A 71,688-nucleotide genomic window follows, 5' to 3' on the forward strand; every position below is an offset into this window, starting at 1 on the left:
CTCAGCCGTTGAGAAAACTTCATTCTTAGCTCCAGGGACAAAGACACAAAGGGTTGACAACCACAATCTGAGTGCAAGTTGGGTTCTTGACACAGTAACCCAAGCAAAAAGCCATTCCCTTAGGCTCACCGAGTCAGCTGGTCCCCCATGACATCAGGGTCAGAAAGAAGTTTAGGAAGGAGAGAAAAGACTTTGGCCAGGCAGTGGCATTTGCCTTCTTCGGCTCGGAGACCACCCAGGACCCGGGGCGTCGAGGGAACAATCTGGAAGGATTTTAAAACAGCTTGGCAAGAGCTCGGCTGGCCCCCTCCCCTTGGGTTGAATGACGGCCACAGACCGGACCTTTTCTACAGCCCCAGAGAGTGGAGGGCGGAAAATGCGATTCAAACCCGCCTATGAGCGGTGGGAGGGCGGGAGCAGGACCTGGTTTCAGAAACCAACTCACAGGCCTCCTGCCCGGAGTTTGCTCCAGACCACTGCGTTTATTTTGTTTTTGCCGGGAAGGCAGATGCTTCGCTGGGTCCCGACTCAGCGAGATCTTCGATCTTCGCCCAACCATTTGCTTGCCTGCTCTACCCCCCACTGGGGTACTATCCCCGGAGTCCGCTCTCCAGGCCTTTAAACCTTAGGGAATGTCACACATGGAAACCTTTAGCAAATGTTTGTTAATGATCATAACAAAGGCATCATTTAAATTAGGCAGGTAATTACTACCAGAAGAGCAACTGGGTGCTCCATACTCTACCATTTCTCCACTTTAAACTCCCCGAGGAGTTACTGCCCCAGGATACCCAGGCCGGGCCCGCTTTTCGGACTCCTTTAAAACTGCTCTGAAATGAACTGTGAAGTTACCATTTGTGGGAGGAGAACGCAGGGGCCCTGCTTGAGAGAGACCTTGCTGGTGGGATAGAGCTGGTCCGGTGTTTGTTCCAAAGCGGGCCCTCCCGGGCAGGATCTCAGCCTCAGCCTCACCCTCCTTGGGTACCCGCTACAAAAACCTAAATCTTGACTTGCTTTTAACAACAGCTGAAAGCCCTCCACCCCTGCTCCGTGTGTGTGTGTGTGTGTGTGTGTGTGTGTGTGTGTGTGTGTGTGTGTGTGTGTGTGTGTGTAAACGCGCTCGCAGGAGTCGTTAGCATCCTGTTCATTATCTACAAACATTACGGTATCCTGCTAGCATTCCGAACAAGGGGCTGTTCATACATTTCGCCTTCAATGATTTCCTGAAGGAACATGTGGAAGTAATAGGGAGCAGGGCAGTCACCCGAGCTGAAGATACACCAGAGGCGGGCGTGCAGAAGGGCGGAGGAGAATTGGGACTCTCGGCCCAGCTCCAGGCATCCTCTTCCCGAACCTGACACCCCAACGGCGCGGTCCCATTTAGGCACAGCACTCAGCATTTCGGGGAAACCTCTGTGATTTACCCCAGCCTCAGGGCCACTGTCGTGGTGAAATAACCAGTTGTTATTCGACGTTTTGTTATCTACCTGACCGCCTTGTCCATTTTAATTCGGATGTGTGAGATGGAGGTAGTGTGTGTTTGGGGGTGGTGGTGAGGATAAAGGACTACTCTCCTCGTCCCCCCCCCCCCAAGAGCATTCAAAAAATAGAGCGCAAGTCGAAGGCCCTCCCTTCCCCCACTCGCTCTGGGAAGTCCCGCTTCGCCCAGGTTTGGTTCCTGGAGTGTCAGCGCCCCCTTTCCCTCGCCGGCAGGATCGCCGCGTCCCAACTGACTCTTCGCTGGGTGTCTCGGTTTCGTGGCTCGGACATCCCGAAAGCTTTCCTAGGGTATCTCGTGTGGGACCCACTCGGAAGGGTGGAATTTAGGAAGGTCAAAATACTTCTGCCATCCAGATGCAGAGGGCAGGCGTCCCGTAGTCACACCTAGCCTGGGCCTTTTCATATGAAGATTGAAGAAGCGAGGACCAGATAACTCAGAAAACAAAGGCAGTACCAGATAAGTGGCTCCAAAGGGATAAAGGTCGTTCTTCCGGAGAACATCCATCCCAAAGGTACGCTGAGCAACCGTTATTTGCACACCATCTCACAATCCAGCCTTTCAAAAACCCATCATCTTCCTATTAGGCTCCACAGTTTCCTAATCCCATTAAAGGATTAGCAACTACGCGGCACTTTCCCCTAAGACCCCCAGTTCAAAACGACGCAGCCGCATTACGATTTCTCCCCAGGGCCATATTTCTAGCGAGGCCCGGACTGCCTATAGAAGGGAGAATTTGAATTCTAGATTTATATTCGTTTTAGAAATAAGCAGTAATTTTACGTGTGTTTTCCTCTCGAAGGGAATACAAAACTATAGCGACACCCCCCCACCCCCAATTGAGAAGTCAACTCGTTTTGGAAATGATGGCTGTTTGTAGTTTCATGAACCCTCTTTCCCGGCAGAACGTCAACACCTCCCCCTTCAGCCACCCCCACCCCATCTGGTTTGCCCCCCCCCGTTGTTGTTGAAGTCTGGGGGTTGGGATTGGCCCCCCTGATTGCATAAGAGCAAAAAGCCGTGGAGAGGTCTGAGACTGAGAGGTTCAGAGAGCAAGGAGGAGTCCGAGGGAAACTTTTATTTTGAAGAGACCAAGGGGGGGGGACTTCATTTCCTGACAGCTATTTACTTTGAGCAAATGATTAGTTTTCGGAGGATGGACTATAACATTGAATCAATTACAAAATGCGCGTTTTGAGCCCATTACTGTTGGAGCTTGAGGGAGAGAAACAAACAGAGGAACTGTGGGCGAGGACTGGAGGCTTGGGGTTCACTTTTTCCTCCGGGCTATCGGATTTTCCTAGCAAACTGACATAGAAGGAGAAGGTAAGGGAGAGGGAAAAGTGACTTTTGTTTCTAAAGATCCCTGATCGTAAGTTGGGGCTGGAAGAAGCTAAGTAACTTCAAATTTTGGGCAACGAGGAAAACAAAAACAAAAACAAAACGGCTGAATTCAGTTGTGTGTCCAGAAAGTAACTTATTCTGAATAAACTTCACTGGGATGGGGGTAACCATTAGAGAGTCAAAGATTAAAAAAAAAAAAAAAAGTCAGACCTATTTTTAAAAGCCATGTTTTTCTACACAATCCTATAGCCTCCCAAAGAAATTGTTAGGCTTACATTTTTGAGGTTTTTCTCCAGGGTGGGGGTGGCATTCGTGCTTACTGGGACGAACACCAAGTCACATTGGGGGTGGAAGTAGCGGTGTTTGGCCTCTTGGCAATGGGTCGTGGAAGAAGACAGGTTTTTAATGAGTATTTTCATTCGTCGCCCGCGGTTTGGCGGGACTACGCGGTAGCGGGTGGTGTGGCGCGAAGCTTGGGGAGGGGGTACACCAGGAGAAGTGTGGGAGGAAAGGGGCGCCGGGTGGGGCTCCGGAAAGGGTTAGGAAAAAGGGAGGTGTGAAGGGCTCGGCTGGAGGAGGTCGGACCTCGGATGCCGGCCGGGCACGCTCGGCGCCAGTCGAGCCCTCGTAATTACTGGACGGCGAGGCTGCTGGAAACATCTGGGGCCAGACTTGAGCGCGGCGGTGGCGGCTGCGGCACCAAGAGAGGGGCGAGCGGGCGAAGGGTGGCCTGCTCCGAGGGTTCCGGAGAGTTGGGAGCGAATTATTTGTGTGCTAGAAGCCGCTGGCGGAATCCTCAGTGCGCTGGGTTCGTGCGCCTCTCACCCAGGCGACGCAGGCGGCGGCGCGGACGAGCGATCTGGAATAATGACAAACACATTTGGCCCAGAGTGAAGAAGTCGTCCTGGCCTCGCATTCCAGCAACTGGGATTTGAGGAATTTCGAACTGCACTCCGAGGGGCCCTCATTGTGCTCCGTAGTCCCCACCCCCATTCTGCTCGCCCGAGTCTCCACTGGACTCTTTTCTGCTGGGCCGGGGGCCTGGCTGTTGCTAGTCCTGGCCGCAGGCAGCAAAGAGGCAAGATCCCTGGCTAGGAACTGAGCTCTTGGGAAGAAGTCAGGACAACTCTGAAAGGACAGACGTGGGTACAGGTAAGCAGAAATATAATAGGCCAAACACCCTCGCCTCCTGTCTACAGAATTCTGGGTGTCTCTGCCCTGGGATGATGGGTGCGTGGCACTGGTCGCCTGAATGCAATGCTCAGTGTCCTGCAAGGCTCAGGAGTGATCTCCGCGCAGCCTTCTCTTCCTTTCACCGTTATCCCCATTGGAAATCAGTTTATACATGACTCCCTCCCCCGACACCCCCAACTCAAGCGGGGCCGGGAAAGCAGGCGGCTCTCCCTTGGCTTTGAAGCTTCTGGGGTCGGTGATTCTTTCTGTTTGGAAGGGGGTGCGGGACAGTCTGCAGAGTAAGGCAGTAGGGCTCGGCCCCAGTCTACAGCAGGACCAAGCCAGAGCCTCGCAGCCAGGTGTGCAGGAGTTGCCAGTGACTTAGCGACCGGCCTTGGCGAGAAAGGAAGGGCTGGCCTGTTTGTGTGCTTTGGGGCGCTCTTGCAGGACCCGCGCTTAGAAGCTCCCAGCTTTGCTAAGACCTCTCTAGATGTAAGGAAAATGCCTGGAAGACCTTGGTCACTCAGTCCACCCCCGGAGAGTGTGCGTGGGGGAACCCAAGCTGGGGAGGGGGCGTGGGTGGCACTTTTAAAGTCTGGGATGCCCAGCGTCGGACAGAGCTGCCCAGAAAAGTCCCAGGCTGGGCGGTGTGGGAAACGGTTTTTTTGGCTTCGTGGCGGAATTGCTCAATGTTTTGGACTGAGTTGCTTCTCCTGAATGGTTTCGGATCAGTCTTAGGCAGCCTCAAGGAGCCGGAGGAGGCCTCTAGTGTAAACCCGCACTGTGGTTCGCAGCTGCACGGCCCCAGTTTTAACACCCAAAGTCGCAGAAGAGGCGTGGGGCTGAGGGCACTTCTGGGGTGCGCACCTCTTCTGCGGACGCACTGGCGTTTACATAACCTCTCTTGTGCTCGGATTTTCCCGGACCAAGGTTTTCCATCTTCCTCCTTCCTCTCAACCTCTTTCTTTCCAGACTCCTTCGATGATTCCTGGACAGGACTCTCTCTCTCTCTCTCTCTCTCTCTCTCTCTCTCTCTCTCTCTCTCTCTCTCTCTGTGTGTGTGTGTGTGTCTGCCTGTGACACACCAGTTGATTTGTCGCCATGGTCAGTTCCCGCTTCGGAACTCTTGCAATGGTCCTGGTTTTGGATTGACCCTAGTACAGCCGAATGTATAAAGCTCACCAGAGAGGGGGGCGAACACAGCCCAACTCCACTAGTTATTGTCACGGCTTCCGTCTGTTACTTTAGTCTGCTGACCCGCAGGGATCACACTCAGAACCTGGCCTCCCAGTTCTGGGCCCAGGGGCTTCTCCGGTCTTCCTGGGCGCGGGCTTGGGAGAGAAGCAGGGGGAGGGGCTTCAGGCCGAGCTTCCAGCTGCAAACGCGTCAGGCGCCGAGGCGGGCGGGCGGGATTTCTGCCTCCTGGGGACAGGACCTAGGCTGTGCGCGACCTGGGGACGTGGTGACCAGCCTGCTGCCTGCTGACCTCGAAGGGTGGGACCCCCTCTGGCCTTCAGTGAGTAGCATTCAGGTTAAAGGTAGTTGCCTGGCGATTCTAGACGAAGGGATGAAAGCTGGATAGGTGACTCAAAGGTGAGAGAGGCTCAGCGACCGTCTGGCCCCTGATTGCTGGGTTGACCCGAGGCATCGGCCTTGAGGAGGAGCAGAGGTCTTGTAGGATAGTACTCAGCGTGGGATGCAGAGTCCAGGCAAGCAGCTTTGCCTGACTGCATTCGGATCCCCGGCCTCATCGGTGCGGTGTTTTTTTCCTGAAGTAGTTTAGTGTCTTTTTCTTTTGTTTTAAACTGAAGGGCGAACCACGAATACGAGCTGGGAAATTAGACGGTAGGAGGGGATAGAAGAAAGTTACGGGCTTAGGGAGTCTCCTCCCTCTACTTCAGCTCCTTCCCTCCCGGGAGGAAGAGAAACTAAAGGCAGGACGGGGAGCAGGGGTGCCCAGGGACGGGGCAACAAAGGGGCAAGGTGGGCACTCCGGACCCAAATCCACAGAACTTGGTCCAGCCTTCGGCGCTGGCGGCTGCGAGCGACGGGGCCTGGCCTGCAGGAGGCGCTGTGGTTCGCCTGTAACCCTAAACCTGGCCCCCTCCCTCCACCCTGCCCAGTCTCCTCTCAGGTCGCAGTTGAAAACAATGCAAACGCTGAGCCCAGAGCCTGGGGCGCGGCGGCTTCGGCAGCCCTGAGCAGGGAGGATAGGGGCTTGGGCTTGGGCTTGATCACCGAGTAGATCCGTGTCTCCTCGCATCTGTGGCGATCTTCTTGGAGCGGGGAGTGTTGAGGGAGGCAGAGGTAGAGGGTGTGTGTGTGTGTGTGTGTGTGTGTGTGTGTGTGAGAGAGAGAGAGAGAGAGAGAGAGAGAGAGAGAGAGAGAGAGAGAGAGAGAGACGAGGAGCGCAGACGCAGATAGACAGGACAGGCAGACAGACAGATAGACAGACAGACACAGTCACAGACACAGACACAGAGAGACACCCAGAGAGAAGGGGGTGGTCGGGATCCTCAGTGTGCTAGTGCGGAACCTCCAGGAGAATCGGTCCCAGGGCGCGCAGCGTTATAGGGGACCTGGAGCCTGAGCGACGCCGGAGCCAGCGGGTAAGATCAGCGGGGTTGCCGCGCCCTCTAGTGGCACCCGCGGCGCGACCCTTGTCCCAGTAGCCCTGGGCGGTCCAGCGGTCCCTCAGCCCGGAGCTCACCTGGGTCTCTCTTGAGTTTCCCTGCAGGCACTGCGGTGGCGCAGAGGCGTTGGGTAGACGAGGGTGGGCTGAGGGTCCGGGTTTGAAGTGGAGAGTTGGGGGCATCTTAATTTAGCAGAAGGTGGGTGGAGGGGGCGGGATTCCGGATCCAGAGAGATCTTGTAGGGGGGGACAGTCGCCCGCTTGTGCGCTCCAGGCCTCCAGGCCGGCGCAAGCTCCCTCGGCTTGTTGCGGTTTGTTTTACGACCCGGGGTTACCCAGCAATGGGAATAATGGGAAGAGACGGTTCCAACCAGCCAGGCTGCGGGGACCCCGCGGGGGTGGGGTTACCAGCAGCGAGAACGGATTGCCCGGGAAAGGCGTCGTCTTGGGTTCTCTGCAGGGTTCAGGTAGCCTTCATGCCTGGAGGGGTGGAAAGTCAAAGGGTGTTTGTTGTTTCCCCTAAAGCCAAGTGACCAGTCTTGCAACGACTTTGAGGCCTGGTCAACAGCTCTATCTTCCTGCCTCTCAAGGCGCGACTGCGTCTTGGTCCCTTTCTGGGCAGTGGTGATGATAATTATGCTGATGGTAATGATGGCGGTTATGTTTGTTCCTCACCGAATTCTCTTGAGGTCCCCAAGGAAATTTAGCATTTTAGACAGGAGTTTTGGTATTTCTGCTTCCACGACTCGGAGTTCAACTGCAAGTCATCATGAAACTTAAAAGTAAAAATCAAGCTAAGATATGGTAAAAGTTGGGACATTTTAAGCCAGAATTGGTTTCAATGGCGCCTGCAGCCCAGACTGCCGTGACACTGGTTCTTGAACCAACACTGCCATCTGCTGTCTGTTCTAAAGAACTGCATATGCCTCTGAGTGGGCTTGGCGTATTCCAAACAAGTATTGGTAGGAGGGAAGTTGGTAGGAAGTTTCCCTCCTCCCTCCTCCCTCCCTCCCTCCCTCCCTCCCTCCCTCCCTCCCTCCTCCCTCCCTCCCCTCCCTCCCTCCCTCAAACTTTAAATTGTATTTCAGGTGTATGGGTGTTTTTTGCTTATATGTATATATGATTCTTGTGCACGCCTGGTGTCTTCTAAGGCCAAAAGTGGGTTCCAGGTTCCTGAGTCTGAGCTGCCCTGCAGGTGCTGGGACTTGAACCCAGAGAACACTCAGTGACCTTAACCACTGTGCTATCCCTTCAGCCCCTTTTGCTCTTGAGGATCACAAAGATGATTTTACTAATTTTTCTTTCCTGCGAGTCTGCAACAGTCACATTTTTCAGACATTTGTGTAGTTTCCAACTGTGTGTCTGTGTCTGTGTGTCTGTGTGTGTGTGTGTGTGTGTGTGTGTGTGTGTGTGTGTGTGTGTGTGTGTGGTCTACAGGTCAAAGTCAGTCCCTCCAAATGCTCTGTAAGCACCGTATGGCTGAGCTACATCAAGCCTTAATAGCTACTCTTTGACACTTACATAACGAACAGTGTTTATGTGAGCGGACCTGTAAGAAAGGAAACAGGGTTTGTTCCTTCTGTAAACCAAGTGTGTGTGGGCTTGGTGGCTTCAAGCCACCGGTCCATTTTCCTGTTCATTTAGTGACAGTGTTACTTTATTCTTTCATAGTTACGTATCTGATGCAAAGAAACCAGAAAGGCCTATGAACCCAGGCTGTCCCTTAAAATTCGTGTGTGTAAAAGTGTCCCAGCACCCTGCCCCTTATTGGAACATCTAATAGTGGGTGCTGGCAGGTCAAAACACAACAGACCCTGGTGGGGTACAGGTCTGGGAAACATAATTTGGGCTAGAAAACGCAGAAGTGGCCGCCACTGCAGACTAGTATTTAAGCCTGCCTAGGCTGAAGTTCCGAGACCGAGTAAAGAGAGAGGAAAACCAAAACAAAAACTGAGATGTGTTATTTTCATAGTTAGAATTAACTTAGGAGAGCCGAAATTAACCAGACCTCGGAAATCTGAGTCTTGAAGAGCCTTGGTGGCTCTGGGGCTGAGAGTCTCCTGTGGCCTTTAATTGGGACAGGGCGGGGTACTTCGTTGTCCAGTGGTTGAACAGCTGAATCCATGCGTTTCTCCCTTACTGTCGGGGAAGCTGGCCCCAGCCTCAGGGGAATGGTAGCTCTTCTGAAAGAAAGCTTGCATCCTGTTACTTTCCAACTTGCCCTGTGGTCTCGGGTGAGAGACTCACCTTCAGGGGCGGTTTTCACCTTTGCAATGGGGTGACTGGGATGGTGCAGAGCTCTGTAGCAGGAGGATCTGGAGTTCAAGGCCAATCTGGGCTGCATCATGTATATGGAAGAACGAACTAGAAAGGGAGGGAAGGAAGAGGAGAGGGATGGAAAGGGGGTGGGCGGAGACAGCGGCTGCAATCAGTTTGACTTCTGTGGTTTAGGGCTGTTTGTGTTAGTTACGTGTTAGTTAATGTTGCAGAATCGTCACGGTGATGCTAGCTAGAGGTTTACATCCTCCTCCTCCCCCTCCCCCTCCTCCTCCTCACTAGGCAGAAGGAAGAGTTGTGGGGTGTCTAGGGCTTCACTTGCTTAGTAAGGAGGGATTAAGGAACCTGGCACCATCTAACATCTTAGGCCTCTACAGGAAGAACCAAGTGAGCATCAGACACTTTGAAACTGCACACTCGTCCTTCAGGACGCAGGGAGGCCGTCAGGCAAGCCCGTGATGGTTGGTTTCAAGTTAGAGATAAGACTGAAAGAGGGATAGGCAGGGTGTCAGAGTTGGAATCAGAATCTGGTCTGATGCGATGCGCAGCGCGTCTTCCATGAAGGAATGAGAACAGCAGGTTACAGAGGTCCCAGGCACCTGAGAGGGAGCGAGGCAGCCAATCTCACGTTCTGGTTTGTTCCTCCAACTGTGACACGGCTTTTGAGCTGTGAACACAGAGGCTGGAGACTGACACCCAACGTGGAATCAGCGTGGGAGCGAGACACAATATTTATCTGTTTATGTATCTGTGATAAAGTGTCCAGGGCTGGAGAGGTGGCTCAGAGGTTAAGAGCACTGACTGCTCTTCTAGAGGCCCTGAGTTCAAATCCCAGCAACCACATGGTGGCTCACAACCATCTGTAATGGGATCCGATGCCCTCTTCTGGTGTGTCTGAAGACAGATACAGTGTACTCACACACAGAAAATAAATAAATCTTTTCTTTTTAAGTCTTTTAGAGCCCAGGCTAGCCTTTTGTCTCTACTTCACTATGCCTGACTAATAAGTGATTTAATTTAAAAACACATCCATGTATTTATTATCCCTGTCTGTGCCGCAGTACACACATGGAGGCCAGAGGACCTGTGTGGGAGTCAGCTCTGTCTCCTCACCATTTGGGTCTTGCAGCTCTGACTCAGGTCGTCAGGCTTGGGAGCAAGCAAGCATCTCTAGCCACCAGACCGTCTCATCAGCCCCATTCATGATTTAAAAACAAAACAAAACAAAACAAAACCTGTTATTCCTCCTTGCAAAGTGTTTAGCCCCCATTGCACCGACTTTCAGTGCTATGAGCCTCGGATTGTGTAACCTCGGCTTCTCCATCTGTCTGTCTGACCCGCGGATGTTCCCGGATGCTAACTGAAGAGTGGTACTTGCAGAATGGGAAAGCACCAGTAAAACCAAGACTCCCTTCCGGAGATCTTCCGTAAAGCAAGCACGGGGAGTCTCTTTCTCTTGGGCTACAATAATTCATGGCCGGATTGTCTGTGTCACAGATGAGTAACGCCATCACCTTCATAAATACACCCAGTTTTGCCAGTCGGGCAACTGCTGCTCTCAGAGTCTGGAGTTGGAAATCTCAAGCAAACACATGTGGACATTCGCATCGTTATCACTCTCTCGGAGGCCCTGTTTTCGTTGCCCACTTTGAAGGCCAGTAAATCATCATCCCTGGCAGCGAGGCCACCATATCTGGACACACAGAAGGAAATTTGCTGGAGCCTGGCTGGGATAGAATGTTCTTCAGAGCCTGCTCTGTCCGTGTACCGGGTCCTTTCTCTTGAGCTTAGTGGGGCTTGAAAGATCCATAGCTGCTGATCCTGGCTGGGAGGTACAGGATGGGGAGGTACAGGATGGGAACGTGATGAAACCCCAGCCTGCAAGCTGGCGCTGGGAGCTGCTTTGTAGCTGGCCAAGTGGCTTGTCGGTGGGAGGTTGATATTTGTGTGTACAAACACACAGGCCCTGACTGCTAATTGTGGTAAATCAGGCAACCAGCCTGGCTCTGGGGCCTGCTGTGGCCGTCACCACAGCAGTTTGGAAACTACATCCTCCGGCACCTGCCAACATCCTCAGAGACCATTAAGCCAGACAGCATCTTTCTAAGTGCATTTGGTTCACAACCCTGCAATTAGGTTTTCTAATTATGGTGTATAGAGGAGAGGGGTCAGGGGCAGGTTGTATTAGGAAAGAGTGGGCACAGAAAGGCTAACCTTTCCCAGATCTGTAGGAATTGCTTGCTTGCCAGTCTACCAAAATTGGTGAGTTCCAGGTTCAGACAGAGACCTTGCCTTAAAAAAAAAAATAATAGTGTAGAATGATTGAGGAAGACACCTGATGTCACCTCCTTGCTTCCACATACACCTGTACACACACACACACACACACACACACACACACACACACACACGCACGCACACACATGCGTGTATACACACACACAATCAAATGCACACAGAGACACAGATACAGACACACAAACACACACATACACACACGCACGCACGCACGCACGCACGCACGCATGCACGCACGCACTCGCTCACTACTGGATCTGCCCCTGGTTATGTTTTTGGATCATTTGCTAAACCTCTGTGCCTCACAGTAAGAAACTGTGACGGATGATGGCCCCCCCTGAATATCGAGTTCTAAGAAGGAGCCTTTCTATTCCCCAGAATTTGGTCTGCAGAGACCTTGACAATGAGTGGTGTTTTCCATGCCTCCCAATTGATGGAATTTCGTGTACATCCACCATGCTGGGCCTCTCCTCTCTTCTCTCTATTGTCCCTTTGTCTATGTACCTGTCCTGGGCTTTGCAAGCTTCTAGTGGCCTGGCTGTACGTACAGGTCCCCCAAGAACACAGGCTGGAAGCCAATGCTCTCACAGGCCTCTGTTTCACAGAGGCTGCCTCGAAACCACTGTTTATCGTCAAATTGTTTGTTCCAGCCCAAGGAACTTTTCTGAAAGTGAGAAGGTTGAAACTGCTGATGAACTGTGACACAAAGCAAGGGACAGCCCTTGAGAAGCAGAGATTTCTCCAGCTTAGATGCCAAGAAAGTTATAACATTTATTCCTCCCCTCCCCCCACCCACTCCCTCCACCCCCGTGGATACAGGGTCTGCAGACCCTGGCAGGACTTTCAGGTTCCACCATTCTCTTTGATACTTCCCTCTCAGTGGTCTGACTGTATTAGCTGTCAACCTGAAGCCGGGACATGCTTCTGCTGATGTACCATTGAGGATCCCCATTGGGGGGACCTGGATCCCCATTGTGGGAGGACCTGGCTCTGAGCAGTTTTCCATTTGGCTAATGCTGTTTACTTATGTTTGTCTCTTGTCCTTTGCAGTTCTCAGGAGCGATGGGGACCTCCCAGGCCTTTCTGGTCCTCAGCTGTCTCCTCACAGGTAAGTACCTTCATTTGCATCCTTTGTTCTCCTATGTCTACACTCCTTGGTCCTCTCACCTGCACACAGGTCCACAGGGAGTGAGAAGAAACCAACAGTTCCCCAGGAACTCTTGATACCCTTGGCTAAATGACACCAACTCCATTTCAAATCAAACACTTTCTATCAATGGTCTGAGGGTATGAATAATCTCCATGCTGTCTAAACGTGCCCGCCACCTTCTTCCCCTCTCTGGGATGGATGGGCTTACAGCAAAGGAGGGGCAGATCGATTTGAGCATATTCAAATAGAATAAATACTCCGGCATCCTTCTTCAGGCTTAGTGACTCCAACCTGTGATCCCAGTCACTCGGGAGGCTATGGCAGGAAGATCATAAATTCACAGTGTGCCAGGGCTGCATGGTGAGACCCTGTCTTTAAACCCAAATGAAAAGAGGGTTGGGGAGATGCTCGGCGGTCGAGCGCCTGCCTGGCACTTGGGAGATTCTATCCACGTGTTTATGTGTTGCAGACATTACTCTAAAGTTAGGCACCGAGGGAAACTAGAGACCATGAATTAATAATTAGGTCAGAACGCGTCTCCTTTTTCTCATCAGTCCAGGGAAGCTAGAGTGAAACGTGACGCTTGGAGATTAGTCCCGAGCCCCTCCCTGCCTGCGTCTTATTTATTACTTGTGGATTGAAACCCATGCCTTCCGGCTTAGGCGTTTGGAAATCATTAAGGAGAGATGGCGTGCCAGAGGGCGGCACTGAGGGAAGACGCGACTCTTGAGTGAGCCCAGATCTGCTCTGTGCTTTGTTCCGCGTCTCTCCCGGCCCCTCTTCTCACATCTCCTGCCCACTTTCTTTCTTTCTTTCTTTTTTTTTTAAACTGAGGGAAACTTCTGCAGGGCATATGCAAGATAAAGAAGCCATATGTGCCTGAGTGCAGACCGCACTGGGATATTTTATGGTCACACATAAGAGTGTGAAGTATGGAATTAGAGTCAGACATCCTTTATCCATTGGAGTGTTTGGAGGGGTGAATATGGGGCGTTTGCTGGGGCTGTTGAGGCCGTTGGAACACTTGCTGCCCTCAGCAGATGCAGTGGCTGCTATAATGGGGGGCCTTTCATGTGCATCCAGAGCAGCGGAGTTTCACGTAGAAATGGCCGTTGTTCCTGTAAGCCGCTACTGTGGCTCCTCTCAGCGCTCTGGAGGAGCCGTCCTCTCTGGCTGGGCCTATTCAATGGCCGTTCCTCTCTACAGGGCCGAGCCTCATCGTCTGCCAGCTCTTATTACCCTCCATCCTTCCAAATGAGAATGAGAAGATTGTGCCGCTGAGTTCGTCCTTCTCTCTGAGATGCTTCGGGGAGAGCGAAGTGAGCTGGCAGCACCCCATGTCTGAAGAAGAGGACCCCAACGTGGAAATCAGAACCGAGGAGAACAACAGTAGCCTCTTTGTCACGGTGCTGGAAGTGGTCAACGCCTCAGCGGCCCACACCGGATGGTACACTTGCTATTACAACCACACTCAGACAGAAGAGAGTGAGATCGAAGGCAGGCACATTTACATCTATGTACCAGGTGAGTGGCGGGGCTCTCACACCACGCTGCAGCCTGTCCTGCCTGCCTCTGAGACACCGTGTTAAGGTTCATAAAACACGAGGAATTTATAAATGTTTATCGCAGAGTAACTGCAAGGTAGAAAACACAGTTTTTTCCCTTCCTTTGTCTCTCTCTGTCTATCTGTCTCTGTGTCTGTCTGTGTCTGTCTGTGTCTGTCTCTGTGTCTCTCTCTGTCTCTGGCTCTCTGTCTCTGTGTCAGTCTCTGTCTCAATGTGTCTCTCTCTGTCTCAGCATGTCTCTGTCTCTCTCTGTCTCTGTCTCTCTGTCTCTGTGTCAGTCTCTGTCTCAGTGTGTTTCTCTCTGACTCAGCATGTCTCTGTCTCTCTCTGTCTCTGTCTCTCTGTCTGTCTCTGTCTCAGTGTATCTCTCTCTGTCTCTGTCTCTCTCCCTCTCCTTCTGCTTATAAGCCAGAGGAGGACACTATGTCCTGCTCTCTCCCTGTACTTGATTCTCTCACTGGAACTCTCACTGAGGCTGGAGCTAAGTAGGGAACCAACAAACTCAAGCTATCCTCCTGCTTCCGCCTTCCACAGAGTGAAGGATATAGATTTATTTTACATGGGTCTTTGGGATTTGAACTCTGGTACGCATGCTTTTGCAGCACATGGTCTTACTCACTGGGCCTTCTCCTCAGCTCTATGTCTGCCTGCCTGCCTGTCTGTCTGTCTGTCTGTCTGTCTGTCTTTGGTTCCTGAGCCTCTTGCTGTTCCAGCTCATAGTAATCCCAGGCTTCCGCCTTCTGAGTGCTAGGGTTAAAGGCATGGGGTGCTTAGCTTGCTTGTTTTGGTTTTGGTTTCGCTTATAAGATAAAGTCTCCTTATGCAGACCAGACTGGCTCTGAACTTACCAACCTCACCTCCCGAGTCACAGAAAGAATTATTTGCATTTGGTACGAGATTTTGATATTTGTTGTTGTTGTTGATTTTGAGATAAGAGCCTGGTATGTTGCCCAGGCTATCCTCAAACTGTTAGATTCAACGAGTCCTCCTGTCTCAGCATGCACAAATGAAATACAGATCATTTGCACGTTCAAACCAAGAAAAATTCATGGGAGGCTTGGAGAGGTGGTTCCAGTTTGGGAGCATTCTCAGCTCTTGCAGAAGGCCCAAGTTTGTTCCTAGGACTCAACAGAGATGTATCTGGCTGATATTACCATGGGATTAGAGCCCTCTCCTGGCCTCTACCTGTATTGCATACACGTAATGTATGCATCCAGCTAGAACACTGGCGCACACACAAAACAAACAAACAGACAAATACATGGTATTTAATAAAGAAGGCCGTGTGGCTGGGGATATAACTCAGTAGCAGAGCACTTTCTCAGCATGTGCAAGGCTGTAGATTCTAAGGAGAAGTGCTCATGGTCAAGATCAGGGCTCTACTCATTTTGAAAAGTCTTTACTGTGGCGTGTTTCACTGGGATGGTGCAAAAGGAATCAAATGCCGTCATTCTATTTGGTTCAGTCAATGTGAGCGAGCGCTTACAAGTGTATCAGGCACCGTGCCTTGTGTAGGATGCAGGGTGAACAGGCAAGCTTGCTTTGGATACTTATAGTTTGCTAGGATAGATTCCAAATAGCCACCCCGTGTCAGCTTTCATACAAATGTGCATTTCCTTTTGACAAGTGGGAAGGACTTCTTCTGGCCTTTGTCCCTAACATTTAGGGGCGTTTCCGTGTTAATGATAGAATCCTGTGTTTGCTGACAAGCGGATGCCAAGACGGAAGTTACGTGCATTGGGTTTAGAAGGGGCAAGGCCTAGGAAAGCGGTGGGAGTGTCCTGCACGGCCCTGCTGGACTCCATTAAGTGGATCAGTACTGCACGGCCTTCTTGCCCACGGCCCTTGGGTGCCCTCAGTCACTGACCGGAAGCATTGCCGGGGAGTGTGACTTTAGGTTCTGAGGGCTATAGGGCTAGGCTTCAGACAGTCAAGCCCCCTGTGGTTGGAGTGATGTGCTTTTTCTGGAACCCAGGCTTACCTAAAAGCTTCAGATGCATTTGCATGAGATGCTCTCCTTCCCCCCTCCCCCCTGCTCTCACCCTTTGCCGATTTGCAGCTGTCGGTATCTGTGCACAGCGTTGTCTCCTGATATGAACAGCTGTACCAAGAAGGACCTGGCTGTTACCTGTACATCATATAGGTAGTAGTCGGTAGTCGGGAAGATTAGTCTTGGAAAGGAAAGCCCCACTGAAGCGTGGGACATCAGTCTATCTACCTGGACCTGTAATGGATGCATACCTGTTTGAAGTCTTTGTGGACAGGGTTTAGGCGTTTGGAACTCTGGTCACAAATTAGGACAATGGGTATATTGTTGGAGAATGGAAAGAGCTTTGGAATACAGGCGGGCTGCCATTTGCACCCTGCTTTTATTGCACATCCATGGGTGCTGGGGATCTGAACTCTGGTCCTCACGTTTGCATGGCCAACATTTTACTTCTGTCCAGCTCTGAAATGTCTTTTCTGACAATAGAACACTTTGTTGTGAAAAGGACAGATATTTAGCACATTGCTTTAATGATATACATGGATGTTGATGATGATGATGATGATGATGATGATGGTAGTGGTGGTGGTGATGATGATGATGGTGATAATTATGAGGATGAACACATAGGTTCCCTTCAGTGAGAGTTTCTAACCCTGGAGGGTTTTCTCCGTGCTGTGAACAGATGTACTATGGGCTTGTTAAAAGTGGCTCTCGAGGTTTCAATATGCCTAAACTAGTCTGGATTTTCTTTTTCCTTCCCAGTTCCCATCTCCAGTACAAACACTATCTAGGTTCTGTGGGACCTGCTCTGGGGCAGTTATAAAGCCACGCCCTGCTGCAGCTGATGCTGCTGACAGACTCTTAGTACTGCTCACCACAGCAGTTCTGCTAGGGACACTTTGCCAAGAAAGGCTTCCAACTGTGGAATCATCCCTGCTGGGCGTCAAGCCTGGGCCTTTGGGTAGCTGAGAGCACGCTCTGCCTCTGCTCTTGGTATCCCACCGCTCCTCTCAGCCCGAGCTTCTTATTTCCTGAGAGACATTTGTGCTACTCGTCAAATGATACCAGCTATAGGCATCGTGGGTTTCTAAGAGCAGTTCATGTGATAAGAAGTATGTCTGGACAAGGTAGTGGATACCCAAGGGGATTGATCATGAGTTCAAGGACAGTAAGACACATACTAGTCCAGACTGGGTAACACAGCAAGACCTTATCTTAAACAAAGCCAAACATAACAAATGTGAAAAGTAATAAACAAACAGACAAACAAAAGAGACAAGGACTACAACTGTTCTCTTGATTTTCAAAATTTCGATGGGACATCCTGACTGGTGTTTTTAATAATTGCCAGCACTTAGCTGTTGTTTCTGTTTGATTTTTAAAGTTCCTTTCTGCTTGCCAAAATAACGAATGTTGGTGGTAGTGCGACTCTTGTGTATAGGTGCAAAGGTAACATTCCGACCTAGCAAGAGTAATGCCAGGCTGGGGGTATAGTTCAGTCGTAGAGAAGTTGTCTAGCACATGTGGCCCTATGAGATGTATCCTTAGTACCACCAACATGGTGACGTTGACGATGATGATGACGACGACGACGATGACAGAACACTTTTTTTCCTCTCTATATGTGTGTAAAAATGAAATTAAAACTTAATAGATTCTTCTTTCTCTCTTTGAAACCACAGACCCAGACATGGCCTTTGTGCCTCTCGGCATGACGGATTCTTTAGTCATTGTGGAAGAGGACGATTCTGCCATCATACCCTGCCGCACCACGGATCCAGACACTGAAGTAACCTTGCACAATAACGGGAGGCTGGTGTCTGCCTCCTACGACAGCAGGCAGGGCTTCAACGGAACCTTCAGCGTGGGGCCTTACATCTGTGAGGCCACCGTCAGAGGGAGGACGTTCAAGACCAGCGAGTTTAACGTTTATGCCTTGAAAGGTACGCTCACCTCTTTAAGTCAGAACAATGGGAACACAAGGACTTTTAGTTTGATCATTGCTTCTTCCTTCACTGTACAACGTGGCTGTAATAACACAGGCTTAAAAAAAACACTACAGGCCAAACTTGCTTCTACGTGTAAGACTGCACGCTCTACCTCAAGGAATTCTTTCTTGCATTAGCCTCTTACTATTTGGTTCACATTCTTGACTATACAGCCCTGAGAAACAAACATACACCCCAGGGGGGTTGGAGTCCTAGATTAATTTCAGTAACTTAAGAATTAAGCGATTTCGGTTTTGAAGGAAGTCTATAGTGAAGGAGGCTAAACTGCCTCCCTTTGATGTGAGGGGTTGGCTTGACTGGCGAAGTCTCTCACTCGAGGCGGGGTTGCACTGGCGGATTTTAGGGAGGACTTTACACGGAGCAGATGTGAGAAAATGTCACTTGCCTCTTGTTACAAACTTACTTTGTGCTGGGCTCTGGGGAGGCGCGAAGAATAACAGAATAGAAGTGACACAGAATAGAAGTGACAGCCAGGGGCACAGAGCCTTAAGGTGGCTTGTAAGGGTGCAGCCATACAGCCCAAGCATATGGTGTTCTGATTAAAAGAGACTGAGTTTTACTGTTGTTATTATTTGGTATTTCTGCCCTATCCCAAGTGGTGTCAGACTCCAAGTCCAGGTTTCTCAGACGTTCCAGTGTTTGCCTTGGTTACACCTTTAGGACGTGATTTCTCATAGTTTTTAATGAGCCCGATTCAGCTGCAGGTTTTACTCTGAGATCCTAACTATCCTGTATATTTTGTTTGTCACGTCCTCACAGCCACGTCAGAACTGAATCTGGAGATGGACACACGCCAGACTGTGTATAAGGCAGGAGAAACGATTGTGGTGACCTGCGCAGTCTTTAACAATGAGGTGGTTGACCTGCAGTGGACTTACCCTGGAGAAGTGGTAGGTACCCCGGATAGGGAGTGCATGGAGCTGACGCAGCAGGACTCCTAACGTATACATGCCAGAGGTGTTTCTTGAGGATGGGCACATCCCTGAGCTTCGCCAGGCCTCGGTTTCCCCATCTGGACAATGGGCACATTTGACTCCAGGACTTTTAAATTTTCTCAGTCAGGGAGAGTTTGACAGGACCTCAAAGGGACATGCTTCCCTTGAGGAGGCAGAAACAAACAAGAATGTTGTGTGGCTACAACACAAACGTTAAAACATCCAGAAGGCAAGAGAGGCCTGGGTTTTAGATATTAGCTGATGGCAGAGAGTCATGCGTCCTCATTGTCTTGGCTCACACTCAGTGGGGCTGTGAGGTATCTGACAGTGTGGCTAAGTGTCTATGTCATTGGGGTCTGTGGTCACCAAGCTGGGCAAGAGCACCTACTCCTTCCAGCTAACTGGAGAGTAACTAAAGCCGCATCCGTTCTCCTGGCTGTAGGGAGTATATGAGAGCTATGTATGAAGAATATGAAAATCGAATGCAGAAATGGTGTTTAATACTGTGGATGGGGGCTGGAGAGATGGCTCAGTGGTTAAGAGCACTGACTGCTCTTCCAGAGGTCCTGAGTTCAAATCCCAGCAACCACGTGGTGGCTCACAACCATCTGTAATGGGATCTGATGCCCTCTTCTGGTGTTTCTGAAGACAAGGACATATCTAAGTACAGTGTACTTACATAAAACAAATACAATAAATCTTTTAAAGAAAAGAGTTTAAAAAAATACTGTGGATGGGCTCCTTATAGGCAACAAAAACACACATATACAATTATGTATGGGGAACAAATCCATGTGTCAATTATATATACCATGTATGTATTTTTTCCTCTTTACTCTTTTAAAAAACAGTATACACGCACACACATATATTATTTATCTATCTATTTATTTATTTGAGTGCTTTACTTGCATGTGCGCCTGCATGACAGAAGAGGTCATCGGATCCCATTACAGAAGGTTGTGAGCCACCATGTGGTTGCTGGGAATTGAGCACGTGACTGAGCACGTGATTTGCTGTTACATTACTGCCTTAGCCCAGTGCTTTAATTTCTACTTGTCTTTGGTTTTGTAGAGCTCACTCTTGTAGCCCAGGCTGGCCTAGAACTTGCTACATAGCTCAAGCTAGCTTCATCCTCAGTCCTGCTTCAGTTTCCCACATGCTGGGGTTAGAGCTGTGAGCCACCACACTTCAAAGCATGGCTTTTTACAGGGTCTGGATTTGGTATTACTTTCACTTCTTGTTACTGCATATGAACTGAACACAATAGCAGACGCATTATGGCATTTTCACACACACACACACACACACACACACACACACACACACACACACACGACCATGTTCATCCACCACTAACGCTGCGCCCCTGCCCCCGCCCCTGCCCACACCCTGCCCACACCCCGCCCACACCCCCCTGCCCACACCCCCTGCCCACACCCCCTGCCCACACCCTGCCCACACCCCCTGCTCACACACCCCCTGCCCCTGTCCCACCCCTGTTAGCAGGTTCCCGTCTTCTTTTAAGCTAGTCCCCTTCTTTCTTTCATGCCCTTTTACCATTTGTACGTGGCCCAATTAGCTTAATTAAAGTGACTTCTAGGAGGATGGGCAAAGGGTTACGGCAGGAGCATGGGTCACTTAACAGGGTCTACATTACTGAAGAGAATGTAGCCCCTAGCAACCGTTAGCTGCTGACAAGTCATCAGGGAGGACTGGGGCCCTGTTGGCTTCTCCCCCTATTTTTATTTTATTTTTTTAAAGATTTATTTATTATATATGAGTACAATGTAGCTGTCCTCAGACACACCAGAAGAGAGCATCAGGTCCCATTACAGATGGTTGTGAACCACCATGTGGTTGCTGGGAATTGAACTCACGACCTCTGGAAGAGCAGCCTGTGCTCTTAACCACCGAGCCATCTCTCCAACCCTATTTTTGTTTCTATTCTTTAGGTTTTATGTTTTAGAGCATCTTTAGGCTCGCAGCAAAATTACAAAGTACACTAATTTCCTTTCTTCATAGTCCCGGCTTCCACATATGCTTAGCTAAGTCTTGCGAGTGCACAGGGCTTAGGCTGGATGAGCTCACCTACGTTCACAAGCCCTGCATTAGGGCTCACTCTAGAAGGACCGTTTTGCATGACCATTTTTCTTGTGTGCCACTGCAGAGAAACAAAGGCATCACCATGCTGGAGGAGATCAAACTCCCGTCCATCAAACTGGTGTACACGCTGACCGTCCCCAAGGCCACGGTGAAGGACAGTGGAGATTATGAATGTGCTGCCCGCCAGGCCACGAAAGAGGTCAAGGAAATGAAGACAGTCACCATTTCTGTTCACGGTACCTGCTACTCTCGTCAATGGCAGTACTTGGTTGGGATGCGTCTGCTGTGGTCACTATTTAACGGGAACCCCTGCTTTCACAGAGAAAGGCTTCGTCCAGATCAGGCCCACCTTTGGCCATCTGGAAACTGTGAACCTGCATCAGGTCAGAGAGTTCGTGGTGGAGGTCCAGGCCTACCCGACCCCCAGGATATCCTGGCTGAAGGACAACTTGACCCTGATTGAGAATCTCACTGAGATCACCACCGACGTGCAGAGGAGCCAGGAGACGAGGTAAAGGGAGCCCTTCAAAAGCCACTCCTGAGAGCATCGGCCCACCGGACGTAGCCCCCGAGCCGTGCTTACCGTCACGTTTTAATCACGGCTTTGTCACGCTTTCATGATAACATGGCAGCCCGGCAATAACACATCCATAAGTATTTAACATCAAACGAGAAGAAAGGACTAACATGTTCTGTCCCCCAGTCAAGGACGGCACACTGTTTCTAGCTAAAGGTGAAGGAAAGATGGGGAATTGGATGTGCTTGGATTCAATAGAGTCCTTGATAGCCATCATATTTCAGCAGACTTATGAACTGATTTCACTCATGAGGTAATTCGCGCGTAAGCCTACAAGTCACCAAATGCCATTGTTCAGAGTGCGTCTGCCCCAAATCCAAGATTCCACTGAGATGAAACTGGGGTCTCCTTAGATCTGACTGCAGTGATGGTGTAGGTTGTTTTTACCTCTGACTGCCCTCCTGCTGTTGGTCACCCCTGGGTCTCTTGTGTCCCTTGCATGCTCGGCAAGCACTCTACCACTGGGCACTACAATTTCTCTTGAAATTTTTGAGCCATGAGTAGAACTCAGGAGTCAGAGGTGCACTTTTTTTTTTTTCTTTTTTGAGACAGAGTCTCCTTCTGTAGCCTAGGCTGACCTTAAACTCTCAACAATCCTCCTGCCTCATAGCCTATAGGATTATGGGTATGAACCACTGTACCATTTAGAGTAGTTATTTCCATGCTTGTTGTTGTTGTTGTTGTTGTTATTAGTATTGTTGTTGTTAATATTTTGTTTTCTGGGACAGGGTCTTGCTATGTAGTCATGCCTGGCCTCAAGCTCATACTGATTCTCATGCCTCAGCTTGCAAGTGCTGGGAGACACAGGGTCTTCCTGGCACAGCTGACATTTCACGGGTGTCTGAGCAGGAATTCCAGGCTGTAATAAACAGTATCGGCAAGGCGTGTCTGTCAGGGGAGTGGCGCTAGAAAAATGCTCATTACTGAGATTTGAGAACCCTTCAGAACTTTGTCCTTTCATTCGTGGTCAGGCAGCACCAGGTGAGTGGAGTGGCCACCTTCCTGGAGCTTAAAACCAGTGAACCTGCTGACTTTCGTGGCTGAACAAATGCGGGCTAAGAATGGCCTGGATCATTTAGCCATCAGCAGCCGGAAATCCAATGCAGTAATGGGCAGAGAGAGGAAAGCTAGTGTAGCCTGCTTTTCCATTGGTCCTGCACTTGAAGGGTATATTGAAGCCTCTGAAATGCTTTTTTTTAAAAATGATTTTTTATTGTTATTATTTTTATTTATTTGAGTACACACTAGCTGTCTTCACACACACCAGAAGAGGTCATCGGATCCCATTACAGATGGTTGTGAGCCACCATGTGGTTGCTGAGAATTAAACTCAGGTCCTCTGAAAGAGCAGTCAGTGCTCTTAACCTCTGAGCCATCTCTCCAACCTCCTCTGAAATGCTTTTAATATAATTTAATGAATCTCAGAATGAGTGCTCTGTGGGTGCAATTATCATATTTTATATGTATGGGAGTGGAGGTGTGGGAGTCTAATAATTCCTAGAATTTTGTTCCATCCCAGATGCTTTTGTGTATTGGGATGTTTTACAATGAAATGAAAAGCCAAATGTGAAAATAATGTATTTACACACATACACACACATACATCCACACACACACTCATATACACACATACACATATGCACACACACATACATGCATATACACATGCTCATACACACACATACACACACATACACACATGTGCACACACCCAATAATACACACATACATACATACACATGCATATACACATGCTCATACACGCACATACACACACATACACACATGTGCACACACCCAATAATACACACATACACACATACACATGCATATACACATGCTCATACACGCACATACACACACATACACACATGTGCACACCCAATAATATACACACACATATACACATACTCATACACACATATACACATACATGCACACACATGCTTATATATATACACATATACACATGTGCACACATACATACACACACTCATGCACACATATGCACATATACATGCATAAACACATGCTCATACACACACATGCATACACACGTGCATATATCCACTAATACACACATACACACATACACAAATACACACACTCATACACACATACACACACATGCATACACACATGCTTATACATACACCTATACACACACATGCACACACACATACACACTCATACACACATACATGCATACACACATGCTCATACATACACATACATATGCTCATGTACACATACACACATACACACACATACTCATGCACTCTTACACACATGCACTCTTACACACACACACTCTAACACACACATACACATTCTTACACACACACCTATACACACTTACACTTACACACATACACACATACAGACATACACATGCATACACACACTCTTACACACACATACATACACACACACACACACACAGAGGCACACAGTATAGGCAGGCACACACAACTGTATGTCTGAGGACAATTTTGGGGAGTGAATTGTTACATTGTATCTTGTTGAAGCAGGGTTTCTCTTGGCCCTGCCACTGTGCTGAACATTCCAGGCTAGCTGTCCCGAGAGCTTAGAGGCAATTCTCTTGTCTTTTTCTCCCATCTCACTACAGGAGTGCTGGGTTTGGAGATGGGCACCACTGCATCTGACTTTTTATATGGGTTCTGAGGATTGAATTCAGCCCACCAAGTTAGAGCAGCAAGCACTTTTACCATCCTAAGTGTTCTCATTTTAAAGGTCTTTTCTTTTTCATTCAGGAATGAGGTCTTGCAGGGAGGTGGTGACACACGTTTAATCCCAGCGCTTGGGGAAGCAGAGAGGCAGGAGGATCTCTGTCAGTTTGAGGCCAGCCTGGTCTACAGAGGGAGTTCCAAAATAGCCAGAGATACAATGAAATCCTGTCTTTAAAAACAAAACAAAACAAACAAACAAACCACCACAAAAATAATCCCAGAAATGAGGTCTTGCCTTATTGGTGCTACTGGAGATGGCTTATGTCAAAATACTTGGCTTTTTTATTCTCTATGAGTGAGACCTTCAGTGTGTGGAAACTAGATCAAATTTTAGAAAAGACATTGATAGTGACAAGAAAGATTTTTTTTTTAGAAATAAAATTTCAACCACAAAGTGAAGCTCCTTAAACAGTTGGTGTTTATTTAGTTCCTGCTTATTAAAGGAAACTTCTTGTCTCTTAAGGTATCAAAGCAAATTAAAGCTGATCCGGGCTAAGGAAGAAGACAGCGGCCATTATACTATTATAGTTCAGAATGACGACGACATGAAGAGCTACACGTTTGAGCTGTCAACTCTAGGTATGTAAAGATCGTGTAAAGGTTCTGCTCTCGTGGATGACTGTCCCACAAAGACACCTCAGCTCTTCTCTTCAAAGCCTTGGAGAAAAAGCAAGACCTTGAGGTAGAAGTTGGGACTGATCCTGACGGATGTCAGGGGCTATGTCTTTGTGCCTGAAAATTCAGGTCCATTTGGGGCATTCCTCACCCCAAACTCTGAAATGCTCCAAAATCTGAAACATTGTTTTTTATCAGGGGAGGAGTTGAGATAGAGTCTACATATGTAGCCCAGGCTAGCCTTGAGGTAACAATTTTCCTGCCTCAGCCTCCCAAGTGCTGAGATTCCACCACCTCTAGCTCAAAATCTGAAAAATTTTGAGTGTTCACACAATGTCACAAGTGGAACATCCCGACCTGACATCTTGTGACAAGTCAGAAAATATTCAGACATATAAAAATATTGTGTAAAATTACCACCTGGCTATGTGTACAAGGTGTGTGGGAGATATAAATGAATTACGTACTTAGGCTGAGTCCTTCCCCAAGACATCTCATTAGGACCCAACTTCTGAAAACCTCTGAAATCTAAAACACTTCCGGAGAAAAATATGTTCTGAGGAAAAATTTTAAAGTATGTATCATATAGTTGAAATTTTTATTTAGTTTAGTTTTTTTTTTTTTCTTTTTTTTGGAGCTGGGGACCGAACCCAGGGCCTTGCGCTCGCTAGGCAGGCGCTCTACCGCTGAGCTAAATCCCCAACCCCTTTAGTTTAGTTTTTTAAAATATTTAATATTTATTTTTAACATTTGTTTAGTTTCACATAATTTAAATTATTATTTACTTTAAATTAAAGTAATAAAAAGGTAAACTAAAAACTATATTTTCCAACCTCTTCATTATTATTACTATTATTTATTATTATTAATGATTATTAAATAATAATTATAATTAATAATAATTAGTAAAAATTATTATCATTTGGTAATGGAATCCTATGTTTTAAAAACAAGTCAAGGGGCTAGAGAGCTAGCTCAATGGTTAGGAGCGCTTGCTGCTCTTGCAGAGGACTGGGGTCAGGTTCCGGCACCCACACGGTGGCTCACAACCATCCCTAACTCCAGTTCCAGGGCATCTGATAATCTCTCCTGGCCTCCACAGGCGACAGACACAAATGTGGTGCATATACACTCATGCCAGCAAAACACTTGCCTACCCCTAACTTATTTGACTACAAATTGGTGAAAAGGTCTTTAAATCTAATGATGTCCCCATACACATTTGAGTGAAGGCTGCTTTGGCCAAATCCATTGGTCAAGTGCAAAGAGAGTGGAGGATCTCCCTTGCCTTCCAAACAGAAGGACCACAGGCCCATCTCACCTTCCTCCGTCCAGATATGAATCGCCCAGGCACAAAGCCCCCAGCACTCACACTGACGTAGCTATTAATTAACAGAGTGGATCTGTTCAGGCTGGAGTCGCTTCTGTCTAACTCATACAACTGGTCCCTGAGGACCTTTCCTGAACTCATGGGGACATTCTTTGGAGGGACAAAATCTGCTCAGCCCTGACTTCTCCTTTCCTCTCCCAGTTCCTGCCTCCATTCTGGAGCTTGTGGATGACCACCATGGCTCTGGCGGGGGACAGACTGTGAGGTGCACGGCTGAAGGCACCCCTCTTCCGAACATCGAGTGGATGATCTGCAAGGATATTAAGAAGTATGGAAACCAGATGTTCCCTGTTCTTGTGTGGTCAGAATGTTTTCTCTGTGACGTAAAGGGCCTCGCGTGTATTTTATGTCTCTGGTTGACCTCTTTTTGGATTTGTGATTCTTCCTCTGCCCACAGCTCGAATTACTTACAAACCATACAATAGGTTTCTAAAGTAGATTCCATCTCTTGATGTGTGCACGCGCACATGCATGTCCTCAAAGGGCCTTTAGTATTATTATTTTTTATTTTATTCTCCATTGTTTTTCCATTTCTCTTCTAAAATGGTCTCTAGTGTGAAGACAAGAAGAATTGTAAAAACCTTTCTTGTTCACAGATTTTAACCGCACTAGGCAATACATGTGTAATCAGATCCTCATATATATGGATCTGTTGCAAACCAAGGTCTCACTCCCTCTGCAGCCCATGTTGACCTCAAACGTAACCTCCTCTTGCTTTGCTCTCCCAGGGGTTGGGGTTACAGGTGTGCACCACCACCCCCGCCCAGCTCACATTTCTTACTTCTTACCATAAACGTTGTTGCAGTGGCTGGACTGGCATTGCAAACAGAACGGAGAGCCGTGCCCACATGAGTGCTCACACCCACTTGTTCTTTGGAAGCCAGGAGAGGGCACTGGGCGCCCTGGTAACAGGTGGTTGCGAGCATCCTATTAGGAGTGTTGGGAACCAAACGGGGGTCCTCCACAAGAACAGTGTGAGCGCTTCATTGATGGGCCATCTCTCTAGCTCCTCCTCCACCTTCTTAGGTAGGCCCACGACCTGTGTGCTCACACCGCTCCCCATGGCGACTTGCTCCTTCCAGAAGGCTTTGAGTGTGTGTGTCTGCTTTCTGCTGCTGTCCTCACTGAGAGCTGCAGAGTGACTTGGGTGCTGGGATCTTTAGGTGTGATGATTTACCCCAGAAGACTAGTGCAGCCCTAGGGACCCCTTAGCAGCTCTTCCTGGGGTGGAGGAGGAGGAGGAGGAGGAGGAGGAGGAGGAGGAGGAGGAGGAGGAGGAGGGGAGAAGAAGAAGAAGAAGAAGAAGAAGAAGAAGAAGAAGAAGAAGAGGAAGAGGAGGAGGAGGAAGAAGAGGAGGAAGAAGAGGAAGAGGAGGAGGAGGAGGAGGAGGAGGAGGGTATTGTCAAAGGAGTGGGAGATTTGCATTGTTAAACATATTGGATGCTATCTTGGTTTGCTCACAGGTCCAAGATTTGAGATAGGTAGTTATATTTTGTGGAATTTATCGGTCTCCACAAACCATTAGCTTTGGTTGTCCATGCGAGATTATTCCTCTTGAGCAGGTGCAAACTAATTTTCATGTGAACATGTACAACAAAATGAGAAAGTTAACCTGTTGTAACCCCCAAATATGTGCAAGGTCAGCAATGTGGAAGGGTCACCGGTCACCGGTCATTGGGACTCTTGGTAATCAGATCTTATTTGTGTCACATTCCCTCTAGATGTAATAATGACACTTCATGGACAGTTTTGGCCAGCAACGTCTCGAATATTATCACAGAGTTCCACCAGCGAGGCAGGAGTACAGTGGAGGGACGAGTGTCCTTCGCCAAAGTGGAAGAGACCATCGCAGTTCGGTGCCTGGCAAAGAACAACCTTGGCATTGGGAACCGAGAGCTGAAGCTGGTGGCTCCCAGTGAGTTTCTCAGTAGGCAGGACAACTCCAGGTCACCAGCCAAGCCCTGTCTTCCTCAGGTGGGATGTGGAATCCCAGATAGGGGTCACGTAGTAACCAAGGTCCTGAGAGAGAAGTTCAAGCAGGCACTTGAAGCACTGGTCCGACTGCCAGGTCCTCTTGTTTGCACTCAGGGACCCAGCTGCATTTGCAGGGCTGTGGACATTTTTGCTTGTCAAGTAGGGTATAGTCTGAGCACTGCAGCATAGGGATAGAAAGTGAGGAAGGAGCTTTTGTCTCTCGATCCTCAGAACAGGAGAGTCAGGTTTGAGTCAGGAACATAGGAATGAAGTCAAAAGAAAGACAAACAAAAATCAAAATTCACCTCTACTGTGAAACTTATGAGGTGGATATTTCTGCAAATAAAGTCTTCATTGTCTCTATTCAAATTGTCCATAAGGAGATCTTTGGAAATGTTTTGTCCCAGGGAAGAATCACACACATTTAATTGCAAGGATACAGGTGTTTGAGAGACGGTATAGGGAACCCCCAAAGTGACCTGGGGATCCTGGACATTTCCCCACCAGCAGGGAGACAGTCTCAGTTGGTTTCTCTCTGGCTCCCCATTGTATTCTGCCATCCAGGAATAACTGACAAAATTCTCTACTGTGTCTCTGTCTTGCCCCCAGCCCTGCGATCTGAGCTCACAGTGGCGGCCGCGGTGCTGGTGCTGTTGGTGATTGTCATTGTCTCTCTCATTGTCCTGGTTGTCATTTGGAAGCAGGTGAGTCTCTGGAACCTCCAGAATGAGAACAGCTGCATCTTCCAGTGTTTGGTTCAGAGAAGGAGTTTGGTAATTCCATGTGTGGTGAACCTTGTTAGATACTTTATGCTGGACCACGGTAGACTTTCCTGGGTCCAGTCACTTTGGTTCTGTAGTGAAGCTCAGTTGCCTTGAGACTCTGGTAATTCACCAGTTACCCGCTCTGGTCGTTACAGAAACCACGGTATGAAATTCGCTGGAGGGTCATTGAGTCAATCAGCCCTGATGGACATGAATATATTTATGTGGATCCCATGCAGCTGCCTTACGACTCCAGATGGGAGTTCCCGAGAGATGGATTAGTGCTTGGTAAGTTTCTGTGAGGGTGACCTCCCAGTGCCCCAGTGTCACCTACATAGCTTGGGACAGAACTGGGGACTTGGACTCCACTCACAAAGCTGGATATGGTGGCTCACACTCCTCATCCCAGCACTGGGGAGACTGAAGATGGAGGACTGTGAGTTCAAGACTAGCCTGGGCTACATGGACATCTGGAGCATGAGCTCCTTGGGGCTGAGATGGGGAAGTCAAGGGTCTAGCCTTGGTAAGGCTTCAGATTCTATCCCCCAAACTAAAAAAGGAGTTGGTGCACTGGGCATAGTAGTGTACACCTATAAGTTTGGACTAGGAGGGCGTAAGCAGAGGGATCCTGAGTTCAGTGTCATCCTGGCTATCAGGCCACCCTGGGCTACGTGAGACCCTGTAGCAAAATGCCAAAAAGAAAGAAACTCTTAGTCGTATCCTTGGGTTGATTTTGGCTTGGCAAAGATGTCGCAATGAAAAAATGAAATACATTTTTGTAACTGAAGAGGACAGCTGAGAAGTGAGAGAACTCAGTGGGCTACAGTCGCTTTGAGGATTCATAAAATACTTCTTTATGCATATGTAATATAGGCTGTAAAAATGTATGCCGGTGTTGTGGTGCACGCCTCTTAATCCCAGGGAGGCAGAAGGACTGGGAGTTCAAGGTCACACACACACACACACACACACACACACACACACACACACACACACACACACACACACACACACGTTAGAGCAAAATAAAAAAAAGAAGTTAGCCCTTTGGGGCTTTGTTACAATCAAGGGGCGCACCAGATGCAGTTTTCAGTTACCTGTCTTCTGTCTGTCTCTCTGTCTGTCCAAGATGTCCATCTGTCTAGCTCATGCCAAAGTTCAGAGCTAGGAGCTTACAGTCACTCGAGCCGAAGACAAGCAAAGTTTCCCTGCTTAGACCTGTGCTTCTTTATTCTGTTTTCTACCACTGTTTCCCAGAAAGGCATACAGAGCTTAGAGAAATCAGAAAGAAATAAAATGGGCAGTGGGGGCTGGGGGAGGAGGTGGGGATCGGGGAGTAACAGAGCTATCCATCCCTTTGCCCCCGTCCTCTTGGCAAGGCCAAATTGCTGGAGGAACAGCACCTTTCTAGGCATGGATGCTGGAGGCACAGACCGGAAGAGTGGACATGGCCACTCTTGGTGTCTTTCTGTGCCTGGGCCGCCCATGATTAGACCGGCTTCCTGGAAAAACCCCCCCTTAGACCACATTCTCTTTAAGAGTGGAGACAACAGCTTTGATTTCTTTGTCTCTCTGCACAAAGAAGGGCTGTGCTGGCACGTACAGCCTCTGCTCTAGGGACCTTGCTGGCACGTACAGCCTTTGGTCCAGGGACCTTCCTTTATGACAAAGGAGACTAGTTCAAGTTTTCAGTTGTGCATTCCTCAGAATCAGTGGCCTTTGGAATACAGAAGGTTTCCAGTGGTTAAGGATTTGTTAATGCAAAGGTTGCTTCTGTGTGCATGTGAGAAACAGAAGAGTAGAGAACCAGGGGGGTTGGGTAGAAGCCATGGAGGTAAGTGCACAGGAGTCCCGGGGTCTGGCGGGAGCCCATGTTCACACCAGGGAGGGCCGTGCTCTCCTCTCTTGTCTGTGTTTTCCTTTCCATTGCAAATGTTATTTGACAAAAGCAATTACACTAATTTCCTTCCCTGTGGGCTCAATTCTTTCCTGACATGATGACTTGGAGGAATAATTAGGCTTACTCAATACAGGAAAAACACACCCCCAGCTGTACACCCTTGTGCACCGGCCTCTGCCAGGAGAGTGGAGGAGCCTGAAGCCGGTGTTGATGGCTCTGTTTGCCCACAGGTCGGATCTTGGGATCCGGTGCATTTGGGAAAGTGGTTGAAGGCACAGCTTATGGATTAAGCCGGTCCCAGCCTGTAATGAAGGTGGCTGTGAAGATGCTCAAACGTAAGTGTTTCTTCCCAGGGATACTTTGAACGTGGAGATACTGAATAACTTCTTAGGAAAATTGAGTTTATTGTGATTCTTTGGACTCTTAAGTTTTATGTGGATTTAGGCTTAGCCTCCACCACTTCCCCCATCCTCCCACCCTCAAAAATTAAGTTTCTTTTGTTCTTATCCCTCACTGTTAAAAAATCAGACACTCTTATTTCTTATGACCTTTTTTTTTTTTTTTTTTTTTAAATCTTAAAAACGATGGGGCTGGGAAGTGGCTCAAGGGGTGAAGTGCTTTCTGTGCAAACTTGAGGATCTGGGTTCTGATTCCCCTAGCATCCATACAGGAAGCCAGAAGAGGTGGTTTGCTCCCACAGCCCCAACACTTAGGGAGGCAGGGGGTAGATCCTGGAGGCTCACTGGCCAGCTAGGCTACTCACTCAACTTGATGAGCTCTCAGGTGCAGTGAGGGACCCTGACTCAAAATATAAGATGTGGAAACAGTTGAAGAAGATATCCTGATGTCAGCCTCTGACCTCCATGTGTACTTGTAGGCAAGGGTATTCACGTGCGTGTGCGTGAATTCTCTACTGAGGAGACTGTCTTCCTTTAGACTCTTGGTAAATAAATAATATAGAACCACGAGGTTAGATGTGTCTTTCTGAGATCCAGGAGTAGGGAGTGCAGTTGTACTGAAATCCGGTTTACTTCAACAGCCACAGCCAGGTCTAGTGAGAAGCAAGCGCTCATGTCCGAGCTGAAGATAATGACTCACTTGGGACCGCATCTGAACATTGTGAATTTGCTGGGAGCCTGCACCAAGTCAGGTAGGCTCCTCGTCCTGGGGTTGAGGGGGTGCTGGGAATACTCTTTGCTGTGGAAACTTTTGAACCAGTCTCAGGTACCGATTGCCCTCTCTGCCTCCTGAGTGTTAATCGCAAGTGGAGGTCACTGGTTCCCTGACCTTTTGGAAGTTCGTTGGTTCAGAGCATCAGGGCTTCTTTTTGTTCTCCATTTTTACACATGACTGTGTTGGGTCCTCACAGGCCCCATTTACATCATCACGGAATACTGCTTCTATGGGGATTTGGTCAATTACCTGCATAAGAACAGAGATAGCTTCATGAGCCGACACCCAGAGAAGCCAAAGAAAGACCTGGACATCTTTGGATTGAATCCTGCAGATGAGAGTACAAGGAGGTAAATCTGAGGGGAGCACGTGTGTCCTTGACAGACTCCAGGCCTGCAGACTCTAGGCCAGCACCAGAGGCCACAAGGCTGGCAGCCTACTTAGCCATCCGTGTCAGTATGGATGGATGCATATCTGCAGGTGTCTTGGACTGGATCGTCACATGGGAAGGCTGTACTGATAGGTTTGAATGACAGGGGGCAGGGATCCTTCTGAGCGCCATTCTCTTCTTTGTATGGGATTTCTCAGGACACGTCAATGCTACTCTGGCAAGGGATGTCAGTTGTGCTCACCCCCAGGATGAGCTGTTGGTCCTTGCTGAACCTGGGCTAGTGATACTCATTTGTCTCCACCGTTAAAACGTCCAAGTGTCTGTAAAGACCCTGGAGAGTACAAGGGCCTCCCACACTATTAAGTTACCCAGTGAGCTCTGAATGGGTGTTCAGTTCATTGAGTCACAGGGACTATGTGTCTGAGCCACATGGCCACATGGCCACTGAACCCTCAGGAGACAATGACGGCCTTCTGGTCATGAACTTTTCAACAGTTCAGTCTAGCAGACTAAGAACGCTCTGTGTGTTTATGGGAATGTAGCCCCACCCTGACTTCCCTGTGGCTCTTGGGGATGTCTCTGCTCCCTGTGAGGATGTGTAGAAGACAGAGAAGTAAAACGTGAAGAGTCATGATGATGACCTTTTGGGGACCCCAGTTGGCCCTATAGTGTTTCCCTTTAGGTAGTATGAATTTTAGGGACCCTTTGGACATGCTTGCTTTCTCCTGGATGGATTTTCCTTCCATGTCATCAGAATCAACCTCTCCTCCCAGAACACCTGGGTTTGAGATGACGCACGCATTCACGATTGATTAATACTCACCTTCTGTCTGGACCACCCCATGCTCAGTGTGCACATGGGGATTGTTTGTGCCCACCACTGAGCCCTTGCTACCTCCCTCCGTTAAGAGCACACTGTAGGCACCCAGATTAGCACGTGTTTAGTTACCTACCGAGTGACTGCATTTAGGGGCCGCCCAGGGTGAAATTTATTTGTTGTTTGTTTTTCCCAGTTACGTGATTTTATCTTTTGAAAACAATGGTGACTACATGGACATGAAGCAAGCTGACACCACACAGTACGTGCCAATGCTGGAAAGGAAGGAGGTTTCCAAATACTCCGACATCCAGAGATCGCTGTACGATCGGCCGGCCTCCTATAAGAAGAAATCCATGCTAGGTAAACGTGTCTTCGCTCATTCTGGCCAATACGGTTTCTCTGTGGTTTAACTTGCTGCTCCGAGGAAGGGAAACAGGGATGACAGGTAGCTCTGCCAAGCCGTGCCATCCCTAAGCGCAAGACTGTGCAGCTGGGCCAAGCTATCTCTGTAGATTTGTGCTCTGTGAGTGGGAAGAATAAAGGACACGGGGCTGCTGATGTAAGCCCAACGGTATATCGCTTACCCGGTGCATACACCGTTCCTTCTGAGGGAAAAGTCTATCTATCCTATTGTGAAAATAAATAATAATGAAGAATGAAGACAGATATAATGTAATCCGATTCTCAGACTTTAAATGTAGCTGCTTTAAATAAATAATTCATTCTGCTACGACGGTCTTCGCTTGTTAACATGTCTTTTGTTAAAAAAAAAAAAAAAAAAAAAAAAAAGGAAGTGGTGATAACTGGTGTTTTCTCGGTGGCCAAACTGAAAGTTGGCACTCTTACATTATTTTATCATGGTTGAGCTCCATAATTCTGGCTTTTCGCTTTCCTCACATCCGAGTTGTGACAGGAACCGGAGAACAATAGACAGTTTGAGGTTGCCATTTTCTGACAAGTGTTTCTATTGACTTTTGTTTGAAAGCAGCCCCTTCTGTTTTGAAAACTGTGCCGGGCAGGGGTTCATTTGTAAACTCCGGGATGCCACGGGTGATGCCACGCCAGATGGGCCTGCTCTGGGGTGGCCACTCCAGGGCTCTCGCTTAACCACACCCTCAAAGTGAGCAGTGTCTAGACAGGCCTGAGCTTTTCCTGTGATTTTTTTTTGGGGGTGTTTGAGCCTCTCATCAGCTGCTGCAAAAGTGTTCAGCTGCCATGGAGATTGTTTTGAAAAAAAAAAATCTCTAACATGCTCTGAATACTTTCAGGGTTCTTAAGCGAAAGGTACAATCCATTAAAAAGTATGCGCTTGTTTTGCAAAACTTAGTGTGTAATAATATTTTCCATATCTGCAGCTCCATTCACTTCACGTTGCCAAATGGGTAAACTTCCAAACACTTTTTAAAGTTTATCCAATGAGAGTTCTTGGAACAGTGCTTCCCTTCCACTCCCAAATGGTTATAAATAGTTTACATTGCTTCCCGGGCAGAGCTGGTGGACTTGGCACCAGAGAGAAGGGACCTGAGTCACGCTCGGCCTGGGTCCTGCTGGCAAGCAGACCACAGTTTTCTGGCCTTCCCATAGCTGGTTGAAAAAATGAATGGCTGAAGCTGCTCATCACTGGGCTGTGAATCATCGAAAAGTATTGAGAACTGCTGACCTAGATTGCCCGCCTCAAAACCCATAGGGTCCTTCTAGATGGGATGAGTGGGGGACAGTGGACAGGTTACAAAAGGGAGGTTGACGCCTGGTTACGGGCACTGTCTTTGGAGATGGCTGCCTGGTCTGTTCAGTAGGTGATTTAACTGGCAAATTATACACAAAACCAAAAAGGAAAGAAAAAAACCTCAAATTCATCATGGATGATTTCAGTGTGTGTGTCTGTGTGTGTGTGTGTGTGTGTGTGTGTCTGTGTGTGTGTGTGTGTGTGTGTGTGTGTGTGTGTGTGTGTAGGGGGGGGGAGGGGGAGAGGGAGAGAGAGAGAGAGAGAGAGAGAGAGAGAGAGAGAGAGAGAGAGAGAGAGTCCAAGATGGCTGAGGTGATGTGACTAGGTGGAAAGTGAAATCCAAGGGCAAAGACAATGTCTGTGAGACTCCGTGGAGGAGGTTGGTTTGACCAATCATTATGTGTATAACTATCCCCCTGCCCGCCCAGGTATGCGTTTGTGCACGCAGGATGAATGTCTCTTATCTTAAATGCTTGGAACTAAATGTGTTTTGAATTTTTTTTTTTTTAGATTTTGGAATATTTGCATATACATTATGAGATATCTTGGGTTTGGGAGCCAAAAATCTAAGTACAAATTCATGTCTGTTTCATGCACACCTCAGACACATAGCTGACAGTAATTTTATACAATATTTTTTTAGCGTGCTTGTGTTTTGACTGTGATCTGTCACATGAAGTCTGGCATGGGGATATTTTACCGTCGTGCTGATGCAAAATGAGTTTGGGATGTTTGAAGCATTTTAGATTCAGGGTTTGGGGTTGGGAATGCTCAACCTGTGTATATTTCCTTTGGAAGAAAGAACTATTCTTTTCTTCTTTCTATTCTTATAGTACTAAGGACTAAAATGTGTGCCTCGTGCCTGCTGGGCAAGTGCTCTGTCATGAGCCGCATGCACAGCCTCCTCTGTATAGTTTCTGTACCCGGTAAAGTCTAAAAGTTCTGACAGAATGCTTTTGGGAGAGATCTTTGGACAAGCTTCTGCAACTTGCTAGATGAGGGAATGTCTGGATACTGGGAGGCCCCACGCTTTCACCCAACACCAACACACTTGACTCCTTTCCACAGACTCAGAAGTCAAAAACCTCCTTTCGGATGATGACTCCGAGGGTCTGACTTTGCTGGACCTACTAAGCTTCACCTACCAAGTGGCCCGAGGAATGGAATTTTTGGCTTCGAAAAATGTAAGTTCAAGGCACAGAGACCTCTTCAGACCCAGCCATAGCTTCAGAGGGAGGGGCACGGAAAGAAGGGCTAGGAGGAAGATCTTTTTTTTTTTTTTAAATCTAATAAAAGTATTTTATTTATTTTTATTTTTATTTTTTTATTAACTTGAGTATTTCTTATATACATTCCCGATTTCCGGGCAAACATCCCCCTCCCCCCTCCCCTTCCTTATGGGTGTTCCCCTCCCCACCCTCCCCCCATTGCCGCCCTCCCCCCAACAGTCTAGTTCACTGGGGGTTCAGTCTTAGTAGGACCCAGGGCTTCCCCTTCCACTGGTGCTCTTACTAGGATATTCATTGCTACCTATGAGGTCAGAGTCCAGGGTCAGTCCATGTATAGTCTTTAGGTAGTGGCTTAGTCCCTAGAAGCTCTGGTTGCTTGGCATTGTTGTTCATATGGGGTCTCGAGCCCCTTCAAGCTCTTCCAGTTCTTTCTCTGATTCCTTCAACGGGGGTCCTATACTCAGTTCAGTGGTTTGCTGCTGGCATTCACCTCTGTATTTGCTGTATTCTAGCTGTGTCTCTCAGGAGAGATCTACATCCGGTTCCTGTCGGCCTGCACTTCTTTGCTTCATCCATCTTGTCTAATTGGGTGGCTGTATATGTATGGGCCACATGTGGGGCAGGCTCTGAATGGGTGTTCCTTCTGTCTCTGTTTTAATCTTTGCCTCTCTATTCCCTGCCAAGTGTATTCTTGTTCCCCTTTTAAAGAAATTGTGAAGCCTTCACATTTTGATCATCCGCCTTGAGTTTCATTTGTTCTAGGCATCTAGGGTAATTCAAGCATTTGGGCTAATAGCCACTTATCAATGAGTGCATACCATGTGTGTTTTTCTGTGATTGGGTTACCTCACTCAGGATGATATTTTCCAGTTAGGAGGAAGATCTTAGAGCCAGAGTAACAGTGGCTTCTCAGTTTAACCCTACCTCTCTTGCTTCCCCAGATAGGCTGACAGTGTGACGTCACTGGGTGTCTGCCTTTCTCTGGGACACCTTTTAAGTGCCCCCATGGACTGGCCAGTCTTGCAGGAGTGCTGCCACCTGGCCTCAGCTGGAGCCTTTCTGAAGTGATTTCTTTCCTTCCCATGTAGTGTGTCCACCGGGACCTGGCTGCCCGCAACGTCCTTCTGGCCCAGGGCAAAATCGTGAAGATCTGCGACTTCGGGCTGGCCAGAGACATCATGCATGATTCCAACTACGTGTCAAAGGGCAGCGTACGTTCCCTCCGTCCTCTATCCTTCTTCCTCTACCCTCTGAAGTGCTGCTATGTCTCAGTTCAGGAGCCAGTCATCAGCCGGCTCCAGGGTCTCAGTAGAAAGCTTAGGTTTAACAGTCAGACAGCCTGTGTTTACTCAAGTTCCTCGTCTATTTCTTGTCTTGGTTTCTCTGTAGCTTCACCCATTTATAAGTTGCTACACAGGGGATGTTTTAGGTAATTCACATAAAGTGCTGTAGACAGTGCGTGGTATATAGAAGCACCTGTCAGGGGCTGGAGAGATGGCTCGTTGGTTAAGAAGAGCACTGGCCTCTCTTCCAGAGGCTCTGGATACAATTTCCAGCCCGAACATGGTAGCTCACAGCTGCCTCTAACCACAGGTCTAGGGATCTGATGCCATCTTTTGGCTTCCAATCCATTTGGCGTACAGACATTGGGGGCAAAACACCCATACATGCAAAATTAGGATAAAGCAATTAGACACACCCAGTAAGTGTTAATGCCCAATCAATCAAGTATGTACATGAATATACAAGCATTCGCTTCCAGGGAGATCTCTAAGTTTTAAGCTCTTACCAGATTCCCAACAGGCAAATTTAACCTCGAGAACAGGGAGACTGCTTGAATAAATAGAATGGCACCCCTTCTCTGGTGATAGTTTCATTGTCTACCTGACCCACCCTCTCCTTCCCTTCAGCCTGTAAGCACATGAATAGTTCAGGGCACATCTATCACCTATTGGTACAGTTATATGTCACTCTGCTCCACCGGTGTAAGGCAGCTTACAGGGCTGCAGCCTCTGCTTCGAGAGGGACAGTGATCTCTGTCCGTGCTCTGTGCCCCAGTCTCGTGCTCAATGACTGTAGCCACAGCTCTTCCCAGACACCCTGAACGAGCTGCTAAACTTGGGTGGAAATGATTTCTTACCTAAGGTTATGAATATCTACTGTTTCTTCATAGTCTGGGCAGAGGGATGTGTGTGGGGGAAGGGTGCTGGCCTAGCAGGTGCTGTACTGTACAGCTGCCCAGACTTAGTATTTCACCTGAAGTTTGGACCAGCTCTGCAAAAGAGACGCATTCGAATGTCTTGCCTTTTGATGGTGGAAAATCACCACTTATTTCTTACAGCCTGGAAACTAATACTGGTTTCCAGGATGCTGTATCTATTCCTAGTTTTGTTCCTAGGGTCACCTGAAAATGGTTGGGGGACTGGTCTGGTCAAAGGTCACGCTTTATTGGTAAATTGAAGGTTAAATATTTTTAGTATATGATTCCTTCAGAAGATATGAGAAGTGACATTGACCATTCTTTGTCCGTTATTATTAAGACTCTACGTGGGCTGGAGAGATGGCTCAGCGGTTAAAAGCACTGACTGCTCTTCCAGAGGTCCTGAGTTCAATTCCCAGCAGCCACATGGTGGCTCACAACCATCTGTAATGAGATCTGATGCCCTCTTCTGGTGTGTCTGAAGACAACTACAGTGTACTCACCTACATGAAATAAATAAATAAATCTTAAAAAAAAATCTACACAGTGGGGCTAGAAGGAGAGCTCCGTGAGTGAAGTATTTGCTGTGTAAGCGCAGGTACCTGTGTTTGATCGCCAGAACTCATGTGCAGAGCCTGACACAGTGGCCAGTGCTTGTAACCCCTGGGATGGGGAGGCAGAGACGGACTCCTGCAGCTCCTCGCCTGGGCAGCTGAGCTGAATTGGTGACTCCCAGGCCAGGAGAGAGATTTCTCAGAGAAAAAAAAACAAACTATAGGTGGACAGTATCCTGAGGAAAACAGCAGAGGTCTTTGGTCTCCACATGCACGCATACATGCAACAAGCACTTGCATACACCTGAACACACACACACACACACACACACACACACAAATACACATGGATACACAGTCTATGTAGTTGCTGGTGAACAGTAAATACATGAGAGACAGAATGCAGGCAAGATCTTTAATGCATTATTCTCAGCCCAGGGAGAGACCCTTTCTGTTTCTACAGCCCGTGGGTTCATCTCCTCTCTCCTTCCCCACAGACTTTCCTGCCTGTGAAGTGGATGGCACCCGAGAGCATTTTTGACAACCTCTACACCACGCTGAGTGACGTCTGGTCTTATGGCGTTCTGCTCTGGGAAATCTTCTCTCTTGGTAAGAGCTCAACGGCTAGCTAATGTGGCTTATTCTGCAAAGCACTAGAAGGGACATGGGTCTGCCCCAGATCCAGGATGACTTGTGCAGTCCCACCCCACAGGTTTACCCCTACCGTGTCAGACAGACGCTGAGTAGATCCAGAAGGGGTCTCCGGGGGCTGCTTCCTTGCCCCTGGCCACCATCACTCTGGTTGTGCCAGAGTCGTTTGCTCCCATGGGAAGTGTTTCCGACGACATCTGCTTTTTCATTTTGGACTCGATTAGAGAGTTCACCAACAGTTCCCTCTCTCTTACTTGATGATGAATGATGCCCAGGTGAAAGGTGATGTGGCAGGGAACCCACAGGGTGGGTAACTCCACATCTCAGGGAGAAAAAAAAAGTAACATTTGGTCACCTGTCATTAGGGCCTAAGGTGCCTGCTGCCAAGGGAGGGTTGTATAAGGGAGTGGTGAGGTTTGACCAGACTTTGGGGATACACAGATTACACACTTATAGGTAAACCCTGTAAGCTGTAATGTGGATCCAGAGGAAGGACAGAGCAACCTTGGAGTAGTTTTGGAAGCTTCAGAGAGGGAATTGAACTTGACTTGGCCTTGCCTTGGCTGCTCCACCCGCTGCTATCCCTCCAGCTCTGCTTCTTCTGAGGTCTTCTATGCCCTTAAAACAGCAGACCGTGGACATTCCAGATCCTAGCTTTGACTCGGGCTGTAATTATGTGAACACTTCTGAGGAAGATGATGTTCCTTAGTGGCCTAGAACACCTTTCTGCCTTGTTCGTGTGTTCGAGTTTAGATGTGGTTGTTAGAAACACTATTAAGTGCGTTAGTGAATTTTGTTCTAACGGTGCCCAAGATGTCTGGATTTGATCAGCTGAGACTGCTATGGCAATCCTGCAGATTCTTTGAAAGAATCAGGCCATCAGGACTTCGAGGTCAAAGGTAAATGGTACAAGTAAAAACCCTCTGTCATCTGGTTATCTCGTAGGTGGCACACCCTACCCTGGCATGATGGTTGATTCTACTTTCTACAATAAGATCAAGAGCGGATACCGGATGGCCAAGCCTGACCATGCCACCAGTGAAGTGTAAGCTTCCTCCCCACCCGTGGGCCCCCGTCAATGCTCCGGGGGTCTGCGGGGTGGCTGACAGCCACAGGCAGGCCCACACTCACACTGAGCTCTGCTTCTGCAGCTATGAGATCATGGTGCAGTGCTGGAACAGTGAACCCGAGAAGAGACCCTCCTTCTACCACCTCAGCGAGATAGTGGAGAATCTGCTGCCTGGACAGTACAAAAAGGTTGGTTTGAGCCTGCGACTGTGGGCAGGAGGATGAGGACAAGGAGGGGAGAGTAGCTAGCAGTTATGCTAACAAGCTGAGCTGTTCTGCACCGTTTGAAAGGAGCACTTTCAAAGGAGGACACAGATTGTGTGATCTTGTGACCATGGCTTCGGGGAGTGCTCTATAGGACCCCAGTAGCACTGATGAATGAGAGCCCTCCCCTTCCCACAGGGCTGTCTTTCATCTTACCTGTGAGACACCTGTAGGCACTTCCTAGTCCAGTCCTTTGAGTGTCTGAGGCTACGGTGCAGTTAGAACTCTCAGGACATCTGAGGCCATTAAATCGCTCATTTGAATGCACTTAAATCCATTTGAAACTGGCTTTTACCAGCTGACTGGAGGGGACGATCCCAGCTGTTATCTGTGACTCCAGCTGGTTTTCTGTGGCACAGAAAGCATTGTTCAAAGGAACAAATGTAATTCCACGGACGCAGGAGCCGTAAATGAATGGGGCAATTTTCTGCCGAGGCCTTGAGAAGGGAAGCCACACACTCTCGCGTGATGAATCTCATCCCAGAGTAGGCACCGCAGACCGACCCATTTCTCTTCCTTCGAGAGAGGCGACATCAGTAGTTTGTCCCAGAGCCTCATCAGTTTGAGCTGAAAGTTCAGTATGTCAGTTTTGATTGCCCCGATTTCACTTCTCATACGTGGTGCTGGGAGTGCGTAGGAATCATTTACCTAGGTCTGTGGAAGATTCTCTGTTGGCAGGAAGAGGAAGAGGAAGCTACTGCTGGAACTAGGGGTTTTCCATTTCTGTCTGTTGTGGCTGGTGCCGTGCTATACACACTGGAACTCACTTTGAAGACCAGGTTGGCCTCTAACTCAGAGAGATCTGCCTGCCTCTGCCTCCAGAGTGCTGGGAGTAAAGATGTTTATTATGATGCCCAATTTACTTTCAGGCTTTTTTTTTTTAAGGAATCTAGCCTCATATAGACTTCCAGTTTGGATGTACAGCCCCCACCTCAACACAACCTTTTCCTTCCTTCCTTCCTTCCTTCCTTCCTTCCTTCCTTCCTTCCTTCCTTCCTTCCTTCCTTCGTTGCTTTCTTGCTGATAGCCATTTTGGATTGAGTGGCCTTTCTTTTTCTCTACTGGCTAAGGATGTTGAATCTTTTTCCAAGGATTTATCAGATACTTATTTTTAATCTTTTGAAAGCTAAATATTCAGTTTATTAGCCAATTCATTGATTGAATATTTTTGTGTGTGTGACACACACACACACACACACACACACACACACACACACGCACACACACACACACACACGCCTATGTTTGCTGGTCTTTATATAGCCTGCCTACTCATCCATTGTCTGATGTATATTTATATATTTGGCAGAGCTTCCCCCCACCCCAATTCTTTACATTTTCTTTTTACTTCTGTGACTATTTCCTTTGCAAACAAAACTATAACATAAAACTCAAAACAAAGCACAAAAGCTTTATTATTTCTTCCTCCTTTATTACTGTTTTGTTTTGTTTTTTAGTTTCTTTTTTGAGATGGGGCCTCACTTTGTATCTCTGGCTGACCTGGAACTTGCTAGGTAGACCTCGCAGAGATCCTCCTTCCTCTTCCTAATATTGGGATCCACCACATCTGGATGTTTATTTATTGTTTTAGACAGGGTCTCACCATGTAGCTCTGGCTGGTCTAGAACTCTCTAAGTAGACCTTGCTGTCCTCAGCAAGGATCCACATGCCTCTGCTTCCTGGATTAAAGGCGAGGGTCACCACACCCAGCCTCACCCAGAAGCTTTTACATTTCATTTTTTATGTGTGTGAGAGACAGGGTCTCACTGTGTAGCCCTGGCTGGCTTGGCACTGACTATGTAGACCAGGCTGGCCTTGAACTCACAAAGATCCTCCTGTCTTTGAGCGTTGGGATTAATGGCAGACACCACTTGCCTAGACCCACTTGTTAATTCTTGATTACTTCCTGTGCTCCTGGAGTCTGACTCAGACAGTTCTAGTCTATGTCTACATCTTGGAATGCTTTCTTCCAGCTGTCTCAGAGCGTTACGTCTTACATTCAGGTCTTGATTCATTTGGAACTGAGCTCTGTGGGGAGCAAGGCAGATCTAGCTCCATCTTCTTCTAGTTCTCCAAGTTGTTAGATAGGCTGTCTTTTCTCTAGTGTCAACTTGGCCTCCCTACGTCACATAGGTGGCTATGTCAGTGTGCTTATTTCTGGATCTTCTATCCTGCTCTGTTGATTTATTTATTTACAGTTCTATATGTGTAATATACATATTTAATATACACCTAAAACTATGGCTCTGTCATACAGTTTGAGGTCAGGTATTATGAGTCTCAGAATTATGATATTTCCAGCATTGCTCTAGCTATTTGAGATCTTTTGGGTTTTTCTGTATGAGTTTTAGAATTGCTTTTCTAGTTCTGAAAAAAAATGTTGAAATTTGACGGGGATTGTGTTGAAGCCAGGCTCAGAAAGGCAAGTACCATGTTTCTTCTACATGCAGAAACTAATTTAAAATTATGTGTGTATACATATACACACATGTGTGTACTTATTTATCTAAATATTGATTTTATTTTTTAATTTTTACTTATGTGTGTGACACATATGCCTGCTTGTCTATATACATACCACGTGTGTGGGTGTCTCTGGAGGTCAGAAGTGGGTGTGGAAACTCTTAGAACTGGAATTATACGAGGCTGCGAGCCACCTAGTGTGGGTGCTGGGTACTGAACTTGTGTCCTCTGCAAGAGCAACAAATGCTCCTAAACACCGAGCCCTATCTGTACACGTATGCCTGCACATTTGCCTTGAACAAAGAGAGGGACCATGAGAAGGAGGAAGAGATCTTAAAGGTTGGGGTGGAGAGAGTCATGAGATGTATGTGGTAAAAAAGCAGACAGACCTATCTGGGGTAAGGAGGGGAATCAGCCAGAGGGAAACAGGGAGCGTAAGCAAGGGTAATGGGGGGAGGGGAGAATGATGAGATCAAAGCACAATGACAGATGTGTAAACTGAACAAATCAACACACACACACAACACACACACACAGAACACACACACATACAACATACATACATACAACACACACACATACAACACACACACAACACACACAGACAACACACACACATACAACACACACATACATACAACACACACACATACAACACACACATACAACACACACATACAACACACACACACACACACACACACACACACACACACACACACACACAGAGGAAAGTAGGATTTTTCACATCAGAAGTCAGACTTCCCCAACACTGAGGGCTCAGGAAGATGCTCGGAATGGTGCTTCCAGTATAAGCCCTCTGCTCATTCTACAGGTCCTGTGTGAGCCCTGGAGGGACTCAATGAGGGTCCCTCAGCTCATGTTGGTCCAGAGTGGGAGTGGTAGGCACCTCATTGCAGTTACAAACCTAGGGAAAGCTTGCTGTGTCTGACGTCTCACCAGGAGTCCTATGTTGTCCCTGTTTCTCGTCCTGCTTTTCTTCCCGGTGATGGTTAGTGCAGGACTCTCCCTTAGCTCTCCTTGGGGAAACACACATGTAAACCACACTCTTTAATGTCTACATTCACGTTATAGTTTGTCAGTAACACTGGATTAAATGTGTTAAACGTATACTTTCAGAGTTATGAAAAGATTCACCTGGACTTCCTAAAGAGCGACCATCCGGCTGTGGCACGCATGCGTGTGGACTCTGACAACGCGTACATCGGTGTCACTTACAAAAATGAAGAGGACAAGCTGAAGGAATGGGAAGGTGGCCTGGATGAACAGAGATTGAGCGCAGATAGTGGCTACATCATTCCCCTGCCAGACATTGACCCTGTTCCGGAGGAGGAAGACCTGGGCAAGAGGAACAGACACAGGTAACTATGGCCACCTTCCGGGTGCTAGCCTGCAAGGGAGACTAAGGCCACCAGGGGTGTAAACAGCGTGGACAACAGGGGCATAGTTCCAGGGTAGGTCAAGGTTTCACCTGCCTTCCCATGACGTCCTCCCATGTGACTCTGAGGTGTCCTCTCACTTTTGAGTGAGCGCTTCTCCGGTGAACAATCTCTGATCCGAGTCCTTAGGTCATTTGGGGGCCAAAGCTGTGGTGCCTGGTGGTGAAAAGCTCCACTCTGAGCTCTTAAACGCTCATGGAGCTGAGGAAAACATTGAGCGAGGTGGGGTTGGGATGTGAGATGCTCCACCAACAACCCTTAGCCCCGCATGCAATTCATAATGATCTGGGGAGGGCTTTTCTTTTCTTTTCTTTTCTTTTCTTTTCTTTTCTTTTCTTTTCTTTTCTTTTCTTTCCTTTTCTTTCCTTTCCTTTTCTTTTCTTTTCCTTTCTTTCTTTCTTTCTTTCTTTTCTTTCTTTCTTTTTTTTTTTTAAGATTTAATTATTTACTTTATGTATACGAGTTCTGTAGCTGTCTAAAAAACACACCAGAAGAGGGCATCTGATCCCATTATAGATGGCTGTGAGTCACCATGTGGTTGCTGGGAATTGAACTCAGGATCTCTGGAAGAGCAGTCAGTACCCTTAACCACTGAGCCACCTCTACAGCCCCTGGGGAGGACTTTCAAACTTCTGATTCACAGGCCTCATCCTGTCTGTCTGTCTGTCTGTTTGTCCCTCCTTCCTCTGGTGGGCTATTTTCTCCTGTTTGTGTGAGGCAGAAGGAAGCCACCTCACCAAAGGGAAGAGGTCGGGGTTCTACCCACGCGCAGATGATCGTGAATTTCGAGTAAAAAAAGACACACACGGACAAGGCAGATGGTAGCGAAGGCAGAATTTGAAAAAAGACAGCAAGAATCTAGAGAAGGGAGGGGACAGGGGAGAGTTCTGGCAGGCTAGTGACTTCACCTAAAACTTTTGTTTTAGAAATGTTTGAAATACAGGGTTGGGATTTAGCTCAGTGGTAGAGGCTTGCCTAGCAATCGCAAGGTCCTGGGTTGGTCCCCAGCTCAAAAAAAAAAAAAAAAAAAAAAAAAAAAAAAGTTTAGTACACAGGAATAGTGTGAGAGTACACCTGTCAATCAGAGGGTATAGGAGTTGACATTTACCTCATTCTCCTTATCCAGCTTGGTGTCACATATATCATCATCATCACCATCACCACCACCACCATCATCATCATAGCACACACACACACACACACACACACACACACACACACACACACACACTTCTCACTCAATGGCTCAGAGTTAAATAGGAAACGCCAAGGTAATTCACCCCTAGCATTCTGCCATACACTTCCTAAGAACAAGAACATTCATGTGATGTCTGTCATGACACCATGGAAGAAAGTTAGAGTTGGAGATACAGAATCGTGTTGGCCATATCTGATGCCGTAAGTTCAATTCCCAGTACTGAAATAAGAAAGAAAAGAAGAGAAGGGAACCAACAGCTGCTCTCAGATCTCTTTTCATACCCAGACTTTGTCCAAATCCACATACCAGTTTGAATCATAACTGCTAATTTATTGAGCTCTTTATATGTTTATAGTTATCAGATTATTATCATAGTTAATTATCTCTGCAGGTATATTGTTAGACATTGCTGTCATGCCATTTTTAGCATTGTTTAGTTTTATGTTCCACGGAGGTCTTCTTTAACTTTACTTTTTATTATATTTTTATTTATATTTTATTTTTGATTTTTTTATTATATACACTTTAATTTTGAGATTATATTTGTGTGTGTGTGTGTGTGTGTGTGTGTGTGTGTGTACAGATATGTGCACCTAAGTGTGTGAATGTAACCTGCTCGGTCTGTGTGATGCTACCTACATGTATGTGTCCCTTTTCAGGGCTGACCATTTGGTACTGGATAGCCAATTTGATGTGTTCTTCCCTGGGGAAGACCCTTTCTCTGGTTCTCAACTTCTCTCATTATCTGTAGCTCTTGGTCTAGAGGAGAGGCTGCCTGAGCTCCTTGCTTACACATTAACGTGACTATTGGTGGCATTCTGGTGCAGGTCTTGTTGGCGAGGCTTCGGGTATGTCCTTGCATAGGTGGGAAAACAAGAGCTTTTTCCTTCCGCCTTTACCCGAGCCTTTAGACCCAGAGGGGCGGGGAGAACAAGGAGGAGGGGCGTGGCAGGAAGTGAGTGAAAGTGTGGGACCCCATCCTCCTGCTTCCCTTGTTTAACTTTCTCAGTATCTTTTGATTGGCTGTTGCTTATCCTCTCCCCTGATAGGATGAGCAGGAAAAATAGAATCTGTTGTGTCTTGTTTAGTAACGCCCCCAAAAAGACGTGTGGTAGGAAGGACAGCGAGCGGAGTTGCGCCGATGGCTGTCTTGGTTTTGTGTTGGCTCTGTGCAGCAATGGCCAAGGAGTGACTGGCTGGCTCTGTGGCAGACTGGCCATGCTCGACCGCACAAACTTCAACAGGAAAGGACCTTGGACAAAGAGTCCCGCCTGTTGCTTCAGGCAACCACCCTTGAAATGCAGCCCTGGAAGTGAGTCTGTTCATGACGTTTGTCTTTCAATCCCATCAGCTCGCAGACTTCGGAAGAGAGCGCCATCGAGACGGGTTCCAGTAGTTCCACCTTCATCAAGAGAGAGGATGAGACCATTGAGGACATCGACATGATGGATGATATTGGCATAGATTCCTCGGACCTGGTGGAGGACAGCTTCCTGTAACTGGCAGGCTCGGAGTGTCTATCATCTTCTCTGGGAGCCTCCTGGGATCCCCTTAAGAAAACCACTTCATTGCAATGCAAAGGTTGAGACTTGGGTGATGTGGAGACAGAAGTTCCCGGCCAAGGGTCTTGGGAAGCCTCTGTGAATGACTGGGATACTGGGATCGAACGTTGTCCGTGTTGCACCTTGCAATGCGTCAGTAGCATCTCAGCAGCGTGTGAGGTTTGGAAATGGACGAACAAAGGAGTGACTGGCCACAGAAGACGGGCTTTGTGTTTCCGGGGCATTGGTGAGATTCCCACACGCGCAACTTGTACTGCAGACAACTCCAGCATTGTAATTATGTAAATAACCCTAACCGAGGATGTGTTAGATCTGTGTTAACCCTCCTCTCTGGACCTCTGAAGAGACCACTCAGTACATCCATGTGCTTCCTTCCCTCTTGGAATCTGGTACCAGCTGCTGTTGAATTTTCTCCTGAAGTACATGCAAAACCACTTTGAACTTTGGAAGGTACTGGAACTGTTGTGTTTTACTGTCTTATTAGTGTTAAGGAGGCAAAAGATAAAAGACTAACCAACCTTGAGTAGTAGATTTGGGTCTTTTAGGAACCCAAGAACGAACGCCTCTGTATCTTGTAATCTATACATATAACACCACTACTGTTAACAAGAATGCTAAAGATGTAATCCGTAACCTGATTTCTTTACAGAGAAAGCACAATTAATTAGAACAAAACCCTTACTAAGTAGATGACAAGTTTGGCAGTTTTTTTTTTTTTAACATTTATATTAAGTAACATGTTTCTCAATAAAATATAATAGGTTTAGTGGTTTAAAGTTAACAAGCCCTAGAGAGCAGAGTGTAAGTAGCGTTGTCCAGAAAGGCCAACCTTTTGTTGTAGTGTTCTAAGCAGTCTCCCTAATCCAAGGCCCTAAGAACAGTTAATCGCCTCTGAGGTACCGGGATTAGAAATAAGCAAAACAGAACCCCCGGGTGTCCTAAATGTTCTTAGTAGAAAGGCTTAAGTCTGAGCCCAGTGTGACTTCTCATGCTGTGTGTGACCTTGTGGAAAAGAACCGTCCACAAAAAGGACTCAGGTGGGCAGAAGTATCTTTTGTGGCCAGTGATGACTTGGATGGATCTCACCCATACTTACCTTTTAAATCTATGACCTCTTAAGGACTCGTCAACATCAGCACCTCACTTTTCCTCTCTTGTCTCAAAGAGAAAGAGCTGGGAACCCTGAAACCACAATGGTGCTGTTGATTGAAGGCTATGTGGGCGTGAACTGGCTCCTTCATTCCCACCGTTTGCAACTAGGGTCACAAGCCTCAGTGGTTTCAGACCTCTGCCCCAGAGATCTGGAATTACAAGGTCTGACGGGAGCAAGAAGCTATATTATGTTTTAATTAACTCCTTAGCGCTCTTGAGGAGTCAGTGTTCAGAAATGCTGGCTTGGGTTACAGGGGTTTGCTGTGGGTGGGGCGGGGCAACTTTGAAAATTGGAACTGAGCTAGAAGTCGACCATGCAGGAAGGCTACTATTTTTAAGTCCTTGGCTTCATGTCAATGCCACGTATCCAGCAATTCCTGCCCTTGATTTAACCTTCCAGGCTTAGCCAAGGCTGAGAAAACAAAATCTTGGCTTGGGCACATCTTCCAGTTCTAGTCAGCGTGGGTACCACTTCCCACCGGATGGAGGACCTGAGCTCGCTCACCTCAAAGAGGGCCCACAAATGGTGCAAGCCTGTGTGCCTGGTCTGTGTCTAACCAGCTCCGGATTCGGTGGGGAAGATAAAAAGGTTTCTGGATTTGGGGGCTTTAGGTGGGAGGCATCCAAACTGCCAAACTGGTTAGTGTGGGTTCATTGGCATTCTCTGCAATGTGTCTAATTGCTGACTCTGTATGAATGAAACATGGGGTATGATTAACTGCAATCACTGTATGCACTTCCAGCAGGTGATGCTTTGGAAGGCGCAGAAGCAATAACAAGGTACTTGACTACCTACTGGCATAATCTCAATGCAAACCCCAACTTTCCTCCTCTCACAGTCAGTGTGAGGACTGAGCCAGATTGGCCAATTGAGAAGCAAAAACCTGACTAGATTCTTTTGAGCCAATTAGACTTGAAATACGCCCATGTTTCTAGACTCGCAGCTCAAGTGGTCTGTTTACCACAGCCTTGGTTTTGTTGCTTCCTTTTACTCTAATGTATGTCACTTGGGACCTTGCATGACAATATGAAGTTGGAGGAAGCTTCTCAGACCGACAGTTTTCCCATCCTTACCAGTACTTGCCTCTGAGATTAAATGGGAATGCATTCGTTTTGTTTTCTGAGACAGGGCCTCTCTATGTAGCCCTGGCTGCCCTGGAACTCACTGTGTAAACCAGGCTGGCCTTGAACTCCCAGAGATCCATTGTCTCTGTCCCCCCAGGGCTGGGATTACTGGTGTGTACCACCACACTCAGCAGGGATACATTTTTATTTTCAAACAGTGTTTTGACTGTATCCTGGTTTCTTTTTGGCCTCCTGCAGAGTCCCTGGAAGGAAATTTACCAATTTTCTCTGCTTTCTATTCTTATTTTTATGATGACAATCAAAGCTGGCCCGAGGAACACAATTTGTGACTTTTTTTAAAATAATCAGTGATGTCCTTAAAATGTGGTCTGCCAACCTGTACAAAATGGTCCTATATTTGTGAAGAGGGACGTGAGATAAAATGATGTTATACATCGATATGTATATATCTGTTGCTATGTAGACTTGGAGAATACTGCCAAAACGTGTATGACAAGCTGTATCACTGCCTTTGTTTATATTTTTTTAACTGTGATATTCCCCACAGGCACGTTAACTGTTGCACTTTTGAATGTCCAAAATTTATATTTTAGAAGGAATAAAGAGAAAAATACTTACATGTTCCCAACATGGTGGTGTGGTAAATGTGTGAGAGCAACTCCATAGAGAGGGTCTTCCAATCCAAGATGGCTTCCAGATACCCGTGTTCATGTTTTGTTTAAAAAAAAAAAAGAAGTGTAAATGGAGATCTTTATATTTCAATAAATGATTTATGATATATGATTTTAAAGTTACGAAGGTCTGCCACTTCTTTTCTTTTTGGTTTTAGTTTGGTCAGAATCCCATTCAACCCCCTTCCTACAACTCAGCCTGTTGTTTGAGGCAAGATCTTGTTGTATAGCTTGGGTTGGCATTGAGCTTTGTGATCCTCCTGCCTCAGCCTCCAGAGTGCTGGTATCATAGCCATCTAGCTCAATGACCTGCCTCCTCCTCCTCCTCCTCCTCCTCCTCCTCCTCCTCCTCTTCCTCCTCCTCCTCCCCCCTCCCCCCCTTCTCCCCTTCCCCTCCCCCTTTTCTGAATAAACTCACTAGTTAGTAAGGCAGTTTTAGGCTTACAGGGCAGTTGAGTGGAAGCTGGAGGTCTCCCATATATTGGCATCACACGCGAGCGGCCTTCCCGTCGCTATGGAAACCTATCAGAACGTACTGTGTTTGCCGCAGTGGTGAGCTGCCTCCGTGCACCACCACCTGTACTGTGCTTGAGCATCTTCTGTTCTGTGCACAGTCGTGTGCCCCACATTTGTCAGCTTCCTGGTATCTCATCATATAAATTAGTACAATTAATAATTGGAAACCAGGTCCCCCATTTCAGAATAACTCCCAGTTTCAGACTCAGAGTCAGACAGGCCTGTGTCCGTCAGCACAAGGCTGTTCATTGAGTATTGGCTCCACCTTGGTTCAGCCCAGGAAGGACACAGATTCCTGGGAATAATAACCCTTCTGTCTAAAGAGTAGCTACACAGTCCCATCCTTTAACAGACAATCCTGCCTCATTTATCTGGCCTAGTGTTTTCTTTTTCTTTTTTTTTTAATTAGGGGGTTAAAAACTTCTAAATGTATCTTTTACACTTCTTCTGAGTCTTGCAGTAAGCTTTAAAAAATTCCTACAGAGGTAGGGAAGACATCTCATAGGTGCAGAAACCAAGGACCTCAAGACTAATGTGACGATAGCACTGGGATTAGCAATTTCAAATATATAAATCCCACTATTGTTTGCATGATGAGCTGAGAAGAAAGCAAGAGACACTGACTGAGAATATCGGCATGTAGAAGTAGCTTGCCTGGATCCTTTGATATTTTCAAAGACAAGTGATGGATAAGTTCAGCCTGGAGAGCTAGTCTACGTGTTTGTAATCAGAGCCTTTCTTTTCAGGCTGAAATCCACCAGTTCTAATAATGGCCATTGTGATTTTTAACGGTGGTGTGCTTCATGAAAAGCAACTCAGGAAAATGGCCTACTACATCAGAGTCCATCATGAGCTAAAGGCATAACAGCCACGGAGATGTTTCATTATCTTCAACTCCAAATATGGAGAAAGGCTAAGTCCAACAGTGTATAATGGTAGCCGTGTTTATAACAGAGACAATTGTTTCAGTCCATACTCAGTGTGTGTAAAACTATATGTGTGCTCTTAATTAGCAGTCTGTATCATTCTGCCCCACCTGGAGACATAAATAGCACCCATGTCCTAAAGCATGATGGATGTAACCTCCCAAATAAACGCATATGCCAGCAATGGTCCATCGTTCATACTTTAGTTTACATACAAAGAGGAGGGGAGATGTGGAGGACGGATAGTCTCACACGGCAGGGGCACATAGTTGCTCCCCCTGCCCCAATTCTGGCTTCCAGGCTAATTGGAATTTTTAAAAGCTTTGCCACATTAGCCCGGCAGATGGCATTTTGCTTTATCATTGTTCATGGGTATTAATGACTTCCCTCTGGAGCCCGTGTATCCTGCCTATTTTGAATTTCATCACATTTCACGCCGACGGCTCCAAACAGCATCAGAACCAGGCTTTTCTCTGCGGAGCTTGGGCTGAAGATTGGTTGGTCTACGGAAGTTAGAGGCCTGATCAGGAGGAAACTGAAACAAAGGGAGGCCTTTGTGGGTCTGTGCTTGGCTATTCTGTCTTACTCGAGTTTTGTTTAGCTGGCTCTCCCAAAGGACTCCCGGTTGAATCAGGTGTATACAAAGCCATTTCCAGAGTGAATGCATCCTTCATGAGTCTGGGAAGATGACACATCTTTTCTTCCTCCCTCGGAAGGCTGGGCTTGGTTTTCCCAAGTGGAGAACTTGCATGAGAGCATAATGCCATAGGCTAGCCACAGGAAGCCATTTTTAAAATTAATTCCCTCCAAGACTATTTATTAAAGAGCAGACTCCTCTCTGTGTGGTTCATCTCTAAAATGTGTAAGCCTAAATGAGGAAGCTGGCAGATTTTATTCCAACCAGCTCAGTGTCCGAGGGGACCACTATGTCACAGAGAAGAGCAGGACATTGTGGCTGGAGACCACGGGCCTTGCTCGGAGTAATGACATTGTGAGGTAGAACCCAGAGTGCTGCTCACTGAATGCTCCGATGAAGCTGGAGCTTTTCTGCACGAGGGGATGCGGACAGGCCGTGTGCCAAGGGCTGGGAGATGGCAGCTTTGTCTATTTCAGATCCTGTCTTGGCTGTAGTTCTGGACACTTCCATGGCACCTGCAGGTCTCTTTCCAAACTCAACCCTCCAGGTTTCAACTGTACTGAGCTGGGCATTGGTTTGGGCCCTGGGATTCAGCATTTATTACAGATGGTAAAACTGTTGCTTGGTGTTGATAGTGCTTCCCCACAGCACAGGACGGCACAGTTTGAGGTACAAAGACAGTGTCTCCCTCTGGGGCAGAGGCTGACAGGTTTGCTTGCAGCTCATTGTAAAGTCTGGAATTTCTCTTTTAAAAAAAGAGTGAGTTTTACTTTAGTGTGTGTGTGTGTGTGTGTGTGTGTGTGTGTGTCTGTGTGTGTCTGTGTGTGTGTCTGTGTGTGATGTGATGTGGTGTGTGGGTGGTATGGTGTATTGGAGTGTGTGTGTGGTGTGTGGAGTGTAGGTGTGTGTGGTGTGTATGTGTGTGTGTGTGTATGGTGTATGTGTGGGGTATATGGTGTGTGGAGTATAGGTGTGTGTGTGTATGATGTGCGTGTGTATGTGTAGGTATGTGTATGTGAGTATAGGTACCTGCAGAGGTCAGAAGTCTTGGATCCACTAAAGCTAAGGTTAGAGGCTATTTTGAGCTGTCCAGTGTGCCTGGAGCTGAAGGTAGAGGTCATTTTGAACCACTCAAGTATGTGGGGAATTGAACTTGGGTCCTCTGCAAGAGCAGAATACAGTCTTAACTAATGAGTCATCTCTTTAGCCTAAGACCTGTTGTATTAGTCAGGGTTCTCTAGAGTTACAGAACTTTCAGAATGTCTATATATTAAGGGACTTTATTGCAATGACCTCCTACAGTCTGTAGTCCAACAATGGACAGCTATGAATGGGAAGTCCAAGAATCTAGTAGCCTCACTCCCTGGAGGCTGGGTGTTTTAGCTGGTTTTCTGTAGAAGCTGGAATCCTGAAGAAGTAGGTTCCAACAGATGTATTAGCAAGTAAGTGCAAGGCGAAGAAGAGTGAGTCCGGATATAGGCCTCTGGCAGAGGGTGTGGCCCAGATTAAAGGTGTGTTTCACCACACCTGGATTTGAAACTTGCTTTGTCCCAGGCTGGCTTTGAACTCAGAGATCTGCTTGCTTCAGTCTCCTGGGACTAAAGGTATGTACCTTACCTGGGCCTAACCTTTTCATGGCTACTATACCTCAAGATCTCCATGTCCAGATCTGGGTCAATAGTCCCTGTCTTCCAGCCTCGAGATATATCCTCCGTTTCTGGATTGTAGTTCATTCAAATTGACAACCAGGAATAGTCATCACACCTTGATTTCTTTTTTTTTTTATTTGTTTTTGTTTTGTCTTGTTTCTTTTTTCTAAGAATTTACTCTGTGTAGCTTTGGCGATCCTGAACATTGATCTGTAGACCAGGCTGGTCTTAAACTCACAGACATCTGCCTGCTTCTGTCTCCCCAGTGCTGAGATTAAAGGTGTGTACCACCATGCTGGGCTTGGATTTCTTAATGCGGTTATCCCTCAGTAGACTTGGAGATCAGCTCTCCCATACAAATGTAAAGCTGTCCAGTGCCTCGTGAAGGTAGTGCAATATCTGCACATAAGCAAGGCATGATTTCCTGTACACTTCAGGTCATAGCTAGTGTATGTTCCGTACCCATTGCAATGTAAGCCCTACGTAAATAGTGGTTGGACATTATCTTTAGAGAATGATAACAACACAGAAGTCTGTGCATGTTTAGTGCAACACAACTTAGCCAGAGCAAGAGGAGCCATGCTCAACCAGTGCTGAAGAGACTGGTGGTGGGGGGTGAGGTGGTGGTGGTCGTGGTGGTGGTGGTGGTGGTGGTGGTGGTGTGTGCGTGCGCGCACGCATGCGCACTCGCAAGTGTGTTTGAGCCAGGGTCTCACTATGTTGCCAGAGTTGACCTGGAACCCACTAAGTGTCTCAGCCTCCCAAGTGCTGTGATCACAGCTGTACCGTCACATTGGGCTAATGGCATCTGAATGTGTTTTTAATTTCTATTTGTTACTACTGTATAAAAATGTAATTGACCTTACATTCGGACACCTTGAACTCCACGTGCAAGTCCTGTAAAATCTCCATTCCGCATATAGATTAAAACCTGGCATTTGTTTTCCTGGACCTGGTTCATTTCACATAACATAGCGATGTCCAGTTGCACCCACTTCAACCCAAAAGCCATGCTCTTGTTTTCACGGCTGATAACAGTTCCGTTGCTTGCACGCACCGCATTCTCTTTCTTTAATCTTTAATCCCAACAGACTTGATTACTTGATTACTACTTGATAGTAGCCCAGCATAGTCTTAAACTTAAGGCAATCCTCCTGTCTCGGCCCCTCACGAATTGCAAGTGTGAATGCACACACCATCCCTGACTTGCTGTCTCAGTTTTTAATTGTGACTTGAGGTTGATCAATTTTATGGATAATTTCAGCTTTGGGTTTCACTGTTTCCCTACCCGGGTTATCTGCCCCATTTCTATCTAACTGACTTTTATTCTTTATCATTTCTTCTGCCCACTTCAGCCTAGTTGGCTTTTTTTGTCTTCCAGCTTCTTAAGGTAGAGCTTCATTTATTTGAGACGATAATTCCTTCTAATATAGGAACTTAGATGTACAGATTTCCCTCTAAAGCATTATTTTAGCAACATCTTAAAGATCTTGGTTAAATACAGTGTGACAAATAATTCACAGTATTATCACAGTATAAAGAAAAACAGTGGCTTTCCAATAGGCTGGGAGAAATGGAAGAAAAGCTTTAGAACTGGGTGTTGAAGGCAGAGAAGAAACAGAAAGAACAGCTACGCCAGCATTCATTGGTTGTCCTTCCCCTATGACGTGTATGGGTGGGTTTAACTGGGAGAGCTCACAGGTCAGCATTTCCTGTAAAGGCAGGGGTGGCACCTGTCACTGCTGGGAACCCAAGGCTATTGCCTCACCCAAGCGAGGATGAGAAGCTGTTGGACGTCTGACGCCATCTTATCGCTTATCCCATTCCAAAGAGAGTCGTGCTGCTTTGGCATGGAACCCCAGGAGGCATGCTCCTCTGTGGAACCCTACGGTATTGACCGGAAAACAGGCAGAATGGGCTTGAAGTAGGATAGTGAACCGGTTATCGGTCTCCTATGGGTACAGGGTACTTTATCAGAGAGATCTTACCTAGGATTCTCCAGTCCACATCATCCCTGAGAGCCTTATTACTACATAATTTTTCACCCTGAGTAACAAAGCGCTCCCCCTCACACACACTCTTTCTCTTTCTCTCTGAGTCTCTCACTCACACATACCGTGATATGTGAGCAGAGTGGCTCACTGTTTCAAAAAAAAAAAAACATTTTATTTTGTGTGTGTTGTGTATATGTGTGTGTGTGTGTGTGTGTGTGTGTGTGTGTGTGTGTGTGTGTGAGCATACAAGCATTCATGAAGATCAGAAAGAGTGCATTGGAGCCCTTGGAACTGAAGTTACAGGCATGTTTATGAGCTACCTGATGTGTGTGGGTACTGGGATCCCAACTCTGATAAAATCGCTCTTGACCACTGAGCCATCTCTCCAGCCTCACTTATATTTTCTAAATATCATTTTCATGGCTCCCCACCTCCCCCTAAAATGTTTTGAGCAGAAATTAAAATTCCCAAGCAGAAACAATTGAATTCTGTTCGGTAAGGTGTCCGTGTAATTTCTGGGCTCGAGTTCCCGAGTGCATGCATTACAGAGCAAACCTTCGCCTTCTTCCCTTTGCCCTTCTCGTGTCTTCTTGCCTGAAAGCTAAAACACAATGCCTACAGCCCAACGCTCATCTCTTGACTCTAAAGTTAAAGCCCTTATGTTGACAGCGGTGGTTCCAGAGACCGAGGCGGATCCTTGGTCATTCTTCCACAGGTACAGTGGGGTCGGTCCACACACCCGCAGGTTCTTTGCATGAGAAAAATACATGCTTAAGTGGCTCCATGCTTTCTACCTCTCAACACAGATACATTGACAAATGAGACAACCTTCCTGCAAGAAATTAAACAGTTGCATGGTAGTCCCATCATCCCTGTCTTCCGCGTGCTCACCTCAGCGGCTTTCCAAGACGCTGGTCTCTTTTAGTTTTCCTTCTACACGGTTCACTGTTTTGCACTCCACTCTTCTCTGACCTTTCCTTTTCTGCAAACTCTATTCTCTGTGTGTCCCCCACACTCGCTCGGCCAGCAAACATCTATTGCAGTCTCTACACTGGGAACTCCTGAACATGCGTTTTCAACCCAGGCCCTAGGCTTCTCTCCTCAATCTGCAGGTCTGTGTGCCAGCTGCTTACACAGCATCTTCACTTAAAAGCCACAGGGCTAACCCTTTAATTTCAGAACCTAACTCCTCTTGCCCTGACGTTGGATGTGCCTTTGGTCTCCATCCTCTCGGCTGATGATGACTCTGATCCTCTAAGTGCCTGCACTCTGCTCTGTTGAGATTTCAATTCTTTAAAAGGGCATCTGAAGTGAGCCGGAGCCAGGCCTGTTCTCACCGGCCTTGCCGCCACCTCCTCCTGTTTCTAGGGCACATGGACAGCTTCAATTACAGCCTCTGAACCAGCGCCTCCCTTGTGCCTTCTGTTACTTGAGTTTGGGCAGTTCCTGCACTTCCTTCCCATGTCTGCTCAATGTTACCTCTCCCAGGGAGCCAGGAGGACTATTCTAGTCAATATTGCCATCAGCCCAGTCTCCTGACCTATGAGACCCCATTTCCTGTCCCGTTTGCCCTCTCTCTACTCTCCACTTAGGATCTTCATACAGACTGGATTCTTTACCAGTCAAGCCTTTTTAAAAAAATTTTTTTAGGGGGGACATGACATGGTGCATGCATGCATATAAGTCAGAGGAGAACTTGTGGGAGTCAGCTCTCTTCGTCTACTATGTGGGTTCCTGAGACTGGACTCTGATCATCAGACCTGGCGACAGGTGACTTTACCTGCTGAGCTGTTTCCCTGGTCCTCAGCCCGCTTGTCGATATTGTCCGTGTCCCCTGCTAGAGTGTAAGCTACCAGTGGCAGGATTGGTGCCCCCAGTTTGCGATTGTTTGCCTGGAGTCTAGTACTATGCTTGGGACCAGAGAAAACATCCAGTGAACATTTGCCACCCGGTTGAATGAATCACTCATCCAGAGGGCAAAGAGACAGGGAAGCTCCAGGGCCTCAGAGTGAGATAGCAACAGTCAGGTCTTTGGCAATGGATGAAGCCAAACGCAGTGTTGACCTCAAAACTTCTGCCCACAGCATCAGCCCAGAACAGCTACTGACCAACGGCCCTGGTGTTTATTTACTTATTATTCTTTTTAAGGAAAAGGGCAAAATCATGAGATTAAATGTTTACGATGCTATTAACAAGACCAGATCTGAAAACTGATTCTCGCATTTCAAAAGTGCTTCTCGTGAATCCAGATTAGTAAAATAAAATCCACCAAAGTCACTAGTGTACTTAATTACCATCAGAGCATTTGTTTGTTTGAGTCAGGGTCTCCTGTTGCTAGGCTACCTGAGGATGACCTTGAAATCTTAATCCTCCTGCCTCCAGCCCTCAAGCGCTAGGATCATAGGTCTGTGCCAGCATGCCTGGCTTATCGTCAAATGTGAAGGAAGAATTTCGTGCTTTCTTCTAAACAAAACACAACTCGGTTTCCCTCATTTTAAAATTTTTGCTATGTATCAGATTTACTGTGTAGTCCAGGCTGGCCTAGAACTTGCTATGTAGATCAAGTTGGCTTTGGACTGAGTGTTAGGATTGAAGATTGTCATTTTTTTGTTTCTTCTTCCAATAGGTGAAACATTCAAAGTGTCTTTTTTCATTTTAGATGTAATATCTTAATTTATTCTTTGAGAAGTTTATGCATGTCTGTAATGTATTAACGATCATATCAATCCCTATTGATCCTTCGACTCTCCCCCTCCGAGTGCCCCAAGACACCCCAACACATCCTCCCCAGTATTTCTTCTGTCAGTCTGGTAATTCTTAGGACCGTACTTCGCAATGAAGTTTCCCCTCTCCGCCTACGTTTTATTGAGAACTTCAAACACAGAGAAAGTTGAAAAGCTCACCAACCGGATTCTGAAACAGACAACAACCCCCCAGAGCAGTGGTTGTCGCCTTCCTACTGCTATGTGTGACCCTTTATTACAGTTCCTCATGGGGTGGTGACCCCCAGCTATAAAACTACGTCCATTGCCTCTTCATAGCTGTAATTTTGCATTTTGCTATTATGAATCACAATGTAAATGTTTTTGGAGAGAGAGGTTTGCCCGTGGGGTCGAGCCCCCCAGGTTGAGAAACATTGACCTAGAGTTTTATTGGCCTCTTATCAAGTCTAGGTTGACTAAGGAGATGGAGAAGAATGTCAGAGGCAGGGCAGTGTCTGATCCGCCGGCACTGCTGGAATGAAGTGTGTGGGTGGTCGTGGGTGGTGACTGTTTTAATCAGGCTCGTGAAGTTTTAGAACTTGGAGTACACTTTCAGCATCCTCTTGGCCCATTGAGATGGCCGAACTTGTTCTGCTACAGTTTTCCAAACAGCTTCAGTTGCTCTTCAGACTCTGGGCTCCTAGGTTTTGGAGGGAGCAACTTGGCCAGTGTATGCAGAGAGGCGCGCTTCAGCGGGGAGCACAGCACACAGTGGTCTGTGTTTAGGATGTGTGACCACCAAGGGCCAGCCCTGCTAGGGATGCTCTAAACCAGTGACTCTAGAGTGGAAGCTCTTCTCCCTTCCAGCAGTGAGGCAGGGTGCAGCCCAGGGGCACTGCCGGAGTTCACAGCCATGCTCCTTCATTTTTGCAAACACGGAAGTCAGCAGCTTCACCCTGGTTGGCCTCCTGCTATGATCTTTGGGGACCAAGTAGAGTTAGCAGAAAATGCCCTGGGAAATCTAGAATTGTCTCGTGGGCCCCCTCAGTCACCATCATGTTCTTGTTCTTTGACTGACAGCCCTTTCCTCTCAGCATCCTGAAACTGGGGCTTTCTGTGGAAACTCCACATTTTTTAGTAGCAATAGCGCTTCATGGCTGGAAAAGACCGTTTTCTTTTGTTTCCCTTATTTTTCTAGTCCTGTATTACCTTCCTTCCCAAAACACGTATTCCACTGTGTTTCCTAACCACTGTGCTGACAACAATAATAACTTAGTGTCTACTGGGGAGGTTTTTTAAAACTGGCAACTGAGTTTAAACAATGGTAGAGTAGTTGAGAGCTAATTAGTCCCGAAACATTCTAACTAGGGTCACCGCAAATTGAAGTTGTGCGCGCGCGCGCGTGCGTGCGTGCGTGCGTGCGTGCGTGCGTGCGTGCGTGCGTGCGTGCGTGCGTGCGTGTGTGTGTGTGTGTGTGTGTACACGTGCTGGGGAGTCCTTTTGACTTTCTTTTCCTGAGTGTAGAGTTTTGTGTAGATTTCAGTGGGTAAAGCCCAGCCAGTCTAGTTCCCAGTAGCTCTTGACAGACCAGGAGAGTATTCCTGGATTACAGTATGATGCTTTCCATCGGGGACCGTACTCCATGAATAAGGTCTCCCTGACTGCACTGTGCTCTTGAGAAGCCCATTTTGTTGGGAAAGGTCAGCAGCAGCTCAGACGACAAGGGTGAATGTGTTTATTCTGTGCAGATTCTCATCACTTTCAAAAACACTATTTTATTTACGCTTTGAAAATTCCATACAACTGCGTGTCTTTTGATCATATCTATCTACTACTACTATTATGGCATTAAAAAAAAAAGGAGAGGTTTATGCTGGTCCTGCTGGTCCTCGCCTTTAATCCGGGTGTTTGGGATGCAGATGGAGATGGCTTTCTGGTCTAGATAGTGAGCTAACCTGGACTACATAGCAAATACCTGTGAGCTAGAGCTACGGAGTGAGCGCCTGACTCAAAGATATCACTGTGAAAATGTTTTAATTGTGTGTATGCGTGTGGATACGTGTGCATGTGTTTGCGGGTGCCTGCAGAGGCCAGAAGAACTGGGGTTCCAGGTATCTGTGAGTTGCCCGTGAAGTCAAGAGCAGCAAGCATTCGTAACCACTGAGCCAGCTCTCCAGGCCCTCTGCTGTTACATTTTCTATCAGTTTTATGACATCACACTAAGTCATTGTCATGTTACTCGTGGTATTGGAGACCAAACTCAGGACCTTGGCAGGGAAGGGCCTGATGATAGGAACTGAGATGTCTGGTCACAGTGCACAGTCAGGAAGTAGAGAGTAGGCAGGAAATGAGGTTAGTCTATAGAACCTCAAGCCTCTCCCCTAGTGACCCACTTCTTCCAGGGAGGCTCCACCTACCAAAAGTGGACATTCTGGCCCGACAGCACCACCAGCTGGGGTCAAGTGCTCAAGCACAGGAACCTACGGGGACTTTCCTGTCACAGTCAGTCCACACTGTGAATACTAAGAAAAGGGGCTAGTTGTGGCTACGCACTTGGGATTGGTTACAGGGTCAGTGGTATGATTCTCAGGGTCCTTGCGAAATCTGGATAGCAGAGGAGATGCAAACAATTTTGGTGGCAAGTTTAGCCCTGGGTAGATGCTGTATGGACCATGATAACAGTAAAACAAACAATGTTTTGTGAAATATATATACAAAAATCTCATGCTAACTCCAGCTAACACCATCTGCCAGCCCCCAGGGTCTGCATGCTCCCTCCCTGTGCAGTGACCACCCAACTCATGGTTCTCCTTCTGTGGATTCTGGTCGCATTCCAGCCATCCGCCCCCTGTGGTTAGCTGTCACAAATCCTGTAACCCGGTAAAACCTAAACTCTAGAGGTTTGTAATTTATCAGTCAGCTTTATATCAGTAAATTCTCAACCCACAGAATGCCTACGCAACGAACTCAGAGCCAATTGATACTGATCTAAGCTGCCCACCTAGCTTGGACATATTGTCCTGTAATAATCCATCCCTTCTATGATATCCATAGCTACCTGTGGCTATTTAAAGCCACAGGGCTCTGAATCGTCCTTCTCTTCCTCCATCTTCCTTCCTTCTCTCTCCCCGTGTGTCCCTATCTGTCCTGTCTCTAAAACTCTCAGCCCACCTTCCTTTGCCACTGCCTAGTCACAGGCTCTGGCCTTACCTTGTGCCTGCCCTCACCTGTGCATAGACAGCAGCAATTCACCAAACCAAACCAAACCAAACCAAACCAAACCAAACCAAACCAAACCAAACCAAATCAAACCAAACCAAACCAGCAACAAAAACGAACTGGGGAAGATGCAGTCAGAACAGGGACCCAGCTCTTTCTATGAACGCATCTGCATCCACCAAACCCTTCTCTTCTCGCCTCCCTCCGTGGCCTTATTCCGGATTCTTAAGCTACAGCAGTGGCAGTTGTCCACACTGCCTGCAGCTCAGTGCCCTAGGTGGAGATCTGACCCAGCCTGTGAAGCTGTCGATACCACGAGCAGGACCTTTTAAGATGTCCCCTCTCCCTTCCCCTTCTGTGCCTGTCTTTCCGTCTGTCTGTCTGTCTCTCTCCTTCTCCACTGTCTCTCTCTCCTCCTCCCCTGTCTCTGTCTGTCTCTCTGTCTCTCTGTCTCTCTCTGTCTCTCTGTCTCTCTGTCTCTCTGTCTCTCTCTCTCTGTCTCTCTCTCTCTCTCTCTAACCAACTACTCTACATTGATTTCATGAAGCCATTTTTATATGCATATCACCATTCTCTTCCTAAAACCCTTGTATTGATTGTGAGTTTCACATCATGCACCTCAATTCCACTCATCTCCCCATCCCTTTGTATCTGTCCTCTGCCCCTGCAACATCCCCCATGAAAATAAAACAAACAACAATAAAACAAAACAAAATATAAAAATCCTCTCATCTCGGGAGCTGTAGCGTGTCCCAGCATGTCCCACAGTATGCTCTTTTGTCTACTCATCTGTATTTGCAAATGTTCATGGTGGTGAGTCATTGGTCTGGCTCAAGGCCTCTGACTTTTGATACTCTATCAACGCTGGATCCTCGCAGGGATTCCTCTTGGATGTCCTGTGGCTGCCCTGTGTCATGGAGATCCTGCAGCTTTGGATCTGCAGGACTGGCCTTTTCATGTGCTCCAGCAGTTCACAGATGAGGTAGATGTTGCCCCAAGGAGGGCCGACTCAAGGCTCTGGATCCAGGCCTGGGAGGTAGCTGAGTTGGTCAGCTGGTCAGTTCTGCATTCATATCACCAGGGCTAGATCACCCAATGCCTCAGTCGGTAAGGGGCAGAGCCAGCTCTCATGCCCTCGGGGCCAGCTCACCTGCAACCACGCCACCAGAGTCTGCTCTACTGTGCTGCCCGGTGGAAGTGTGGGACCTACCCTCCCAAATGCTGGTGAGGGGCTGGGCCAGCTCTCCCGCTCCAATGACCTAGGAGTCGGCTCTTCCAAAGGTGGCAAGAATGAAGGAGGAGGGTTGGGAATTTCTCCCGTGTCCATACCATTGTGAAGCAGATGAATGGCGGGGCCAGCTTCCCTGTACTCATGCCCTTGAGCTGTTCACCCATGACCCCACTACCAGGGTCAGCTCTACTGGCCATTCACTCTACTTTCCTGAAACCAGGGACAGTTGCCTAGGTGAGTTGCAGGGTCTGTTCTCCGAAATGCTGCAGCCAAGCCAGTGAGGAACAGGCCAGCTTTGCATAGCCCTTGGGTATCAATGTGGTCCCAGGTGGCATCCCAGGGATCTCTGCATGGTCTTTAGCAGTAATACAAGCCACAGATATTGTCACAGACCCCTGCTGCTACATGGCCACAGACCCAAACATGGCTGTCAGTAGCAGCATGGGCTGCGACTTCACCATAGACTGAGGTGGCCAGGTAAGCTACCCAAATTAGGTTATTCCTCTCTACTCTCATGTCTCCAGTCCTGCCTCTCTTCACAATGCTCAAACTGTCCTATTTTTCCTTCTACCCCATCTCTCTAGCGCACACTTGCACATTGTGGTGGCCCGGACTGTGGGTGGGCCACATGACTGTGGGTGGGCCTCTGGGTGTCTTTCCTCACTCATACCATGTGGTTGCAGGAGTTGTCCTTCTCTCTGTGTATGTTTCTCGCTCTTGCCTTGGGGTCTTAGTTGGTATGACTATTGCTATGACCAAACGCTATGACCCCAAAGCAAGCTGTGCATGAAAAGGTGTGTTCGGCTGTCGCTGTTCCTCATTGAAGTGAGTCAGGATAGGAACTTAAGCAGGGCAGCAACCTGGAGGCAGGAGCTGATGCGGAAGCCACGGAGGGATGCTGATTATTGGTTTGCTCCTCATGGCTTGCTCTTCTTGCTTTCTTATAGAACCCAGGACCACCAATCCGAGGACGGCACCACCCATAATGACCTGGTACTGTCCTTGTAAATTGCTAATTAATAAAATGCTATATAGAATTGCCTAGAGCCTGATATAATGGGGGCATTTTCTCAATGGAGGATCCCTTCCCCTGATGACTCTAGCTTGTGTTAAGATGACATAAACTACCCAGCATCCTTGTGTAGTCTGTCTGTCTTGATGTATTAGCCCTAATCCATCACACTAAAGCACACCTAACCAGGCACCATTCTATTTCTAGAATGATGGTAGACTTGATTATACTTATCATGTCCAATGTCCCTTCATCTCCTTCACATCCCTCAACAGAACATCAAAGGTCCTTCATGACAGACAGACAGACAGACAGGATGGATATTTTAACTCACTTGGCTCTCATAAGCTGAATTTTACTGGTGGGCTGAAAATGGGCTCATTGATAATTTTTCTTCATTACTGTGAAGCTCTGGCAAATTCTATTATATCCTGGAACAAGGACAATGCATTTAGGGTATCAGAGGACTAGACATAATAGTTGGGAGTAGATCCTTGTAGGTCCTGAATTGAAATTGTTCAAAGTCCCACAAGGGGTTGCTAGAGAGCAACAGAAACTCCAAAAATGTTGAAAAGTGTTCTCTTTTGGCCACATCCCTGTTTCCTTTGTCTGGGTGGGAAGTAGACATTTTCCTCCGGTTGTGCTAATGTTTACTTAGCGGACCTGGCTTGTCTCTAATGCATTATGACAGCAGTCCCTTAAACTCTTCTCGGTTGTTTAGGGGAAGTCCTGATAATACTCTCCTGGTCTTCGGCTCCTTGAAGGCCATCAATGCAATGCTGTAGATGGGTGGGGAGGAATGAGGCAGGCCCACGTACTTCACACTCGGTGAGCACATCTCTATGTCAAGCCTTTGCCAAAGAATGTGGCCATGTGTAAAAAGGCTTTAGAAAATGCCCCTGCTTCCAGGTTGACTAGAACCTCCAGGCCATCTTTGGGAGGGAGACCAGGCTGCAGGTCAGTTCATTGTTTTGGCCAGGAAACCTGGAGATAGAATTCTAGAAGACTTAGTATGTTAAAGGGGACTATAATAACACCATGCATACATACATACATACATACATACATACATACATACATACATACATACAAAAAATGGATAAATATGCACATGTACATATTTATATATGAATTCTTCCTCCAAAATTTTATGAAGGGACTTTGTACTAAATAGGGATGTGTACCCCACACAGCTGAAAGATTGGAACTTTCCAAGTTCTGAAATCACTCAATTATCCTTACTAGATTGTGATCACAATGGGCACTATTTTTGTATTTCTTTTCAATATGTGGAATTAATATTCCTTTGGGATTCAGAGATATTCAGCTGCTAATAGAGCCCCCCTGGGGGGGCATCTGGGTATCTACTTTGGTAGTCGCAGCCCTAGCTCAAGACACTGAAAGAAATGTGGACATTTTCCCTGATCTGGTTTTTAGCGCATTAGCCTGACCTGATATGTTCTTTTCTGTGTGTCCCTACACAGTTTTATTCTAGAATTCACCATCTTGTTTGATTGCCACATGAATAATATATGAGATATATTAGTCTCACTGCTCTGTTACCATGAAATCTGAGGTTGCTCTCCAAGTGCCGGAGATGCAGAAAACATGTTTCTGTCTGTTCCTCAGCCTTAGAGAACAGCTTCTACTCTCAAGGTTACTCCCTTTTTGCTTTGAGATGAAATTTGGAGTCCCAGTCATGAGGTCTCAGCTCCAGGGAGGTAATAAAGACAGGTAGGAGAGTAACAGGACACATGCCTCTGGCTCTCTCAGAAGCTGTCTTTTAGAAGTCTCATTCAACAACTTCCATTTTATCATTTACAAAGGGTGCCGGGAAGTGTAGTTTCTTAGATGAGCACGCTGGGACCTTTTCTGACATAGGTAGACCCAAGAGAGATGGATAGGGTAGGTAACCAGAAACTATGTGCAATAATTCCATTTTTTTGATACCCACTAGAAAACAGAGATTAGGTGAGAAAGTGCAAGACATTCAGGCTTTGGAGTTCTGCTTTGTATTGTCTGTCTGTTCACTAGTAGATAGGTAGAATCCCCCAGACCTCCCTTCCCTTGTTATTTCTAGGCTTCTGTGGTGGTTTGAATATGCTTGGCCCATGGAAAGTGGCACTATTAGAAGGTCTGACCTTGTTGAAGGAAGTGCATCGCCATGGAGGTGGGCTTTGGGGCTCAGGCTCTGTCCAGTAGGAAAGAGATGCTTCTCCTGGCGGCCTACAGAAGACGGTCTTTCCTGGTTGCTTTCCAATCAAGAAGTAGAACTCTTAGTTCCTCCCCGAGCACTGTTTGCTTGGATGCTCCCATGTTTCCCACCATGATGATAATAGATAATCCTCTGAACCTGTAAGCCAGCTCCAATTAAATGTTGTCCTTTATAAGAGTTGCCTTGGTCACGGTGTCTCTTCTCAGCGATGGAAATCCTAAGACGGCTTCCTTTACCATCTACAAGCCCATGGTTCCTAATGATGCTCTCTTCTGAACTATAGACTCAGAGCCAGTTACTGGCTTAGGAGACCTAAGCAGGATCTTCAAATTCAGGAAGTCCCCCAATGAGCCCAGAGATCTGTTCTTCTAGAATGCACACAAAGCTCTCAAGCCTAGGCCTGGGCATTGCTCTGATTTCCTTTCATGACTCAAGTTCTGTTTCCAAGACGCTCCTGGATCCTACGTTCACTCCAGTTCCATGGCCAAGATTAAGTGCAGTCTCCCACTCATCCGGAGAGCTGCCCCAGCCTCTGCAGGTCTAGGCTTCATATTTCCCTCTTTAATACATCTGCCACACATCAACTAGAGAGATGGTTATTTTAAAAAAGATACAACCAGTTCTGACCCTTCACAACTTGAGGCCAACCAGTGGCTTCTTACTGACTGTAGGGAAAGTCCAACTCAATCAGGAGTAAGTGGCCCTGCTCCCACTACTGCATGCCTCTCTCCCTTTATTTTGGTCGAGTTGTTTGCTTTTCTTCCCTTCCAACTACTGTAATATATTCTTTGCTATTGCAGGCCTTGGCGCATGGCCTTCTCTCTGTCTGGAATGTTCTTTTCTCTGAGTGCCACCACCTCTTTGTTTAGTGAGTCACACTGCTTCGCTGCTTCCCTTGAGACTCCTAGACCCCTAAACCATGCCTTATTACAGGGCATCCCCACAGCTCACTGTCTCTGTCCTTCAGACGTTCATCTGTCTTCTGATTGCTGGCTGGGTTGTGGGTTTCACAAGGCTGGTCTTTTGGTGTCTCTAGTGCCTGCTATGATGCTCTCGGCATCTGGCAATTCAGGGACGCAGTCCATCAATCATTTACCCTTAACTCAAAAACGTTTGTTGAAGTCCTTGTCCTCATTCACGGCTCAGCTGCTGAAACGAGCAGGGTTAAGCGACTCTGTCTTAATTCACAGGAAGAATCTTGTTCTTTCATCCATCTTTGGCTATAGTGGGTGTAAGGCAGGGAGAGGGATGTTAGAGAAGTCCGTATGGAAGCAACTTACTGGGTGCTTCCTTAGAGTTAGACAGGGCTTCTTGAGCTAGGGCATTAGGGACCACATAGACCAGCATTAGGGAGGACAAGAAGGAGAGACAGGAGAGGAATGAGAGGGAACCAATCAGGACACCGCAACTCCAGTCCTCATTGGCATTCCCACTTCCAGTCTTATCCTGGACATTATATAAATGAAAGAAATATGAGACAGGTCATCTCAGACAGTTTTTAAGCAATTAGTTCCCATTTGTGCTGCCTCCTTGGAGATGAAAGAAACAATCTGGGAATTTGTCCCAGGTTCTTCCACATTTCCCTCTGCCCTTTCCCCCACCATTTTCCCACCTCCACACTCTAGCCCCTCTGCTGGTTTGTTCTTGTTGGAACCTATGTAGATTTGGTTCTATCCCATGCTAAGTTAAATGTGCTTATGTTCATCTTCCTTCAGGCTCTTGGGTTAGGCCATGGTGGCTAGGTGATGTGGTGGTCCTGTGAGCATGTGGCCTGTCATAGTTTCCAGAGGCATTGAACATGAAGAACTTGGATGTTGTGAGAGAGTGGAAGGGGCTCTCATATCATTCATATTTGAGTTTGGTGCTGGAGTCTGGACCTAAAGCCTTCTGCATGCTAAGTATGTTCTCTTCCTTTGGACCATGTACTAGCTGGTTTTGTGTGTCAACTTGATACAAGCTGGAGTTATCACAGAGAAGGGTGCCTCCATTGAGGAAGTGCTTCCATGAGACCCAGCTGTAAGGCATTTTCTCAACTAGTGATGGGGGTGGGGGAGGACCCAGCCCATTGTGGGTGGTACTGTCCCTGGACTGGTGGTCTTGTGTTCTATAAGAGAGCAAGCTGAGCAAGCCAGGGGAAGCAAACCAGTAGGTACCATCCCTCCATGGCCTCTGCATCAGCTCCTGCTTCCTGACCTGTGTGAGTTCCAGTCCTGACTTCCTTTGGTGATGAACAGCAATGTGCAGGTGTAAGCTGAATAAACCCTTTCCTCTCCAACTTGCTTCTTGGTCATGATGTTTTATGGAGGAATAGAAACTCTGACTAAGACAAGCCACATACTCTTATCCTCCTCCTAGGCTAAAGCTTTGTGTATCAAGAGAAATAAAAATATAGTTCCCTAAAATTGCTTTCACTAATTTTACACACACACACACACACACACACACACACACACACACACACACACACACACACACACACACACACACACTCTACAGCTCACTGAATAGAGTAAGAATTACGAGGGCATGTCTGAGGGTGGCCTCTGGTAATGCTGAGGTTGGCACACCACCAGCTGTTCTCTGTGGTCATCAGCCATGGCTTATGGCTAGTTAACACCTTCGGCAGCACTGGAAGGACAAGCACTCCTTTGCCCTACGGAGTGAGTTCAGCGGCAATGCTAAGTTGCCAGCACAGACTGTGTTCTGTGGGCCTCCTCTTTGAACACCTGCACTCCTCACGAGCAAGCCTGTTCTCTTCCTGCCTCACGTGCAGGAGAGCTGAAGATAAACGAAGAAGCAGGATTCTTCCCGTGAGATCTTCGAGCTTGGGTGGAGGCCAGGGGTAGTGGTAGCTGATTGAGTCCACCTAGTCCCAGACCCAGTGGCTTACCTGAACAGGTAGGTGAAGCATCCCAGACATGGGAAGACCTTTGGTGCATCTTTCTTTTCTCTCCAAAGCTGCGCATTGACCACAAGAGGGAAGCATCACTCCAAATTCCGTCCTTGGTCAACCTGCTCTTTGTTCTGGCTTTCCAATTGTCATCTAGGAGGAAGGCAGGTGAGCTCCCACTGCAGGAGGCTGTTGCTTAGCCAGGGGGTCAGGTCTGCCTGGGGTGTTGAGCACAGCCTTCTAGCCAGGAGGTGCTTTGTGGATAACCCTCACCATTGATGAACAGTCAGCGTTTAATCTAATATTGACATTAAATAAAGCACAGAGAAAGATAGGTCTGGGGAAATTCTTAGATTCTGAAGATTCTTCAAATGGTGAGTATTGAGAATTGGAGGATTGGTGTTCCGTGCTGGCTCTGTGATGTGTACTGAATGGCCTGCTTTTAGGTGAGGTTTTTAGATTTACCTATTGTACGGCACACACGCTCCTTCTTGTGTATGTGTCCGTGTGGGCACACATCACAAAATAGCAAAATTACATTTAAATCTTAGTTCAATTTAGAGTTTGGTATGATGGTGTACATGGGCAAGCCCCATGACTCCAGAGATGAGAAGGAAGGTAGAGAATTTATGGTCACCCTGCAGGACATAATAACACCTCATCTAAAGAAGATGGATGAAGAGGAGGAGGAGGAAGGAAGACATTAAGAAAGAAATCGGCTCATCACAATGTTCCCGATTTAAAATCCAAAGCCCTGGAATGTGCCTACTTCTAGGAAAACCAAACTTAGGCTCAGCATGGGTCTCCTGGGACCACTACCTGAGCTTTCTGTCACCTCAACTCTTCTGGGAGTCATAGGAGAAAGTACGTTTTATGGGTTTCAGAAGGAAGGGATTCTGACAGAAAATTCTGGATCCTTCCTCACCCACTTGAGGAGACAGGAACTGTTAGATTCCTCCTGTAGTGTCTGTGGCTTTGTTCCAGGCCCTTTGATCTCACGAGCCTGCCCCTTGCCCTTCAGGACTTCTCCATGACTGAGCACCGTGCTTTGGTCTGCTCACTATGAGGAGGACTTAGGTAATTAGAAGAGCTGCCTTGGGCTCTTCTGACCCCAGTCACCTGCACGACAATGCTCATTGCTTCCTGTTCTCTTAGAATCAGCTGCGGCAAGCCCGGGCCTTCACAAGGGTTGGTGACCTTTCCCAGAATGCAATCGAAGCAAGGCTAGCCAATAGGCATCTTCAACCTCTATTATGTAGAGAAGGGGGTTTATGCCTCTTGTGCTGGCAAGGCTCTAAGAGGAGCCCTAGAGGTGTGCTTTTCCCTCTTTCTCCCTTAACCAAACACCAGCAGCTGCAGTGAAGGATTTTGAAGATGTGATTCAACTTTCAATTACCGACCTTACGAGAAGGAGATGACATTTGTGGGCCGGGCCCAGGCAAACAAATCCAAGGTCAGGACACTGAAGTCGGAGGCCCTGGAAATGTGAGACAGTGTGAGAGTACTTTGTCTTTAAGAACTGCTACTGGGTGGCCTATAACCAGCAAGGTAAGGGTAACCCAGGTCTATAACTAACTCAAGGAAAGGTGTTTAGCTAACAACTAGAATGAGCTTGAAGGGGAACTTTGCTCTCACTGAGCCACCAGCAGAAATGCATCCAGTTGACTCTTTGACTCTGCCTGGAGAGATCCTGGGCTGAGGGCCCAGCTGAAGGACAGCATGCTGGAAACTGTCAGATAACTGGGCTGTGCTGTGTTAAACCACTAGCATGTGATCATTGGTTACTTGGTGTACAAATAAACAGGGTGCCTCTCTTTGGGGCAGGAGTCCCAAGATGAGGCATGGGAGCCTTCCAAATTTCCTCTTTTTATGACATTTCTCCTTATAATCCTAAGTGGAATGGAAGATGTCTTCCTTCCCCTCCATAGCTAGACTAGTGGCCTCCTTGTTCTGTGGGAAAGACGTCGCTATAGTTGTAAGGGCCTCTGTAATCACTGACCTCCCAGAAATGGCTTCTACTCTGAATATTCTAGCACCATAGAAGATCAACAGATGATATACCACAGCCCCAATATTATCTCC

General features: G+C 47.4%; 1 protein-coding gene across 1 annotated transcript; it reads left to right on the plus strand.

Moving 5' to 3' along the window:
* Nucleotides 1-6,529: 6,529 nt before the first annotated feature.
* Nucleotides 6,530-50,738, plus strand: Pdgfra (platelet derived growth factor receptor alpha). The gene is made up of 23 exons (XM_032915957.1): nt 6,530-6,624; nt 12,273-12,330; nt 13,579-13,896; nt 17,610-17,870; nt 18,696-18,826; nt 21,042-21,213; nt 21,299-21,488; nt 24,768-24,883; nt 26,451-26,577; nt 28,031-28,224; nt 28,893-28,987; nt 29,203-29,335; nt 31,178-31,282; nt 31,987-32,097; nt 32,317-32,470; nt 33,525-33,691; nt 36,126-36,241; nt 37,375-37,497; nt 39,538-39,649; nt 40,637-40,736; nt 40,843-40,948; nt 44,627-44,868; nt 47,496-50,738. The coding sequence occupies exons 2-23, from the start codon at nt 12,285-12,287 to the stop codon at nt 47,641-47,643; spliced, it is 3,267 nt and encodes a 1,088-aa protein (XP_032771848.1). The 5' UTR covers nt 6,530-6,624; nt 12,273-12,284; the 3' UTR covers nt 47,644-50,738.
* Nucleotides 50,739-71,688: the final 20,950 nt, after the last annotated feature.

The sequence above is a fragment of the Rattus rattus genome, chromosome 11 (assembly GCF_011064425.1).
Source record: "Rattus rattus isolate New Zealand chromosome 11, Rrattus_CSIRO_v1, whole genome shotgun sequence".
In the NCBI taxonomy this organism is placed as follows: domain Eukaryota; kingdom Metazoa; phylum Chordata; class Mammalia; order Rodentia; family Muridae; genus Rattus; species Rattus rattus.

Excerpts from the sequence above, each read along its gene's own strand:
- Pdgfra (XM_032915957.1), top strand. The coding sequence starts at position 12,285 with ATGGGGACCTCCCAGGCCTTTCTGGTCCTCAGCTGTCTCCTCACAG. Across the intron at positions 39,650-40,636 it reads CTGGGAAATCTTCTCTCTTG|GTGGCACACCCTACCCTGGC; the intron begins GTAAGAGCTCAA and ends GTTATCTCGTAG. Across the intron at positions 40,737-40,842 it reads GACCATGCCACCAGTGAAGT|CTATGAGATCATGGTGCAGT; the intron begins GTAAGCTTCCTC and ends CTGCTTCTGCAG.